This window comes from Microcaecilia unicolor, chromosome 4, assembly GCF_901765095.1.
Source record: "Microcaecilia unicolor chromosome 4, aMicUni1.1, whole genome shotgun sequence".
Classification (NCBI taxonomy): Eukaryota; Metazoa; Chordata; class Amphibia; order Gymnophiona; family Siphonopidae; genus Microcaecilia; species Microcaecilia unicolor.
Window position 1 is genome coordinate 150356899 of NC_044034.1, and position 72089 is coordinate 150428987.

Here is a 72089-nt window from a genome sequence, read left to right on the forward strand (position 1 = left end):
AGGAAGTCATTTTTGGAGTAATGGTTGACAGTGGACTTCCTTTAATCCATTGGGTGTTGAATGCAGTTTTTTTTTCCACATTAGATAGTTGAAAATGCTAAGGGGCTCATTTTCAAAAGAGAAAAATGTCCACAAAGTGCCTTAAAGCAGCATTTGGATGAATTTATTCTCAAAACGTCCAAATCGGTATTTTTGAAACCTATTTTGCAGTCGTTTATCTATGCAATTAGTCTGCAGTGCATCCAAATTCCAAGGGGTGTTTTGGGGGTGGGCTTAGGGCGTTCCTAATACTTGGACATTTTACAGCCATAATGGAACAAAACAAAAACGTCTAGGGCTGAAACATGTTTTAGTCTAGACCTGTTTTTAGAATGAGTAAGGCACAAAATGGTGCCTTAATGACCAGATGACCACTGTAGGGAATTAGGGATGACCCCTCTTATTCCCCCAGTAAATTGATTTTTCACTCTTTCAAAAAATACAAAGACCAGGGGACACTCCATGAAATTACATGGAATTACATTTAAAATAAATATGAGGAAATATTTTTTCACTCAAAGAATAGTTAAGCTCTGGAACTTGCTGCCAGAGGATGTGCTAACAGCAATTCGCACATCTGGGTTTAAAAAAAGATTTGGACAAGCTCCTGGAGCAAAAGTCCATAGTCTGTTATTGAGATAGACATGGGGGAAGCCACTGCTTGCCCTGGGATTGATAGCATGGAATGGTGCTACTATTTGGGTTTCTACCAGGTACTTGTGACCTGGATTGGCCACTGCTGGAAGCAGAATAATGGGCTAGATGGACCTTTGGTCTCATCCAGTAAAGCTATTCTTATGTTCTTATGTTTCCTGCCTATCTGTGAAAACTTTACTAAGCCAGACCAGATAGTACGAAATGCAGAAGCTCCATTCATAATTTTATTTATTTATTTAGAACATTTATATTTATCCCACAGATTCCCACCATGGCGGGCTCTATGTGGCTAACAACATTAGTGAGAAGAACATCATACAAATTCAAGGTCGGGGCAGAGATTAAGGAACATCGAGGGAGGGGAGCAGACAACAGGAGACACAAATGAGGGCCAGTAGGAAGTTAGAGAACAGAAGAGTACGATTGCAGAAGAGTAATAAGCAGCTAAATTTACTTAGGGGTCCTTTTACAAAGGCGTGCTGAAAAATGGCTTGTGGTAGAATAGATGCGGCTTTTGGGCGCGCGCCGATCCATTTTTTAGCGTGCCTGTAAAAAAGGCCTCTTTTTATTGCTGAAAATGGACGTGCGGCAAAATCAAAATTGCTGCGCGTCCATTTTGGGTCTGAGACCTTACCGCCAGCCATTGACCTAGCGGTAAAGAATCTGGGCAGCAATGACCTACGCGCATCAAATGCCACTTGGCACGTGTCCATTACGCGTGCCAGAAAATAAAAAATATTTTTCAGATGCGCGTTGCGGATGTGCGTCAAAATTGAAATTACTGCAAAGGTCACACAGTAACCGGGTGGTAACTCCAATTTGTCATGTGTTCGGCACGCGTAGGCACCTACGCGGTTTAGTAAAAGGGCCCCTTAATGACATAATTTCAGTACATTGTGATTTGTAACTAAATGAGAGTGTTGCTATATCTTCCTCATATTAGCTTCATATCCCAGCATCCCAAAGTTTTCTATGCAGTGGTGCCACAAATACAGAGAATAACTGTGTTTGGCAGTTATATATATTCTTTCTGTAAAGATGGGCAAATTCTTCTGAGGATGTGGAGACAAGGCGCACACCTAGTTAAAGTTATGGAGAACACTTTGTGACATCCAGCTGTGCCATAAGCCCCTCCTACTTTTCTCCTTCCTATCCTTTAGATGGATCTCCAGGTGTAAGCAGCAGCCTGTAAATTGCAATTTCAGAAAGGTACTATTTGCACATGCAGATCCATACCACACAGATATTTCAAGAGAGGTATTGGGGGGGGGGGGGGGGGGGCGTGAAAGGTGTTGTGGCTTGGCAGTATAAAAATCTACATTTAAGAAAGAGAATACATGTGTATGGGAAATAATCTAACCATCCGGTTTCACACCAGCTCAGAGGCAGGCGCCGCTTTTAAAAGTGATTGTTTTGACCAGGGCTTTACATAAGGGATTAGGGGAGTTATTCTCCTTAATCTCCCATTGTTTATTTCTGCTTCCAAAATGAAACCAAATTAAAATTGTGGCCTTACCCTTAATTGGCATCACTTACAGATGTGGTTGTGTAAAATAAGGCAGCTTCTAGGTGGAAGATGCAAAATTGTTTGTAAAATGGCTGCTTTCACTGCATGTCCTCATTCGGGTATTCTACAAAAGCTCTATATCGACAAATCTTTTTCTAAAATACTGCCAAAATTGAGTGTATCTTGACCTGATTGTCTCAACTCTGACCTCCAAGTTCTAGGCAAAAATTGGCTCCACATATGTGACACTATCATTTCAAGGAGCTTTATATATTTTATGTTTATTCAGCAGCCTTGATATACCACCTTATCAAAACTTGGTCAAAGCAGCATGGAAGAGTAGAGGAGTAGACAATGGTTAGTGCAGCAAACTTTGATCCTGGGGAACTGGGTTTGATTTCCACTGCAGCTCCTTGTGACTCTGGGCAAGTCACTTAACCCTCCGTTGACCCAGGTACAAACAAGTATCTGTATATTCTATGTAAACGGCTTTGACTATAGTTGCAAAAAAAAAAAAAAAAAAAAAAACTTAGAAAAGGCAGTATATCAAGTCCCCTTCCCTTTAACAATTATAAAATCCAGAAAATCATTGGAAAGGAGCCCCTTTAAAATTGACAGGAAAGTATACACATCCAACCCTAAAAGGGAGAGAAGGGGCAAAGAAATGAAAGGGGGTGGGGAAGAAGGTCCCTGGAGTTGCTGTAGATAAGAAGACCCAGGCCCATATCCCACTCTAACTGGTGCACTTGTGTTAAGTGTGAGCCCACCAAAACCTTTCTGTACCTACAGTATATATTGATGACACCTGCAAGCATAAGAGCTATTGTAGTGATGTAAGTTGGGTACAGTAGGCTTTGGATGGCTCCCCATACAATATAAGCGGGTAATGGTGAGATGTGTACCTGGGAGCTTTTATGTGATATGGACTGCAGCGCCCCCTAGGATGCCCCACTGCTCTGCTGGGATGTCTGTGTGGCCAGTCTGTTCACTGAATCTCAACCTGAGGTTATAAACTTGTTGACCCATAAACTAGATTGAAGTAAAATGTTTTTCTTATCATATTCACTAAATATCAATTAAAAAAAGCTTAGGTGTAATATTTATTATTCATAAAATGGAGGCATTTAAAGGGGACAATTATAGATCTGGGTGCCCCAATGAAGCATGGTGGGAATCTATTGTATAACAGCATCTGGGTGTCCAGATTCCATTACACTGTGACATACTAATGTAATCCGGTGTTAACACCAAGAACACAAGAGCCACAAGGAAAGACAAGTAACTGGAATCCACTTCAACAAAACAGCACAACTTTTATTAAAATGACATGACATGGGTCGTGTTTTGGCCTCTGCTTGCATCAAGGGTCTAAATAAACACATTTAAAAAATAGAATAAAATAAACATAATATTAAACATAATCAAATCATGAACTGAAAAAATATATTCAAACAACTAAATTAAATATATATATATATATATATATATATCAAATGGAACAAAATGTTGTATGTAAAAATATGCATAAAAAAGCACTGTACCAATAATAATCCTTTCAATGGTAAGTACTGAATGTCAGCACAAAAAAAATTCAACAGTCATTGAAGTACATGGAAACAAAAAGCAGCAATGTGATAACATATTCAAAATATTACAGAATAATCTAAACAAATAAGCACTATAATCTTGACAGAGCACTCATAAAAATGCACATACTTCTTTCAAAAGTGTGATGCAAATACAAATGCAAATGTTCTCTCCACAACTGTCTAATCAATCAATCAATAAATAAACCAAGGGTCAGCGAACGTTTCTAAGGTACAAAAACAATCTGACAAAAGTCTTCCAATGTAGAAAGATGAAAGCAACAATCAGTGGACTTGCTTAAAAATAAAAACAAGCTGGCAAAAATCTTCCAACCACTGTATAAATCTCAAATCTCTCTCCTGCATAGGAAGCAAGGAACCACCTCTACTTATACAGTGGTTGGAAGATTTTTGCCAGATTGTTGAGAGTTCACTGATTGTTGCTTTCATCTTTCTATGTTGGAAAGTCTTTTGTCTTGCTGTTTTTGTACATTACAAACATTCACTGACCCCTGATGCAGCCTTATTAGGCATTTTTTATCAATAAACTTTGGAACTCCTATTTTGGATCACTTTAGGGTCCTTTCACTAAGCTGCAGGAAAAAGGACCCCGAGCTAGCGGTGGGAGCCAATTCCCCCATGCGTTAGGGCCCTTTTTACTGCAGTGGGTAAAAAGCCCCTTCCCTATAACCCTTACCGCGTGGCCATGCGGCAGGGAGCACTTAACACCACCCATTGAGGTGGCGGTAAGGGCTTCTGCGGCAACCTGGCAGTAACCAGGCAGCGCACGGAAATGCCCGATTATCACCAGGTTAGGTTTTCTGGAGTGCCGGAAATGGTGCACGCTCCAGCAAGAACTACTGAAGGTTACTGCGTTGGGACGGCGGTAGTTCTGATTTAGTGTGCAGTAAGCTTGCATTGGGCTTAGTGCCACTTTGAAAAAGACCCCCTTTGTTTCTTGGTGCTATCTGCTGCTTCCACTGCTGGTTGGTTAGCACCTGCCTCTTTGCAAATTTGGGGCCTCTTTTATCAAACTGTGTACATAAGTACATAAGTATTGCCATACTGGGACAGATCAAAGGTCCATCGAGCCCAGCATCCTGTTTCCAACAGTGGCCAATCCAGGTCACAAATACTTGGCAAGATCCAAAAAAAGTACAGAACATTTTATACTGCTTATCCCAGAAATAGTGGATTTTCCCCATGTCCAATTTAGTAATGGTCTATAGACTTTTCCTTTAGGAAGCCGTCCAAACCTTTTTAAAACTCTGCTAAGCTAACCGCCTTTACTACAATCTCTGGCAACGAATTCCTGAGTTTAATTACACATTGAGTGAAGAAATATTTTCTCTGATTCATTATAAATGTACTACTTTGTAGCTTCATCGCATGCCCCCTAGTCCTAGTATTTTTGGAAAGTGTAAACAGATGCTTTATATCTACCCGATCAACTCCACTCATTACTTTATAGACCTCTATCATATCTCCTTTCAGCCCCCTTTTCTCCAAGCTGAAGAGCCCTGGCCACTTTAGCCTTTCCTCATAGGGAAGTCGTCCCAACCCCTTTATCATTTTCATTGCCCTTCTCTGCACCTTTTCTAATTCCACTATATCTTTTTTGAGATGCGGTCGCACCATGGAGCGATACAAAGGTATTATAACGTCCTCATTTTTGCTTTCCATTCCTTTCCTAATAATACCTAACATTCTATTTTCTTTCTTAGCTGCAGCAGCACACTGAGCAGAAGGTTTCAACATATCATCAACGACGACAATATTTGAGGTCGCACCATGGAGCGATACAAAGGCATTATAACGTCCTCATTTTTGTTTTCCATTCCTTTCCTAATAATACCTAACATTCTATTTGCTTTCTTAGCCGCAGCAGCACACTGAGCAGAAGGTTTCAATGTATCATCAATGACGATACCTAGATCACTTTCTTGGTCTGTGACTCCTAACGTGGAACCTTGCATGACGTAGCTATAATTCGGGTTCCTCTTTTCCACATGCATCACTTTGCACTTGCTCACATTAAACGTCATCTGCCATTTAGACACCCAGTCTCCCAGTCTCGTAAGGACCTCTTGTAATTTTTCACAATTCTCCTTTAACGACTTTGAATAACTTTGTGTCATCAGCAAATTTAATTACCTCACTAGTTACTCCCATCTCTAGGTTGTTTATACATATGTTAAAAAGCAGAGGTCCCAGCACAAACCCCTGGGGAACCCCACTAACTACTCTTCTCCATTGAGAATACTGACCATTTAACCCTACTCTCTGTTTTCTGTCTTTTAACCAGTTTTTAATCCACAATAGGACACTACCTCCTATCCCATGACTCTCCAATTTCCTCTGGGGTCTTTCATGAGGTACTGTGTCAAACGCCTTCTGAAAATCTAGATACACAATATCAACCGACTCACCTTTATCCACATGTTTGTTCACCCCTTCAAAGAAATGTAATAGATTGATGAGGCAAGATTTCCCTTCACTAAATCCATGTTGGCTTTGTCTCATTAATCCATGCTTTTGAATATGCTCTGTAATTTTGTTCTTTATAATAGTCTCTACCATTTTGCCTGGCACCGACGTCAGACTCATCGGTCTATAATTTCCCGAATCTCCTCTGGAACCAATCTTCTGGTACCACGCTGGATTTTAAGGATAAATTACATATTACTAACAATAGCTCCGCAAGTTCATTTTTCAGTTCTATCATTACTTTGGGATGAATACCATCCGGTCCAGGAGATTTGCTAAACTGCCCCATTACATCCTCTAGGTTTATAGAGAATTCATTCAGTTTCTCCGACTCGTCAGCTTTGAATACCATTTCTGGCACCGGTATCTCTCCCAAATCTTCCTCGGTGAAGACCGAAGCAAAGAATTCATTTAATCTCTCCGCTATGGCTTTGTCTTCCCTGATCACCCCTTTTACCCCTCGGTCATCTAGCGGTCCAACAGATTCTTTTACCGGCTTCCTGGTTTTATTATACCTAAAAAAGATTTTACTTCCAATGCAATCTTTTTTTCGAAGTCCCTTTTAGCCATCCTTATCAGGATGAAAGGGAAAAAACAGACAGAATGAATATGTATTAACTAGTAATATGTTTAATTATATTTTTGGTAGGGATGGTTGTCTATTGTCTACATACTTTTTAATATGGATGTTAGCATTTTGCAGTGCTTTTCTATCAAATCAATGGATTTCTTATATGTTTTTAATATAAACTTTAGTTATTATGATGTAAATCGTTCTGTTTTGCGAATACAATAAGAAACGGTATAGTAAATAAATAAACAATAAACGATCAGTGCTTTGCACTTTACTTGACATTCCTTATGCTGTTTCTTATTATGTTCACTCGGTTCCTTCTTCCATTTTCTGAAGGATTTTCTTTTAGCTCTAATAGCTTCCTTCACCTCACTTTTTAACCATGCTGGCTGTCCTTTGGTCTTCAGTCCTCCTTTTTTAATATGCGGAATTCCCACTCATCAGTGCCAACAAAGCCCATTCAGAGTGAATGCTCCAGCTAATTTTTTCAGCTTTTTGTTTTTTTTATTTGTGAGCCCTCCAGGGACAGAAAAATACCTACTGTACCTAAATATGTACGGCACCTGTAAGCCTTAAGGCTAGTGAAGTGATGTACATTCAGGTACAGTAGGCATTTTTCTGTTCCTGGAGGGTTCATAATTTAAAAAAAAAAAAAAACACAAACAGCTGACGTGGGATTTGAAGGTTGGTCCCCCAAGTCTCCGCCCACTGCTCTAACCATTAGGCTGCCCCTCTGCACTGCATTGGCCTCTGTGTGGCATTTTAAAATATGGATGTTTCTCTGCTGCTACATTGACATCTATGTCCCTTATTTTCCCTGTTCATAATTTGGATGTTTCATGGATGTTCATGCTGGACGTTTCCAGGACATGGTCGTCCATCTCACATGTAATTTAGAAGAGAATACAGCTGTTCTAAAATACATGTGAGATGGACGTCCATGGTGTACTGATGCACTGACTGGGACATCCGTTTTCTGAGTTGGACATCCTTTCTAAATTGTCACGCTACACCTCAAGTGTTGTAATTTACTTTGTCCTTAGTCTGATTCTTCCCAAGTTATAGAATGAGGAGGAAAGATTTATAAAATTACCCTCTGGAGGCTTCATGCCCTTTAGCAGCCACTGCATTAAACAGCCTACCCAATGCAGAACTCTGAGTGCTTTAATCCAGTGCCTTTCTACCCAGTCCTCAGGGCACACCCAGCCAGTCAGGCTTTCAGAATATCCCCAGTGAACATGCATGAGATAAATTTGCATACATTGCCTGCTTGGTATGCAAGTCTATCTCATGAATATTCATTATGGATTTCCTAAAAGCCTGATTGGCTAGATGTGTCCCAAGGACTGGGTTAAGAAGCACTGCTTTAGTAAACAGTGCATTATCCACCACCCAGTGAGGAAATTACTGTGGGGATGGTGTTTCTGGGAAAGAATAACAATGCCCCTTACACCTCCTCACTTTCCTGTTTAATCATTCAGCAGTTCATAGGTTTTATCCTAATTCAGTGGAGCTGTACTTAATTAGTCTTTCTGTTCACTTCCAGAGGAGTTATTTGCACTGGTGTGTGACAGAACCACCGAGGTAAAAGAAATAGTCGATAAATGCCTTCCAGGTCCGCACTGATTTACCTTGTCTTCCTCCGCCCAAGTTAAACATATGGCTACCCTTTGCAACAGACTTCTGAGAAAAATCTAATGAAGCTGTGTCACAGCTCTGTCAAGCAGGTTAGTCTTTCTTTGGCCTTGAGTAATTGCAGGAATGTTGGGACTTGTGCCTGGGCCATGAGAACGTGACCTGGGTTGATATTTAATCTACTCCAGTGCTAGGCTCCACTGGAACTGGGGGTCTGCACAGGCCTCAGGAGCAGTGTGTCAGACCTCTGCAAGCCTTCCTTTTTACCTTGAAATGGATTCGATTTGATCTATCATTACACTACTGCAGGAGAATGCTTTAATGAGACATAAACATGCACTGGAAAGGATTAAGCTGCTCTCCTTTTAACCCTTTTACTTAACTAGCTTAACAGCTCCAGTGTGGTGGGAAATACCTGGAGGAGGTAAAAGGTTACAGAGGCAATCCTGACTAGCAAACACCACAGGCTGCTAATTATTATTTTTGCAAACACAGAGAAAGAAGAGCAGAACCCCTTAGCATGCTCCATTTTCCTAGGATCGGCTGGAAGCATTTAACCAGGACAGCTACATCCAAAGGAGGAAAATGAATGATTTAAAACATAAAAACAAATCTATGGTGGACATTAAACTGCTTAGAAGAACATTTTTTTTTTTTACTGCTCTTCAGCTGTAAACTGCCATGCCCAGGACTGATTCAGAAGACTGGTAAGGAAAAGAATATCAGGATAAAGACAATTTATGGATTTACTGTCCCCTGAGAGTGTAATCTCCTGAAAAAAAAAAAAAGTGCAACAGTGTGGGAATAGGTTGCACTATTGGGATTAGTGCTCATTCTTTGTGAACAATGTGCCTATTCACAAACCCCCATATTCTAGAACCTTCGCACCTAAATGTGCCATTTGTGTACTAAGCTTATACAATGGGGCACTTATGTGCATGAATGTCACCTTTTCCGTTTATTAAGTGCTCTGCACGTGCACAGAGATATTCAACAATTTTATAAATGGCACCCAAAGGTAGGCACTGGGAAGATCTGTTCTAAACTGTATTCTGCAAAGGGTGCTCTGCATGACGTCCATTAGAGAGAACACTAGTTTAGCGCAGATCTCTCCTAACTTTGGCGCGGCACTTATGCCTGCTGAAACCTGGTGTAAATGCTGGCACACAACTAATGGCATTTGGACACATAAAATGACACTATTCTATAACATCGTGCCTAGTTTCTGGGAACACCCCTGACCTGCTCTCACCCCTCCCATGGCTACACCCCCTTTTGAATTACATACTATAAATTTAGGACGCAGGGCAGGTCCGCATGTAAATCCTAACGAGTGCCAATTAACACCAATTATTGATCGTTAGCAACTCATTGGTCAATTAGTTTGCACGTGGATCTGGGATCTGCACCCAAATTTTGATAATCTATATAGAATTCAAGGGATAGTGTATAACTGCAAGAGGGTGTTTACAGGGGGAGGTACATGGGTAGGCTATGGGGGTATCAATTATGCACTTAGGGGCTCTTTTACAAAGTGGTAATCTGGAGCTATTTCTGGCCGAATGCAGGCGCCGGTGGTAGATTCCAGCTCAAGCGCACGCTATTTCCCAGTCTAGGGAAAACTGGCCTATATTTTTGAGTGAAGCACTAACCCACTGTCAATCGGTCAGCACCATGAGCTACCTGGTTACTGCTGGGTTAGCGCGGGAGCCCTTACCACCACCTCAATGGGTGGTGGTAAGTGCTCCCCCCTGCATCAGGGGCGTAGCCAGACCTTGGCGGGAGGGGGGTCCAGAGCCCGAGGTGAGGCGCACAGTTTAGCTAGCCGACCCCCCCCCCCCCACCATTTTTGACGTCCTGCCGCCCCGATCCCCCCCACTTTCAACCCTCCCTCCCGCTGCCGACCCTCCCTCGTCGCCGCCAGGTACCTTTGCTGGCAGGGGTCCTCAACCACCACCAGCTGGTCTTCTTCAGCGCCGGTCTCCGGCACCTTCGCTGATCTGTTTCTGTCAGTCCTGACTCCTGACGTTCTGCGTGCACGTCCTGTAGGAGGCTACATACAGTATGTACACTCAGGATGTCAGGAGTCAGGAATGACAGAAACAGATCAAGTATGGCTGATGTATTTGGGAACTTAGGGAGGAAGAAGGAGGTTGGGGTCCATTACGATCTTTGGTTTTGTTGTGTTGCAGGTTCTCTGGCTTTTATGTTGGGTCGGTGGGATATGCCTTTCTTGAACAGGTTTGTTTTTAGTTCTTTCCAGAAGTTTAGGTGGTCGTATGTTGTTTTTTTACTATTTTTGGCAGGGCGTTCCATAGTTGTGCGCTTAAATAGGAAAAGCTGGATGAAGATTTAGGTATGTTCATGCCTATTTTGTTGTGTTTCTGGTTGGCAGGTCTATGAGGTCATTCATGTAATCTGGGGCTTCGCCGTAGATAATTTTGGCATGGAACACTAGGTGCGATATATAGAATCCGGCGGTTAGGGCCAAATTCGTTAAATGGTGCTGAAAAATAGGTGCTGGGAAAAATTAGCACTCAGTGCTATTCTATAAAAGGTGTTCCAGGATGTGTGCTCTTTATATCAATAGTGCCTAGTGGGGATTCTCACGCCCAGATTTGAACGTGAGGACTTACACCAATTGAAACCTAGTGTAAATTCTGATGTGCAAGTTGGGCGCAGATCTCCAGAATTCTGTAGCACTGCACACATCTTTTGTGAACGCCCCTGGCCCATTCATGCCCCTCCCATGGCCACACCCTCTTTTGGGTTGCAGGGGAAAGGAGTGCCAATTAACATCAATAATTGCCTGTTAACAGCTAATTATTGATTAATGGTTCGTTACCTAATGTATTTGCGAAGGTTTGGGTGCCCAACCATTTGTAGAATCAGGGATTAAAGAATGAATCTGCTGACAATTCAAAACTGGACATAGAGAAGGTTTTTTTTTTTTTTTCAAAGAGGTGATGGTCCATAAAATGGCATCCTCGCTCTTCCAGGAAAGTATAGAATAACGTGAACGAGAAGAAAAAGGAGACTGAGAACAAGGGCAAAAAGAGCACCACAGAGCCGAAAATGGCAATGCTGATAGTCAGAGACATCTAGGCAGTATTACTGCTTTACGGCAAATCAAATGGGAAGCGATTTATCAGGTCTTAGCTACGTATAACATATCCCACTGCTAACTTACCACACAGTGTCTGAACTCAGCATCCATACCTCCCTGTCTTTTCCATTCTAAATAACCTGAAATGCAAGAGAAAAGAGGTTTTGTTGTAGGGTAAGGAACTGGAATACCCATCAGGTAAGGTACTGATTAACTGCCTCCTTGCTCTAGGAATGTCAATGACTTCCACATCTCCAATGCTATATTATCAAAGGACAAACTGTTCCTTTTCACTGCCACTCCTCATCTCACTTCCAATTATGCCGCTAATGGAGACCAATGACCTGCTTTGAAAGTCTTTCTCCTGACCAAACATATTGGAGGTGTTTTACTGCCTTCCTGTTGCCAGACATGAGCAACAACTGCATCCAAACCCAGTACAAAAATATGCATTTTGCCTTGCTGTGGGAAATTGTTGAGAGACTGGGGATTTATCTCTTCCATCTTTTCACATCAAGCTAAGAATAAATTCTAACCTTTGAAGACATATTGCACAAACTTTGTGCAAAAAAAAAAAAAATCCTTGCATATAACCCTGAGATTCTCATGGCAGAGCAGAAGCAAACAGAACAGTGTTAATACAGCACACAAACAACCTGACAATCATGCTTGACTTGCTCAAAAGTATAAAGAGAATAGAATTTCCCTTGATTAACTGTGTTCAAAGATAAACAACATTTAATATAAAAACAAGCCAATGAGATGGGTATGGAGGGTCTAGTGGGATGCTACCAGGGTTGTCAGAAGGATTGGCTGAAACGGGCATCTGCCTGGAGCACCAGAGATTCTAGCTTATATTTTCTGAGGCGGACTCTGACAGACTGCATCATCTGAGGAAGACAATGTCATGGCTGGTTACTCCACCAGCCTTTTATCACTGGAGACATGGGCTCAGAACGCACTGAAAAAACCCCCCATAAACAACCCTGTAGGGCTTGTATTATAGTCCATGTCAACCTTTGGCACATACCACAAAAACCAACCTATAATTGTTAACTTGTGCCTGGGACAAGCTTAGGAGTGGATGCCAGAGTTACTTTCGATCAGGATTGGGTAACACAACACTGCAGTATGGAGACTCTTTCATTCCCAGAGCTATTTATGTAAAATTCACCCACCAGAAAAGAACAGCAGGTTTTCTCTTATTCTACATAGCATAGAATTAGTACTTTTTTTTCCCTTTTCTCCTCATGTTCCCCACCATTGCACTGCTTAGGCAATAAAGTTTGCATGATGAACTAGCAGGAATGCTGACATATTTATCTTATTGAAATTCATCTTGAAGTTTATTCCCACAAAATTCACCAGTATTATCATGACAATGGGCCTTATAAAGGGAAAGGGGATGGGATTTGATATACCTCCTTTCTGTGGTTCCATATTAAATATAGATAGCTATTTTGTACCTGAGGCAATAGAGGGCTAAGTGACTTGCCCAGTCACAAGATGCTGCAGTGGGAACTCAACTCAGTTCTCCTTGTTTGTAGGCCACTGCCCTAACCACTAGGCTTCTCCTCCACTGGTGAGCAAATTTGCATACTTATGTTCCAATAAAACTTCATGCGTTTATAGGTCTATATTAACTATATCATTACTTCAAGAATGAAGCGGAAACATCTCTGCAACATATTCATAGTAAAAGGCCTACCCCAACGACCCCACGTAACCCTCTTCACCTACCAACACAGCATGACTATGATCGAACAGGACATCACACAATCTTCATCCATTCCGACCCTCCACTTACATGGTGCTTAATTTCTGAGAACACTCCTGATCCACCCATGCCCTTCTGTTGGCCACGCCCCTTTCAGAGTTGTGTGCTATGAAATTTATTTATTTTATTTGTTGCATTTGTACCCCATATTTTCCCACCTATTTGCAGGCTCAATGTGGCTTACATAGAACCGTGAGGCAATTGCCTTTCCGGTATGACAAATACAGAGTGATATTATGGTATAATAAAGTGCATGTGTGACAGACGCGTAAGGGAATAGAAAGGAGGAAGCGTTAAGTTCAGTCCAGTTTGAGTATTAGTGTTGTTGTGTTGCAGGATTCAGGTGTTTAAGTTGGGTTGTTAGGGTATGCCTTTTTGAACAAGATAGTCTTTAGTGATTTCTGGAAGTTTGGTAGGTCCAACGTTGTTTTTGTGGCATTTGGTAGTGCATTCCAGAGTTGTGTGCTTATAAAGGAGAAGCTGGATGCATAAGTTGATTTGTATTTGAGACCTTTGCAGCTTGGGTGGTGAAGGTTTAGGAATGAGCGTGTTGATCTTGTTGTGTTTCTGGTTGGTAGATCTATGAGGTTTAACATGTATCCCGGGGCTTCGCTGTAGATTTATTTATTAGATGATTTTATGAACCAGAGTGCAGATTTTGAAAGCAATACGTTCTTTGATTGGGAGCCAATGCAGTTTTTCTCGTAGGGGTTTGGCGCTTTCGAATCTCGTTTTACCAAATATAAGCCTGGCTGCGGTGTTTTGAGCAGTTTGGAGTTTAGGCATGTAGATTATAGAATAGGGCATAGGGCAGATCCATGTGTAATTCCTAATTACTGCCCATAATTGTTAAGGCCACTAATTGATTGTTCACTCTTAATTGACTGATTAGTTTATGCGCAGATCTGGGATCTGTGCTCAAATAAGGGGTGACCTTTACAGAATCCAAGGGTTTAATGCAGAAGTAACAATCCTAACTTTAAATCAGTGATTCCTAATAGAGTCAGTGCATACAAATCATCTCAAAATATTCATCATGGACATCCTGAAAACATGAGTGGCTGGGGATTCCCCAGGATAAGTTTCAGAACCACTGCTTTAATGGATAACTTATCTGTAGAAAGTTATATGGATAAAGATATACAGATAACTGTATAAAGAGGCCTAACTAAATATTCACATAAAGATATACAGATAACATCCATATATGTTTAAGTGGCGACCACCCTGCTGAATATTGACTTCAATGTATGCAAATGACAATATAGGAAAAGAGTCTGGGAGCATTATGGAATGTGAGGCAAACTCGCTCAATGACAGCTTATGGTTTCCAGCTGTGTAGTCATGTTTCAGTATGAACCTCACAATGTTGCTTTGTTCCTTCCATTCATTATATATATAAAACAGTACTAAGCATCTTACAATAAATACACAGTTTGTAAAAGAACAGTGAAAAATGAATGAGAAGGATGAAAGTTAAATAAGGGGGAAAAAATGTCAGTTTGTTTTTAGATTGTTGCCCTTTTTCTGATTTCCGGATGTTTTTTGGTTTGTTTCACATATTTTTTTTTTGTTAATAAAAACGTCTTATCATATGCAAAGCAACTGTACTCTGTTAATTTCTAGGTTAACATGCATTAAATCAATTTTGCTTGCACTTGTTTTTTAAGGCACATAAATGAACTGAATACACAGTAACAAATTTACCCCCCTATTTACTAAGCCATGCTAGTGGCTGCCGTGTGGCAATGCTGACGCAACCCATTCACTTTGGGCTTTGTTGGCTTTGCTGTACAGCAGCCGCTAGTTCGGCTTAGTAAACTCTGTCTTATTTACCATCCCTTTTCTAATAATTCCTAGCATCCTGTTTGCTTTTTTGGCCTCCGCTACACACTTTTCACAGATCGCATGTGTTTTGACAACTTTGAGTAGTTTTGTGTCATCTTCAAATTTAATCACCTCACTTGATCCGATTTCCAGATCATTTATGAATATGTTACATAGCACCGGTCCCAGTGACAGATCCCTGCAGCACTCTACCATTCACTATCCTCCATTGACAGAAATGGCCATTTAACTCTACCCTCTGTTTGCTGTCCAACAACCAATTCCTAATCCACAAAAGAATATTGCCTTCTATCCCATGACTCTAATTTTCTCAGGAGTCTCCCATGAAGAACTTTGTCAAAATCTTTCTGAAAATCTAGATACAGTACATTGACTGGCTTATCTTTATCCACATGTTTATTCACATCTTCAAAGAAATGATGCAGATTGGTGAGACAAGACTTCCCTTGGCTGAACCCATGCTGACTCTGTCCCATTAAGCCATGTTTGTCTATGTGTTCTGTCATTTTATTTATTTAATTTATTTATTAGGATTTATTTACCGTCTTTTTGAAGGAATTCACTCAAGGCGATGTACAGTAAGAATAGATCAAACATGAGTAATAGGCAATTACGGCAGTAAAAATATTCAAATAACAATACAAAGTATGGCATGTTTATACTACTTACTTTTATTCTTTATAATAGTTTTCACTATTTTGCCCGGCACTGAAGTCAAGCTTATCGGTCTGTAATTTCCCGGATCGCCCCTGGAACTATTTTTAAAAATCGGTGTTAGTTGGCCACCCTCCAATCTTCAGTAAATGACACCAGCTGCATGCATTATAGCAGGACATGTTTATCCACTCTTACCCTAGCCAAGATAATGTTCAAACACCTTTCTGACCTCCTTTGCAACTCTCTTTAAGTAGTCCCTTATTTTCTTACTCCTGTTACTCTATTTTATCTATCTACTAGGAAAAAATGCCCGTTTCTGAGCGCAATGAAACGGGCGCTAGCAAGGGGCTCCCTCCCTCCAACCCTCTGAGCTACTTGCCTTGTTCGGGGTTCACGTTCACCTCGCGTTTCGGCCCTCGAGTGTTATAGCTCCGCCCTCGACGTCATGACGTTTTGACGCAAGGGCGGTGCAAACACTCCAGGGCACACCGGATATCTCGGGCGCCTCAACTTCCGTGGAGGCTTCAGAACGTTGGGTTGCCTTTTATATAGAGAGATATGTTCCATCTTTGCTTACACCCTATGCTGTCTATTAAAATGTTTTGTTGTGTATTGTGTTAACATTGTAATGTAACATACTGTGCCATACTTTGTATTGTTGTTTGAATATTTTTACTGCTGTAATTGTCTGTTGCTTATGTTTGACTATTCTTGCTGTACATAAATCCTAATAAATAAATAAATATAGACAATGAGCTTCACTTTCCTTATTGTAAACCGCTATGAATCCTTTATGGAAAATGGGTGGTATATAAGACTCCAACAGAATAGAATAGATCACTAATAGTAAATCAGCAATTTCATGTTGGGACTTCCTCCCCCCCCCCCCCCCCCCCCCCCCGAGTTTATGGACTCTTCTGCAACATTCCTAGCTAATCTGGGCAGTGGAAGGCTTGACCCATTGGCCTGAACCCAGGAACTCTGGAAGTGCATAGTTCTGTCACAGGACCAGCAAATACACATGGTGGTCCTCCCCTTTCCCATTTTAAGAACTTTCTCCACACCAGGGGGCCAACTAGTGTAGGATCAGTACAGGATGCATTTAGCTCAGCCAGAGGCTGGCTTTTCTCTGGGGGCAACTCTTTGTTATAAGTACTGTTTGGATCTTTTAAGACATCAGATTCTCCATTTTCCCACCTCACCCTTCTTTTAACATAATTACATAATCCAGTGGAATCCAGCAAACAAAAGCTTCTTGGCAGCCCAGATGCTATTGAATTTGAGAGATAGGCAATCAGCAAGTGAAGAGTCCTGGGGAGCTGGTATTTCTGAGCAGACTGACAATCCAAGATGGATGCAGGTGGGGTTATCTGTAGAGTCAGGGCAGTCAGAGAGAAGCTAAACTCTCCTGCAGACACAGTCAACAGACACTCCGAAGATAATGAGGGGCTTAAGGAATTCACTCTTATGTTAGTGCACTAGATCAGTCTCTCTGCTGGAAACTTAGCACATATACCAGATGGAAATACAATATACTGCTCTCTTTATAATATGATCCTCTGGAAGGCATTCTGAGTACTGTAAAGCAGTGTTAAAATAAGATTGATTATTTGGAGGGAGGGGTTGCTTAAGAGTGTTGTAATCTGTAACCTATCAAAAGTGTTCTTTTATCAGAGAGCTTGTATTTGGCGTGTGAATATCTAAGGCAGAAGCATCCCCTCATCCCGAGCTGTTCATCACAGACCATTTCACAATCTTTCTGTGTCGGAGACCCGAGAGAAGCGTATCGCGTGAATATTCCATGGAATAAGGGTCACATACGTTGGTATCACTTGTGTCTTTCCTGTGTTTTCAACTGCAAATAAAAATTCTTTATAGGCCTATTGCATTAGACTTCTGGGCAGCTGAAAGGATGCTGTTAAGATGGCCATCCGGTTTCCCTAGCAGTGATTTGCCTACTTTTGGTGGATGTGCACAGAGATCCCCACTTGGACCGGACTGTCTCTTTTCCTTTCAATATAGCGCCACTGCCTTTCAGAGCTGAAGCTGCCGGTCTGGGAAGGTCATTCCAATGCCTTCTCCTAGATTTGATGGACTCATCCTCACTACTATTTTAGACTGGAATTGCCCCTCAGTGCTAATTTCCAGCTTCTTGCCACTAGGGCCCATCTGTGCCAATCCACTGCTTTTTTGAATTCTGTTACCATTTTTGTCTGGGAGGGTACTGCAGACGAGTAGCCTAGTGGTTCGAGCACTGTTTTGACAACCAAGAAATCCCAGTTCAAATCCCACTAATGCTCCTTGGGATCTAAGACAAGTTACTTAACCCTCCTTTGCCTCAGGTACCGACTTTAATTGTAAACTCTGGGCTCAGAAAAATGCCTACTGTACCTGAATATAACTTAGTTTGTGTTACTATTGATAAAAATGTGAGCTAAAATCAAGTAGATCAATAAACCGTTGAAGTAATACAAATATCAGCAACAAAAAAAAAAAAACGATTGCTGCCTCTCTCCAGATATTCAGGGGCCCTTTTACTAAGCCACGTACGCGTGTCCTACGGGCGTCGATTTTGAACTACCACCTGGCTACCGCGTGGCCCAGGTGGTAATTTCATTTTATATGTGTGCCCACTAGGTGCGACGGAAAATTTCCGGTGTGCAGCACTAACCGTAGACCATTACCGCCTAGTTAACGTGTGAGACTTTACCGCTAGGTCAATAGGTGGCAGTAAGGTCTCAGGCCCAAAATGGACATGCACTGATTTTTATTTTGCTGCACGTCCATTTGTGGCCAAAAAAAAAAGGCCTTTTTTGCAGGTGCGCTGAAAAATGGGCTTGCGCGCGTCCAATACACGTGTCTATACCAGCACAAGCCATTTTTCGGTGTACCTTAGTAAAAGGACCCCTTAGTCACTTATACAGCTCAGGAATTCTGCAGAATAGAGAACTGGCTATATTATTGGGTTCCACTGAAGAATCCAGGATCCTAAATAAGGGTAAATTCTCAAAAGATGCCAGGATGATACACACTAACCCCTGGATTCGATATATGGTGTATACATTTGAGCGCCAAAATTTAGGTGCCCTTACGAGATGTGTGTGCAAATTAATTGGCTAACAAACCAACTAATGTCAAGAATTGGGTGCTAATTATTCATGTTAATTGGCACCCATTAAAATTCGCACCACATCTGGCTGCATTCTATAGCATGGTGCCTAACTGTAACAGCAGGTAACTCAAAACGCATGATAGGAAGGACATGGGTGTGCCAGGGGCATTCCAAAAAGTTACACATGCTGTTAGAGAATATTGTGTCAACGCACCTAACAGGCACCAGCATTTATATCAGATTTCAGCAGGCATAAGTCTGGCACCAAAAGTTAGGCATTGGAATTGGCGCTGTATAATTCTTTAAATGGGGGACCCTTCAATTTTGGGGGTGAACACTTCCCTCACAAAAGTTAGATTTTTCTAAAATTAGCATTCAGAACACTGAAGTGCTGAGTTCTGATCTGGGGGACTTCTTACTACTACTATTGCTACTTATCATTTCTATAGCGCTACCTCTTGTGACCTTTTATATGGGTACCCAGGAAGTGCTTATTTCTGTCACCCAATGGAATTCTCAAACCTATCTTTTGATCTTTTGAGATTCTAAAATGAAGCCCTTAAGCTTTTTTTTTTTCCCCTGAAGGGGAAATTTTTCAGCTGGAGTGGAGGAGGGGCCTAGTGGTTAGACTGGTGGACTTTGGTCCTGGGGAACTGGGTTCGATTCCCACTGCAGGCACAGGCAGCTCCTTGTGACTCTGGGCAAGTCACTTAACCCTCCATTGCCCCAGGTACAAATAAGTACCTGTATACAATATGTAAGCCGCATTGAACCTGCTATGAGTGGAAAAGCGCGGGGTACAAATGAATATAAATAAATGTTCAGAGATGGTTAAGGAGTCCTTTTACAAAGCTGTGGTAGTTTGGGCATGTGAAATTGCTGCACACCAAGGTCACGTTTTACTGCAGCCAGAATCTGTGTTATTTTAAACAGAAGTCGTAAATAGCCATGCACAAATAAAAATAAAAAGGTTTTGTTCCTGTACATAGGCCATTTTTTTTGGATTGTCCATTTTTTGTGTTTGCTCACACTACTTGCATTGTACTGTAGCAACTCTTTCCTGTTAGCCACACTGAACCCAAACTTGTTTGGGATAATGTGGTAGATTTTACTCACACCTTTTTCAGTTGTAGCTCATGGTGAGTTACATTCAGGTACACTGGATATGTCTCTGTCCCAGGAGGGCTCACAATAAATGTCTTAAATAAATAAATACATACATGCATACATAAATAAACAAAAATATTGGGGCACGGCAATTTAGTGCCTGAGTCCTTACTGCCACCTATCCAGCAGGCGGTAAGCGCTCACTCGCTAACCCGGCAGTAATCGGCACAGCGCATGGCGATGGCTGATTACTGCTGGGCACTCCTACACTGTACCCCTGTGCTAGAGAATTGAAAAATATTTTCTGGCGTGGGAAACGCCATGTAACAAACACAAAACTACCAGAGGAAATGTGGGTGTACCTCATGTTGGTGTGTTGTTTTGCTGTGGGCTTGTAGCCCTACCTCTGCTTTGTAAAAAGCCTCTAAGTGATTTGTGTGCAAAGGACAGAGCTCAGACTCTCCATGAGGTTTCTGTTCTTCACTCTTGATGTTTTCTCTTCTTTGATGTTTTACAACAAGGCATTATTTTCTTGGTTTCATGAAGAATATAACAGGTTGGTGGTATCTTTTATTCTTCAGTATGGCGTCACTGTCATTTTGGTACTCACCATTGTGTTATGTGACAAAAATTGGATTGACTTTCACTCGGGACATGGTATTAATAGATTTTATGACCTGGTTAATATAGAAGTTCTCTTTTGTTGGGAATAATGACTTAGATGATATTAAGGTTTCAATGTGAGAAGGACACTAGGTTTACGGTGCAGAGTAGTATGTTTTTAACCTATTGCTTTTCGCATGAAATAAAATAACTTGCTCTTTCTTGTTTCTTGAGTTTGGTTTTTTGAAGGCTATGGGCTGGAAGTACTATGGCGATTCTCGCACATCTGCTACAAGAAGAGCACTAAGCACAGTCGATCATTGGGGTGTTTTGTTGTCATTCATATTAAACTATTTATTTATTTATAAAATGCATAACCCACTTATAACTAAACAGCTCACAATTTTTTTTGTTACATTTGTACCCCGTGCTTTCCCACTCATGTCAGGCTCAATGCGGCTTACATGGGGCAATGGAGGGTTAAGTGACTTGCCCAGAGTCACAAGGCAGCTCCTTGTGACTCTGGGCAAGTCACTTAAACCTCCATTGCCCCATGTAAGCCGCATTGAGCCTGCCATGAGTGGGAAAGCACGGGGTACAAATGTAACAAAAAAAAAAAAACTTACATAAAACCCCCCCAAAAATAAAAACCACATTAATACAAAACTAAGGGGCCCTTTTACTAAGGTGCGCCTAAAAGTGGCCTGCGCTGATGTAGGCATGTGTTTTGGACGCGAGGTGGTCCATTTCCTCAATGCGCCTAGAAAAAAGGCATTCTTGTTTGTGTCGGAAAATGGACGTGTGGCCAAATTAAAACCATCGCACATCCATTTTTGGCTTGAGAGCTTACTGCCACCCATTGACTTAGCGGTAAGGTCTTATGTGCTAACTACGCGGTAAGCGTTCAATGCGCATCAACTGCCGATTACTGCTGGGTAAGCACCATGCGGTAGAAAACAGAAAATATTTCTACCACGTGTTTTGGGCGCCCACCAAAAATGGAATTACCACTCGGGGCACATGGTAACTGGGCAGTAGTGCCAATTTGATGTGCGTTGGACGCGTGTAGGCACCTACGCGCTTTTAGTAAAAGGGCCCCTAAATACATTAACATAATATGACCCCAACAATAGCATCTACATACTAAGAAATCTTCATCAGTTCCTCAAACTGCAGTAAAGTTATACATCATCTCATAATCACATACTTGAAATAATTTCTTAAACTGCAGTAGGTTTGTACACAGTCGCATATACCCAGGGAGCTTATTCCACAATAATGGACCAGCTGCTTGCTTTATTTATTTATTTATTGCATTTGTATCCCACATTTTCCCACTTTTTGCAGGCTCAATGTGGCTTACAGCATGCCGCAGTGGCGATCGCCATTTCCGATATGAGGAATACAAAATGGTATTGCATTAAGTACATAGATGGTAGAGTAAATCACAAATTAAATTAGATAATTAGTTCATTTCAGCGTGAGAAATGAGGTGGAAGAGTATTAGCGGTCATTAGTGACAGAGTTATTGAAGCAGTCAGGTGTAGAGAGTTCGGTTTTGTCTAATTCTGGAAGAGTTTCGTTGTCTGGTATTTAGGATGGATCATTGTGGTATGCCTTTTTGAACAAGTTGTTTTTTAGTAATTTTCGGAAGATTGTTAGGTTGTTTAGTATCTGCATAATGTATATTATTCAATACGGAAACAGAAAGCCATTTCACATTTTCTGATCTTAACTGACGGAGTGGCTTATGTAACTGCACTGCATGTGGCAAGTACCAGGGGACAGCCTGATATAATGTTCGGTGAACCAAAGTCAAAATTTTGTACTGTTTTCCATATGAGACTGGTAAGCAATGCAACTGCTTCAACATGGAGTTATATGAGCAAATTTGGTACTTCCCATTATCATCCGTGCTGTTGAATTTTGAATCGCCTGTAAAGCTTTGCAATGTGCCTTGGTAATACATAAGTGCAATACATTGCAATAGTCAATTTTTGTTAATATCAAATACTGTATAACCATTCTGAAATCATAAGCACAAAGCATTGGCCCAACCTTTATAGAATACTGGCAAAGCATGCAGGTCAGGCCTAACTTTGGGTGCCAGACTTATGCCTGATAGAAACAGGTGTAAGTCCAGTGCCCAAAGTTAGGCGTGAACTGGCACTATTCTATAACTTGGTGCCCAACTTTTGGGAACACCCATGACCCGCCTGTGGCCCTCTGTGGACTAAGGGTGCCGCCACAGTACTTTGCAAGTTCCTGCCCAGAAATACAAGCCCCTCTGGGAAGGGAGAGGAGAAGTGGATACTACTCAAGCTTTTGCTGGGCAGACTTCTACGGTCTGTGCCCTGATCGAAGATGAAGTAGACTTTGATGGGTTGGAGTGGAGCTTTTCAGGGGCTATGATAACAACTTCAGAAATTTTAGAACAAGGGAAAGGGAAATGGGACTTGATATACCGCCTTTCTGAGGTTTTTTTTTTGCAACTACATTCAAAGTGGTTTACATGTATTCGGGTACTTATTTTGTACCAGGGGCAATGGAGGGTTAAGTGACTTGCCCAGAGTCACAAGGAGCTGCAGTGCGAATTGAACTCGGTTCCCCAGTTCCCCAGTGCCAGGTAGACTTCTACGGTCTATGCCCTAAAAAAGGCAAGGATAAATCAAGATCAGGTACACATATGAAATATCACATACCATATGTAATAAGTTTATCTTGTCGGGCAGACTGGATGGACCATACTGGTCTTTATCTGCCGCCTTCTACTATGTTACTATGTTTTATTCCCTTTTGGGTTGTGCATGGGAAAAGTTAGGTACTACGTTATACAATAGCATGTAGGGGAGATCCATGTGCAACTTCAATCAAGCACCAATTAAGTGACCATTTGGTACGCATTACCTCATTAAGTTGTACGATGATCTCGGGTCTGCTCTCAAATTTCAGCACCGAACTTTGGGTGACCTATATAGAACCTGGGGTGTGATCTTTCCTAAAACTGTATTGAAATGGATCCAGTACTACTTGCCTGTTATCTTCATAGTCTCCCAACTGTTTGAAAATCAACTTTCTCAATCAGTTTCCCCACCATAAGCAACACCAAAATTGGCCTATAACTTTCTGCCAATGCAGATCTCAGGCAGCTTTTTTTAAACATTGGCTTTACTGTAGCTGATTTTGAGGCAACAAACAGGCCCACTCCAACTTTTGTGTATTAGACGATCTTGGGATAGGCCATCTTGGTAGCTAATTCTACTCCAGGATTACATGACCTGGTACGTTCACGTCCACATTTCTGAATGGAGATTGAATTTCACTGCTTCTGTTAAGATTGTTCTTTCACACATTTGAACTTTATTTCTTTTATTAGCACTCACACTGCCAAAATATTTTAGATGATTCAAGAGACATTAAAGCAGCTTGATACAACAGAATATGCTGCCTTCTCTGCAACAAAAGCACCTCATTCGACATTGAAGAGAGCACAGCTTTGGAACAATAATTATATATAGTTTTAGCCCAACAAAAGTGTAACACCTCTAGCTGGTCTCTTGGCCTTTGTTTCTGCCTATCTACAGTATAAAGTCACTTCCCGTCTTTCATATTGCAAGCCACAGAATATAATGCTGTTGAGAGGTTGTGTGCATCCCACATGGAAACAGCCAAACTTATGAAGCCTACTGCATTCCCTTGTGTGATTTCAGTTGCTGTTATTGGCCAAAGTACTCTCTACTTGTCAAGGATAACCAATCCATTTCATTCTCCAGTATGTTCAAAATCCTTTGTGTGCCACTGCTGTACATCCTAATTTCTGGAAATGTCAAATAAACAGAGCTATTGTCTTATAGTGCTTTAAACAACAAACAACAAACCCACAATGGGTGATTAAGTTTGGTAAACAAAAATGGAGTTTTCTATCAGTGAATCATCACCTCTACATGTCTGGCATTTGTGGAATTTGACAAGCCACCCACCCTGTCCCATCCCCCTCCCTCCCTTCTCCCCATTCATGTTATGTCTGTCTTCACCCTCTTCATCTTTTATGCTTCCTTCACTCGGTTCTAAGGGAAGGCATTCATTGTTAATTAACTGCTGAGGCAAGGCAGGAGCTGGGCTCATGGTGGTAGGCTGGGAATTTAGGGCTGGGAGAACTCAAAGCTCTTTTGGGCTTTGTAAACCCTGTGGAATTTTTTTTTTTTTTTTAAGTTCTCCCTCTTTCAGAGAACAGAGGGGGTTAGTGGACCAGCACAGCAACTACACCTCTGTATTCAGAGAACACTTGAATTTGGAAAACATTAAAAAATGGAATGTTTTGTGTTAAAAGCAAAATGAATGATTGGATTTAACCAATTAATTATTATATAGTATAAGTAAATTAACCATTAATCTGCCTCTCCTTGCATCCCTTTTCATCTGCTGTTATTCTTCCTGTCTCCCTGTTTCCAGAGCTGATTAAGGGTGCTCTGTAGGCACTTCCAACCTACCACTGGTGAAGAAGACAAATGCTGCTGGGAGAGATGTACAAGTGAACCAAAAGTGTTCCTGTTTGGGTCACTAGTAGCAGCAGAATAAATTGGAACTCAGTCAATCTCAGTTCCAAAATTATTTCTTTCTCAGGATAAAACTCCATTACATAAAGTTCAAGTGGATTCTAAATTTGACAAAAGATGTTCTTCAATTCGTAGTGGCAAATAATATTTAAAAGGTGTATGTGATCCCTCCTGGAAAGGTTATCAATAGAAATCAAACAACCTTCGAAAGCTAATCAAGAAATGTATTAAGTTATGTCCAATAAAAAAGGTATCATCTTATTTTCTTTTCCATGTTTTATTTTGTTTGATTTCTATTGATAACCTTTAAGAGTGGACTAACACGGCTACCACACCTCTCTCCTGGAAAGCGTAAGTGGGAAGATTCAAACAAGCCTATTAAAAACAAGTTGTTTAAATCAACTCTAAAGGGCCCAATGTTCAAAACTCTGGCATTAGAGGCAAGAGCTTACATCCCATAGTGCAAGAACAGTGCTGAAAACTAGCCCCACAATGCCCAAAGCAAATGGGAAGCAAATTTTATGCACCCTACTAAAGCAAAAGCAAGGGGGAGGAATGTGATCGACACATGCGCACAAGAACTGCTCTTACTGCAAAACTCCTCTGCTCAGGCACCAGGCAAAACAGGAAGTGCAAGAGCACATTGGCACCCTACCCCTCCATCATGAAAAATAACCCCCCCCCCCCCCAATTATTTTTGCAATTTAAATCCCCTAAGAGGCTCACACCAAAGTGCATGAAAACAGGCGCCAATGCCCGCCCTCATCCTGGCTTTGCTTAGACTCACAGACATGTTTTTATTCTCACTATCAGCACTACAGGCTACAAGAGCTTCTTTCTTCTTTCAAAAGAAGCTAAATCCCAGCAATATAATGTGAAATATGCAAAAAAAAAAGAACAAAGATTCCAAAAAGATGAATATGGAACCTTTATTTTTGTAAGCAAGTCCGATTGTTTAACATATAGCAGGCTCGATACGGCGGTGTTTCGGCATGTGTGCCTGTGTCAGGAGTCAAAGTACCTTGTAAAAATAGAATAAAAATCAATGAAACATTAATATAATAAAAATTACAAATCATAACAACCATGAACTAAAAGCATCATAAAAAAGATACAATGCATAAAAAATTTAAATGAATTGGTACAGGGAATGTATAAATACATGCAAGTCAATATAAACATATATATAAAAAAGAGGAAAAACATAAATAAATATATAAATACATATAAATAAATATATGGATCTGTAAATATGTGACTATATGAAAGGAACTCTGATTTTTAGCATACCTTTCATATAGTCACATATTTACACATCCATATATTTACTTATTTATACATATTTATATATTTATTTAGATTTTCCTCTTTTTTAAATATATGTTTACACTGATTTGCATGTATTTATACATTCCCTGTACCGATTCATTTAATCTTTTTATGCATTGTGTCTTTTTTATGATGCTTTTAGTTCATGGTTGTTATGATTTGTATTTTTCTTTTATTATATTAATGTTTCATTGATTTTTGACTCCTGACACAGGTACACATGCTGAAACATGGCTGTGTTGATTCTACTACATGTTAAACAATTAGACATGCTTACAAAAATAAAGGTTCCATATTCATCTTTTTGGAATCATCATTCCTTTTTTTGTGCTGCCTCACTTGTCTCTATTTGAAGGTGTTAGCTATTACATATATTTTCCAGAGAACATAATCAGTGATAGCACAAAAAAAAAGTAGGCTCCTTTAGAAATGTAAAGGGAGTTTGGAATGAGTCATACTATCATGGAATGCAAGTGATAGAAATCCCACCTTTTCATTGGAGTCATGTAGTTTTCAAACTAAAATTAATAAAAGCACTAAGAAATATCAGAAATGATAATTACAACCACAAAAGAGAGGGCTCAACTTTATAGCTAGTAATTAATGGCTTTGAAAGGGACTGCAATTTCCTCTGCATGGAGGAAGTACTAACTCCATTTAGTTCACTTCGCATTGCTATTTTTAAAAATTAAAGTAGAATAATTAAGAAAGCAGCTTTGGTAATATTACATCCAATAAGGTCTGTCCTAAACCTTGCATTTTTTTCATCTGTGCAGAATTTGTTAATTTTGGCTACAGCACAGGGATGGTGGTTTTTTTTTTTTTTTTTTTTGAAGGGGTGGAGGAGTAGCCTAGTGGTTAGAGCAAGGGGCTTGGAAGCCCCATTCAAATCACACTACTGCTCTTGGGACTTGGGAAAGTCACTTAGGGGTCCTTTTATCAAGTAGTGGGAAAAAGGGCCCTGCGCTAGCGGTGGGGGTCATTTTTCCCGCTCGCCAGGGTCCTTTTTACCGCAGCAGGTAAAAAAGCTCCCAGACAAACATGGTCATGTGGTAAGAGAAGTCTTACCGCGTGGCCATGTGGTGGGGAGCCTTTACCACCACCCACCGAGGTGGTGATAAGGGCTCCCGTGGTAACCCGGTGGTAACCGGGCAGCGTGAGGCGATGCCTGATTACCGCCAAGTTACCGCCACACAAACCATTTCTGGGGATTTTCTTTTTGCCCCAGAAATGGTGCAAGCACGGGGCAGAACTACCGCTGGTGGCCGCGTTGGACCGGTGGTAGTCCCGATTTAGTGTTCGGTAAGCTCATGTTGGGCTTATTGACACTTTGTAAAAGACCTCCTTAACCCTCCACTGCTTCAGGTACAAACTTAGGGACCCTTTCACTAAAATGCGCCAAAAATCTGGGCATACTGTAGGATTTTACTGTGCGCCAAGCCCAGATATAACACAGCACTTTTCGGGGTGAATTTTAATATATTTTATTGCAGGTCGTGTGTGTGGTACCTGCATAGAGTTATCGCGGGAGCATTTACCGCCTCCTATTTAAGAGGCACTAAGGGGCTTACCATGCACCAATCCGGAGATACTGCCGGCACAACGCGGGCACCGGTGGTAGCTCCACCCCCAGCGTGCGGCATTTCCAGTGCTATTGGAAATATTCAAAAAATATTTCCACAGGGTCTAACCTGGTGGAAAAAATCAGACAGTGCCACCTGCTACCCGGTTACTGCTGGGTTAGTGCAGGAGCCCTTACTGCCACCTCAGCGGGTGGCGGTAAGTACTCCCTCCCCGTGCATAGTCACTTGGCCATTTCTTTTCTCTGCCTTTTTACCCACTGAGGTACAAAGGGCCTCAGCGCACAGCAAAAATGGCCCCTGTGGTTAGCACAGGGCCCTTTTTAGCACAGCTTGGTATAAGGACCCCTAAATGCTCCTGCATTAACTCTGCATTATCCAGTTCAGCATGCGCTAATTATAACATGCAAGCTGTATAGTACAGGGACGCTCAAAGGTCAATGGCTGGCGGTAGGGCTCACGCAGTAAATAGCCATGCACTACCTTTCATTTTAGCGCACGGCCATTTACTGCCTGATTGAAAAATGCCTTTTTTCCCAGCCATGGTAAAAAATGGCCCAGCACGCCAAATACATGCGTCCAAACTACCGCAGGTCACTTTTTACCGCAGCTTAGTAAAAGGACCCCCTCAGTTATGTTTCTGTTTTTTTTTTAATCTTACTTTAACCAAATCAGATCACAGAAATCAAACATACCAAACATAAATTACAGATAAATTCTACACAGAGTACATCCAACCTCAGTCCTAGATCCAGATGGACTCCATTTGGCATTCCAGTGCCAGCCAAATCCTAACCTCTAAGTCTCCGGTATTTTTCGGGAATATCCTGCTGTTTGAAGTACTAAGAAATCCATTTAATTAGCCCCCAGCAAAATAAGCAGATCTCCAGCAAAAGCCAGAAAATTATTGGCAGGGTAGCCTAGTGGTTAGAGCAGTGGCTGATGAGCCAAAGAAGCCCAGCTTCAAATCCTGCTGATGCTCCTCGTGACTTGGGCAAATCCAGAGATGCCAAGTTACCCAGTTCCAGGCTGCAGATTTTGGGACGTCGGCAGGCGCATCGGGGCCTGTCAGTTCGGCGATTTTAGCACAATCGGGTGCGGAGGCTCTGGTACATTCAGAAACCACTCAGGTAGGGGGGTTTCCCCCTGAGTTCGTTCTTCAAATGTACCAGGCTTTTGTGATGCAGCGAGAAGGTTCAGGACTGGGAATGTCAGGGGTTCCTGTCAGTTCTGTTCCCCCCTCAAAGCAGTGTGGGATTTGTAGTGCCTGACCCTGCCCAATTGAAATCAGTGCTGCAAGTCCCATAATACACCCAGATGGGGTGCCAAACAGACAGCGACCAACTCACTTCAGATGACACTGAACTGCTTTAAAAGATATTTTTTTATTTTTCAACATCCAGGACTCGACACAGGCCATGTTAGGCCTGCATTAGGAATCTGAAACAGATGGAAATTGCACCGATTACCACAATACCCATGCTGTATTCTTCCGACAAAAGGTAAGTGTGGAAATCACTATCTAGCCACAGTAGATAAGTACCATAAGAGACTTCCTTGCATACAGACAGCAGCGTACAAGCTCGCTACAACGTGAGTCAGCGGAAAAAAAACCTGTGCTTTGGTTTATTTCATTCAAGTATTTATATACCACTTAGCCCTAAGCCTAAGTGGTTTATAGCTTCATTTTACAGGCACCTGTCCCTAGTGGGCTCACAATCTAAGTAGTATGTTGTACCTAGGGAAACAGAGGGTTAAGTGACTTGCCCATGGTCACATGGAGCTGCAGAGGGAATTGAACTTGGCTCCCCAGAATCTCAACCCACTGCTGACTATCAGGAAACGGTGGGAATTGAACCAAGTTCCCTAGATCTGCAAACTGCTACACTAACCATTAGGCCACTCCTCCACTCCAGGATGGGGTGGTCAGAAATCCAGGACTGTCCCAAAATCTCCAGCCTGGAACTGGGTAACTTAGCATCTCTGCAAGTCACTTCACCATTGCCTCATGTACACATCAAAATTGTAAGCCCTCCAGGGATAGGGACATAGCTAAAGTATCTTAATGTAATTGACCTTGAACTTCAACTGGAAAGGTATGTAAGAACTTGGCCAATATGTAGAAAAGTTTGCTGAAAGGGTTTAGCCCAGTGGTTCCCAAACCTAGTCCTGGAGGCACCCCAGCCAGTCAGGTTTTCAGGATATCTACAATGAATATTCATGAGAGAGATTTGCATGCAGTGGAGGCAGTGTATGCAAACCTCTCTCATGAATATTCATTGTGGATATCCTGAAAACCTGACTGGTTGGGGTGCCTCCAGGACCAGGTTTGGGAACCACTGGTTTTAGCCAAAACCTAGTTAACGTAAGTTCACTATCAGCAAGACTTTACACCAGCAATTGCAGTCTGTGTGTGATGTCAGAAAGAAACAATCGGGCTGATATTCAAATGTCAGGGTCAGCATGTTTTAAGCACCAGCCTCATGTCATTCTCAGATATACATATCCAGCTCTGTAGAGAGAGCTGAGACTCAGCCAGTACCTGCAAGGTAATAGATAACGGCTGAAAACTGCTGACTATCCATAGAGTTAAGTGAAATATCCATGCCCTATCCTTCTCCATCCCAGCACTCAGGGGGGTGGTCTTTTTACAAAGGCACCCTAATGTTTTTAGTGTGCGCTAAATGCTAGAGCCGCCCACAGAAATACATGGGCATCTCTAACATTTAGCGCATGCTTAATTTTAGCATGCGCTAAAAACGTTAGCGCGCCTTTGTAAAAGGACCCCTATCTGAATAATGCCGAGGAGGTCTGTAAGTATTGATCACATAAGTTATTGTGCTGCTTCTAAACAAGGCAAGATCTTTCTTTCTGTACCTATAGAAAAACCCCTTCCTCTGATGGCCTCTTTCACTACGAATATTTATTCTGGGGACACAGAATGGGAGAATGTCCTTTTTGACTTAGGGGCTCTTTTACTAAAGTATGGTAACGTTTTTTTTTAATTAGAGAGTACTAATTGTCCAAATTACTGCAATAATTGCAAAGCACCTGTGTTAACTATTGGGCTGTTCTCAGCACCTGCCTTGTTTTTAACACTTACTACATGTTAAGTGGATGGCAGATAAGACAGATGCAATTAGTACCAGGAATAGCATAATGGTTCCTACAGCAGCCTGAGAACCTGGGGGACTGGGTTCAATTCCCACTGCAGCTGCTTGTGACTCTGGGCATGTCACTTAACCCTCCATTGCCCCTGGTACAAAATAAGTACCTGAATATATGTAAACCACTTTGAATGTAGTTGCAAAAACCTCGGAAAGGCAGTATATCAAATCCCATTTCCCTTTCCCTATTGAAGATTCTAGATGGAATGTTGCTACTACGGTGCCGGAAAGAATATTTGAAGCGGGGGAGTCGGAGAAACTAAACAAATTCTCTGTAACCTTGGAGGATGTAATGGGTCAGTTCAGCAAGCTGAAGAGTAGTAAATCACCGGGACCTGATGGTATTCATCCCAGAGTATTAATAGAACTAAAAAATGAACTTGCGGAGCTACTGTTAGAAATATGCAATCTGTCCCTAAAATCGAGTGTAGTACCGGAAGACTGGAGGGTAGCCAATGTTACTCCGATTTTTAAGAAGGGTTCCAGAGGAGATCCGGGAAATTATAGACCGGTGAGTCTGACGTCGGTGCCGGGCAAGATGGTGGAGGCTATTATTAAGAATAAAATTGCAGAGCATATACAAAAACATGGACTGATGAGACAAAGTCAGCACGGATTTAGTGAAGGGAAGTCTTGCCTCACCAATCTAATGCATTTTTTTGAGGGGGTAAGCAAACATGTGGACAATGGGGAGCCGGTTGATATTGTATATCTGGATTTTCAGAAGGCGTTTGACAAAGTGCCGCACGAAAGACTCCTGAAGAAATTGCAGAATCATGGAATCGGAGGTAGGGTATTATTATGGATTAAGAACTGGTTGAAAGATAGGAAGCAGAGAGTAGGATTGCGTGGCCAGTATTCTCAGTGGAGGAGGGTAGTTAGTGGGGTCCCGCAGGGGTCTGTGCTGGGTCCGTTGCTTTTTAATGTATTTATAAATGACCTAGAGATGGGAATAACTAGTGAGGTAATTAAATTCGCCGATGACACAAAATTATTCAGGGTCGTCAAGTCGCAGGAGGAATGTGAACGATTACAGGAGGACCTTGCGAGACTGGGAGAATGGGCGTGCAAGTGGCAGATGAAGTTCAATGTTGACAAGTGCAAAGTGATGCATGTAGGTAAGAGGAACCCGAATTATAGCTACGTCTTGCAAGGTTCCGCGTTAGGAGTTACGGATCAAGAAAGGGATCTGGGTGTCGTCGTCAATGATACGCTGAAACCTTCTGCTCAGTGTGCTGCTGCGGCTAGGAAAGCGAATAGAATGTTGGGTGTTATTAGGAAGGGTATGGAGTCCAGGTGTGCGGATGTTATAATGCCGTTGTATCGCTCTATGGTGCGACCGCACCTGGAGTATTGTGTTCAGTACTGGTCTCCGTATCTCAAAAAAGATATAGTAGAATTGGAAAAGGTACAGCGAAGGGCGACGAAAATGATAGTGGGGATGGGACGACTTTCCTATGAAGAGAGGCTGAGAAGGCTAGGGCTTTTCAGCTTGGAGAAGAGACGGCTGAGGGGAGATATGATAGAAGTGTATAAAATAATGAGTGGAATGGATCGGGTGGATGTGAAGCGACTGTTCACGCTATCCAAAAATACTAGGACTAGAGGGCATGAGTTGAAGCTACAGTGTGGTAAATTTAAAACGAATCGGAGAAAATTTGTCTTCACCCAACGTGTAATTAGACTCTGGAATTCGTTGCCGGGAGAACGTGGTACGGGCGGTTAGCTTGACGGAGTTTAAAAAGGGGTTAGATAGATTCCTAAAGGACAAGTCCATAGACCGCTATTAAATGGACTTGGAAAAATTCCGCATTTTTAGGTATAACTTGTCTGGAATGTTTTTACGTTTGGGGAGCGTGCCAGGTGCCCTTGACCTGGATTGGCCACTGTCGGTGACAGGATGCTGGGCTAGATGGACCTTTGGTCTTTCCCAGTATGGCACTACTTATGTACTTATGTACTATTTGAGATTCTATATGGAATGTTGCTATTCCACTAGCAACATTCCATGTAGAAGCCTGCCCTTGCAGATCAGCAATGCGGCCGCGCAGGCTTCTGTTTCTGTGAGTCTCAGACTCATAGAAACAGAAGCCTGCGTGGCCGCATTGCTGATCTACAAGGGCAGGCTTCTACATGGAATGTTGCTAGTGGAGGAGTAGCCTAGTGGTTAGTGCAGTTGACTTTGATCCTGGGGAGCTGAGTTCAATTCCTACTGTAGCTCCTTCTGACTCTGGGCAAGTCACTTAACCCTCCATTGACTCTGGTACAAAATAAGTACCTGAATATATGTAAACCGCCTTGAATGTAGTTGCAAACACCTCAGAAAGGCAGTATATGAAGTTCCATTTGCCTTTCCCTATTTGAGATTCTACATGGAATGTTGCTACTATTGGAGATTCTGTTGCTAATATTTGAGATTCTACATGGAATGTTGCTATTCCACTAGCAACATTTCATGTAGGAGCCTGCCCTTGCAGATCAGCAATGTGGCCGCGCAGGCTTCTGTTTCTGTGAGTCTGACGTCCTGCACGTCAGACTCACAGAAACACAAGCCTGTGCGGCCGCATTCCTGACTGCAAGGGCAGGCTTCTATATGGAATGTTGCTAGTGGAGGAGTAGCCTAGTGGTTAGTGCAGTAGACTTTGATCCTGGGGAACTGAGTTCAATTCCCACTGCAGCTCCTTGTGACTCTGGGCAATTCACTTAACCCTCCATTGCCCTAGCTACAAAATAAGTACCTGTATAAAAATATGTAAATTACTTTGATTACATATCAAATCCCATCCCCTTATCTTTACCGTCTATCAATATGGCATTAAGTGACCCACATTATTTGCTGCAGTAACAGTTAGGGGTAGATTCAGTAAGGGGTGCTGAAAGTTAGGCACCGGGATACAGGGCAGTAAGTGTGAATTCTAAAATGGCAGTTCTGTGGGGAATTAGTTTAAGCCTGTATTTTCATGCCAAAGTCTGGTGTAAATGATTGCGCCTAACTACTAGTATTTGGGCACATAAATGGAAGTATTCTATAAAACCGTGTTTAAGTTTGAAAATACTCGGTGTCACACTCGATCGCAACCTTACCCTCAAGAGCCAAGTAAACTCTGTAACAAAGAAAATGTTCTATTCAATGTGGAAGCTCAAACGATTAAAACCTTTCTTCCCAAGAGCAACTTTTTGATACCTAATACAATCAATAGTCCTAAGCCATGCAGATTATTGCAACGGAATCTACGCGGACTGCAAAGAACAACTCATTAAAAAACTCCAGACCGCCCAAAATACAGCAGCCAGGCTGATATTCAGCAAAACACGCTTCGAAAGTGCCAAATCCCTCCGAGAAAAGTTGCATTGGCTCCCAATCAAAGAACGGATCACTTTCAAAATCTGCACCTTAGTCCACAAAATCATGTACGGCGTAGTCCCAGGATACATGACAGACCTTATAGACTTACCAATAAGAAACAAAGTCAGATCGTCAAGATCCTACCTAAGCCTACACTACCCAAATTGCAAAGGACTGAAATACAAAACAACTTACGTAGCCAGCTTCTCCTACATAAGCGCACAACTATGGAATGGGCTCCCAAAAGCTGTGAAAATAATCCACGACCACTTGAACTTCAGGAAATCACTAAAATCCAACCTCTCCAAAAAGGCCTACCCAACGACCCCACATAACCCTCTTCACCTACCAACACAGCATGACTATGATCGAACAGGACATCATGCAATCTTCATCCATTCCGACCCTCCACTTATACCTCATACGATCACTATACAACTTTGTATTTGTTTTTCACCGACTGGGCAAACGCCTTTGATGGTACTATGCAAGCCACATTGAGCCTGCAAATAGGTGGGAAAAAGTGGGGCACAAATGCAACAAATAAATAAAATAAATATTGAACACACCCTTTATTCGCCCATGGCCCTCCCTTGGCAATGCATACCCTTGTGAGTTGCGCACTGTAGAAATTAGACACGATGTTTATAGAAAAGAGGTGTAGAACAGTTACATGCATAAGTAATAATTAGTGCATGTAAAGGCTAATTACTGTTAGTTACCACCAATTTGCAGCTTGTAGCTGTTGTCTGTTTATGTGATTATGTATGATTATGTGATTGTTAATATAACTTTGTATGTTGATAATTGTAAACCACCGAGAACTTCTGAGATTGTGTGGAAAATGAATGTTTTAAGAACATAAGAATAGCCATACTGGGTCAGATCAATGGTTCATCTAGCCCAGTATTCTGCTTCCAATAGTGGCCAACCCAGGTCACAAATACCTGGAAAACCCAATTAGTAGCACCATTCCATGCTACCAATCCCAGGGCAAACGGTGGCTTCCCCATATCTGTCTCAATAGCAGAATATGGACTTTTCCTCCAGGAACTGGTCCAAACCTTTCTTAAACCAAGATATGCCAAATGCTGTTACCACATTCTCTGGCAGGAAGTTCCAGAGCTTAACTATTCTTTGACTGAAAAAATATTTCCTCCTATTTGTTTTAAAAGTATTTCCATGTAATTTCATTGAGTGTCCCCTGGTCTTTGTACTTTTTGAAAGAGTGAAAAATCGATTCACTTCTACCCACCAGAACATTGCCTTCTATCATATGACTTTTTAATTTTCTCATCAGTCTCACATGAGGAACTTTGTCAAAAGCTGTCTGAAAAGTCGGATACACTACATCAACCAACTCACTTTTATTCATATGTTTATTTACGCCTTCAAAGAAATGAAGCAAATTGGTGAGGCAAGACTTCCCTTGGCTGAACCCATGCTGATTCTGTCCCATTAAACCATGTTTGTCTATGTGTTTTGTAATTTTATTCTTTACAATAGCTTCCACTATTTTCCCTGGCACTGAAGTCGGGCATACTGGTTTTTGTTTTCTATGATCACCCCTAGAACCCTTTTTAAAATGCGGCGTTACATTGGCCACCCTCCAGTCTTCAGGTGCTATGAATGATTTTAATGACAGGTTACAGATCACTAACAACAGATCAGCAATTTCATGTTTGAGTTCTTTCAGTACCCTGGGGTGTATGCCATCCAGTCCTGGTGATTTATCACTCTTTAACTTGTCAATTTGGCTCTGTACATCTTCAAGGTTCACCAAGATTTCTTTCAGTTCCTCCGCATCATCACCCTTGAAAACCATTTCCAGTATAGGTACATCTCTTACATCTTCTTCCGTAAAGACCGAAGCAAAGAATTCATTCACTCTGCTATGGCCTTGTCCTCCCTGAGTGCTCCTTTTGCTCCTTCATGATCTAACTGTCCCATGGATTCCCTCACAGGCTTTCTGCTCCTGATGTACCTGAAAAAGATGTTACTATGAGTTTTGTCTCCACTGCAAGCTTTTCTTTATAGTCTGTTTTAGCCTTCTGTATCAGTGCTTTGTATCTAGCTTGACACTGCTTGTGTTTCTTCTTATTTTCTTCATTCGGATCCTTTTTCCATTCCTTGAAGGATGCTCTTTTGGGTCTGATAGCCTCTTTCACTTCACCTTATAACCACGCTGGTTGTCATTTGCTCTTCTTTACACCTTTGTTAATATGTGGAATATATCTGGTCTGGGCTTCCATGATGGTATTTTTAAACAACGTCCACACCTGATTTAAAGTCCTAACCTTTGCGGTCGAACCTTTCAGCTTCTTTTTAACCATTTTGCCAGTCACCCTTTCGAAAATTAAATGGTGGTACAGTAGATTTCTTTAGTGGCTTTACTCCAGGTATTAGCTCAAATTTTATCATGTTATGATCACTGTTTCCCAGCGGATCCAATACTGTCACCTCTTGTACATGCCCTGCATTTCACTCAGGACTAGATCTAAAATAGCTCCCCTTCTTGTCAGTTATTGGACCAGTTGATCCAAGAAGCAGTCATTTATTACATCTAAAAGTTTTACCTCCTTAGCGCCAATTACTAATTGAGCCAATTTACGCAATTAAATGACCCAAGTCCATAACCATGCACTCAATTGCGCACTTATCTTTGCAAGACATTTATAGAATGAGGGGGTAAAGCGCAGTAAATTACCACGTCAACTACATGGCATAATCCTTGCCCATTCCCCAACCCCTTCCATGTAGGAATTAGTATATCAAGAACGGCTGTGCTAATTCCTGCACTTTATCAAAGGCCTCTTAAGCCTTTAAGATATTATGTTCTGCTTCTCGTGCTTCTAAGTTCATCTGCCTTTAACTGACCATCCATTCCTGTATGCAGCTGATATCTGGGAAGGATTGAAGAGATTTCATTGTAGGGAGTTAAAAGGATACTGGAGAACTTGGACTTTGTTTAAAGAGAAAGGAAAGTCATAACTCTTCCAGCTGTAAAACAAACCTTGTAGTGCAGTATCTCCAGCCAGACTGTATACAAATCTACTGATCTAGGATTTTTCATGCTTCTTCATTTGAGTCTTCTTTGCGGACCCCACTTCTCCTAAAATATAAGGTCTGTGCCTTTTACTATGGCTGTATGCCCTGCTTTTAAAATCTCTTTCCCTCCAAGATCACCATTCAGCTGTTTGTAACTTAGGGGCCCTTTTACTAAGCTGCGTTAAGCAGCTAATGTGGGTTTTACAGTGCCATAAACATTCGAGCAAGCCTGTGCTAATGTCTTCCAAATTAAAAATGCAGCCAGAGCAGTAAAATCCCACATTAGTTGTCTAACACAGGAGTGAGCAGCAACTAGGCATGACCTGGGTGAGCGGAGGATTGGTCAGTTGTGACATCTTTCACTTTCTGACACTCCCAATAATAACACTGAACGCAACCCCGCCCCCACACAAAAATCTGCCCACCCTAATAGAGGAACCCAACTCCACAGAGCCCTGACCCCCCTGGGACCTACCTGGGTCTGTAGTAGTAGTTCAAGGGGTCCCTGGTAGCAGCATTCACCCTATGCTATCACCCAGGTTGGCATCATCAACTAAAATGACTCCTCTGCTCCTAGAGGCAGTTTCAGGTACTACTGCTAGAGTTTCATGCCCTTTAGTGGTAGTACTATGAGACTATTGCTAGGGGGCAGAATACTGAGAATGTCAACCAAGGTGGCAGTGGAGGGTGACTGCTGCCACTGTTGACTCCCTGAACTACCACTATAGACCCTAGGCAGGTCGTGGGGGAGGGGGAAGGAGAAAGTCAGGGTGGGGGAGTAGGGTTCTGAGTAGTAAAGGTTTTATGTTGGGGTGGGGTTAATGTGTTGGGTTTGAGGCTGTGATTGCGGTTGTCAGAGAAGTCGGTACTATGACTGTGGGGACCAGATTGTGTTGTGATTAGGGGGATCAGATCGGGGGGATATAAGGATATATGGGACCTTGACTGGGGAAGAGAGAGATGTGTGTGGGGGGGGGGGGGGGGGGGGGATGTGCCATCGCAGTTGCTTTTTTATTTATTTTACTTTTAGTGGGTATTTTATGCTACATGCAGTGCCTGATAGTGCAGGCTTTGCAATTACTGTAAGTTAATTCTTGCTGCTACTGAGTAGTAACTGTAAAACATAAGATCCCCCCCTGAGTCCTACAAGGGTGGTTGTTCAAGCAATTTGCATGCAGATACTTTTGACCTTTGGACTTTGCACCAGTCTTCAAAGCAAAAGATCATGGATCAGTGGCGTAGCCACAGGTGGGCCGGGGCCCACCCACTTAGGGCTCAGGCCCACCCAACAGTAGCACATGTTTAGTGGTAGCTGTGGGATCCCAAGCTCGGCCAGCTGAAGACTTCCTCCAGATGGTAACGAAAACGCTACTCTCCATGATGCCGGGACCTGCGTATGTTCAGTTTTCAGCACATGCCTGCTGCAGACTGCCAAGGTGGAAAGAAACGTTTTCCCACCAGCTGAGATATTTTTGGGGTGATGGTTGGGAGGGGGGTGGGGGAGAACAATTGGTGCCCACCCACTTCTTACCTAGGCCCACCCAAAATCTGTTGTCTGGCTACGCCCCTGTCATGGATGCTTTTGTCTTGAAGCCTGAAATAGGTGTTTTCTTTTGCACCTACATTTTGTGCCTGTAAATATTTTCCTGGAAAGTAACGTGAGTAAAATTGAAAAATGCAATCTACATGTGTCACTTCTTAAACCTTCCTGGACCTAAACAAGGTTCAGGAAACAGGGCCGCTGAGATGGGGGGGGGGGCAAAATTCCCCAGGCCCATGTCTCCAAGGGGGGCCCAGTGCCGGGGTCTTTCTCTCTCTCCCTGCTCCTGATGGGACCCGGGTGATCACGTCGCGACAGGAGCAGGAGAGAGAAAACTCCGGCGCCGGGCCCCCCTTGAAGGCTGGGGAGGACCTGGAGGAGAAGACACAGCAGGACCTCTGGTATGCTGGCAGGGGGTCCCCCCCCCCGGCCCCACCAGCAGAAGAGGTCTTCCTCTAGTGCTGCTTTTTCCTCTGCCGCATTGCCTTCCAAATGGCTGCTTTCCCCCTCAGGCCGCGCATGCTCAGTTTTGAAACTGAGCATGCGAAACGTGAGAGAAAAAGCAGCCATCCAAGGTATTTGCAGTTCCAGCGGGCAAGCGGGTGGGCAGGGAGTGGCAGCAGCAGTGGCGATCCTGACCGGCTCAGTCTCTTGGCGGCCTTGTCAGGAAAGTCTCCCCTCATTGCACCTAAAAATCCACACCAGGCAGCTGATTAACGTGGGCAGCTTTGAAAGGTTACTTTCTGTAGGCCAGGGCTTCTGCTACACCACCATTTCCTAAGAAAAGGATGTTTTTCAACATCGTTCAATGCTTTCCTCTTCAGAACTGAAACAGAACCCAATGCAAATTAGGTATCATAATGATTTTCCTTTCTTTAAGAAGCTAACGCAATTATTTTTAAAGTCTGTTTTATTTGTTTTTTTGTTTTGTTTTAGCAGTTTTGATCATCAAATGAATCCTAAAGGAATAACTCCAGTCTCCAATCTATTGTTCATGTGGCTGGCAAGGGGCTCTCTGCTGCTATAGAAAAATTTTGGTTTATGGGACTTATGATCGCTGGAGTGTTTTTAATCGCTCAGAACAGGAAATAGCATAGTCTATTAGAATATATAATTATCATGGGAAATATAATTAGCAGACATAATTAAGTGGGATTGACTGTGTATCTGAGTGGTTCAGGATTTTTACTCAATCCAGCTGTTTCTGTAAGCCACATACCTCTTTTTCTTTCAGTATTGGTGGTCCCACATGAAACGGAGCTACAGAGACCACATTGCACTACAGTCTTGAGAGACTTCCATTTAATTCACATACAACAATTTATTTCATTTTTTTTTAAAACAAGCATTACATTTTCCGCTACAACCTAAGTTGTTTAATTTTCTGTGTCTGCTTCACAGGATCAGCTCTGCACAGGCTGGGTAAGAAACCCAACATATGTAAAGCCACAAAATGTACTTTTCTACTCCTTGTCTAAGTGCATCAAGGGGGTTATCCTATATGAAACTGCCTAATTTTGGAAAGTAAATGGCAGTGTTTTAGTCATTTTTGTGTGCAAATGACCTCTTATAGAATATCCACTAGTGGAAAAATGTGCACCATGATTTGATGTGCAAACTTTGGTGGTGGGCATGCACGTGGGTGGAGTTTGAGCAGTGCATGGGCGGGACACACGCCCATGTGTAAATTCTAAAGGGCTGGTGTAAGTGCTTGTGTCTTCTGTGTATGCAGATTTTTATCCCCTTGCACTAGTGTTCTATGAAGAAAACTCAGTGTCCACTTTCTTTAAACAAATAATCACCATAACCAGCGTCTTTAGCAGGTGCCCTGTTATAGAAATTGCTCTCCAAGATCTACTTCAGGGCTGAGGTGCTGCAGAGGCCTGGCTTCTGGGTTCTGTAGAAATGACAGTATTCCTGTATAACTGAGGAGAATGAGGACTTTCAGGATTTAAAAGGGGGAAAACAAAAAGTTACCAGCTGTAAAGCAAAATGTGGGGAAGCTGATTGTGTTGGATTTGTCTTTTGTGTGCATGTGCATGTGTGTGTGTGTGAGGTGTTCTGTGTGTGTTTTTATGTGTGTGTGCAGGGGTGTGCTGGTAAATTTTTAACAACGGGCTCTCTCTCCGGGCACAGCCGGCCCTGAAATTTGGGGGGAGGGGGGAATACATGCCTCTCTCTCCCCTCCCTTGTGCGGGCACGCTAGGCATACCTTTGCCGAGCCCCACCAGCCAATAAATGGACTGCCACCATTCTCTGCTGCTTGTTTCTGGCTCTGAGCAGCATGATGGAACCTTCTTGCGCTTGCATGAGAAGTCTCATGATGCTCAGAGTCAGAAACAAGGAGCAGGGAGTAGCAGCAGCAGTCTATTTACTTGGCTGGTGGGGCCAGCATTACTGCCAGCAAAGTAAAAATGAATTCAGGAGGGGGCCCAAGCCCACATTTTGGGAGTCAGTTGTTAAAGTAGCTACGGGGAGGCCTACTTTAACAACCGGCTCCCAAAATTCTTAAAAACTTAAGAAAAGGCTCTCGCGAGCCCGTGAGAGCCCGCTCCAGCACACCACTGTGTGTGTGTGTATATTGCTCTGCTACCGCCACTGCTGGGCATGTTCTGTGGTAAGGCTGTGTATGTGTGTGTGTGTGTATTGCACTGCTACCGCAACTGTGCGCATGTTTATGTATCTGTGTGTTTTCATGTGTTTGTGTGCTTTCATGTTTGTATGTGTGTATGTGTGTGTGTATATTGCACTGTTGCCATCACTGCTGGGCATGTTCTGTGGTGAGGCTGTGCACATGTGTGTGTGTCTGTGAGTTTTCATGTGTTTGTGTGCGTCTGTGCCTGTGTATATTTTCATGTGTGTGTGCATATTGCACTGCTGATTCCACTGCTGGGCATGCTCTGTGGTGAGGCTGGGCGTGTGTGTGTCTCTGTGTGTTTTCATGTGTGTGTGTGTGTGTGTGTGTCTGTGTGTTTTCATATGTGCATGCGTGTCTGTGTGTGTGTATTGCACTGCTGCCATCACTGCTGAGCATGTTCTGTGGTAAGGCTGTGTGTGTGTGTGTGTTTTCATGTGTGTGTGTGTATATTGCACTGCTGCTGCCACTGCTGGGCATGCTTTGTGGTGAGGCTGTGCGTGTGTGTGTGCACGTGTCTGTGTGTTTTCATGTGTGTATGTGTATATTGCACTGCTGCTGCCACTGCTGGGCATGCTCTGTAGTGAGGCTGTGTGTGTGTTTTCATGTGTGTATGTGTATATTGCACTGCTGATTCCACTGCTGGGCATGCTCTGTGGTGAGGCTGGGCGTGTGTGTGTCTCTGTGTGTTTTCATGTGTGTGTGTGTGTGTCTGTGTGTTTTCATATGTGCATGCGTGTCTGTGTGTGTGTATTGCACTGCTGCCATCACTGCTGAGCATGTTCTGTGGTAAGGCTGTGTGTGTGTGTGTGTTTTCATGTGTGTATGTGTATATTGCACTGCTGCTGCCACTGCTGGGCATGCTCTGTAGTGAAGCTGTGTGTGTGTTTTCATGTGTGTATGTGTATATTGCACTGCTGATTCCACTGCTGGGCATGCTCTGTGGTGAGGCTGGGCGTGTGTGTGTCTCTGTGTGTTTTCATGTGTGTGTGTGTGTCTGTGTGTGTGTCTGTGTGTGTGTACTGCACTGCTGCCATCACTGCTGAGCATGTTCTGTGGTAAGGCTGTGTGTGTGTGTGTTTTCATGTGTGTGTGTGTATATTGCATTGCTGCTTCCACTGCTCGGCATGCTCTGTGGTGAGGCTGTGCATGTGTGTGTGTGTGAGGTGTTCTGTGTGTGTTTTTATGTGTGTATGTGTATATTGCATTGCTGCTTCCACTGCTGGGCATGCTCTGTGGTGAGGCTGTGCGTGTGTGTGTGCACGTGTCTGTGTGTTTTCATGTGTGTATGTGTATATTGCACTGCTGCTGCCACTGCTGGGCATGCTCTGTGGTGAGGCTGTGCGTGTGTGTGTGCACGTGTCTGTGTGTTTTCATGTGTGTGTGCGTATTGCACTGCTGCTGCCACTGTTGGGCATGCTCTGTAGTGAGGCTGTGTGTGTGTTTTCATGTGTGTATGTGTATATTGCACTGCTGATTCCACTGCTGGGCATGCTCTGTGGTGAGGCTGGGCGTGTGTGTGTCTCTGTGTGTTTTCATGTGTGTGTGTGTGTGTCTGTGTGTTTTCATATGTGCATGCGTGTCTGTGTGTGTGTATTGCACTGCTGCCATCACTGCTGAGCATGTTCTGTGGTAAGGCTGTGTGTGTGTGTGTTTTCATGTGTGTATGTGTATATTGCACTGCTGCTGCCACTGCTGGGCATGCTCTGTGGTGAGGCTGTGCGTGTATGTTTTTTCATGTGTTTGTGTGTAGCTTGCACTACAGCTGTCCTTCTGTGGTGGAGCAGTGCCTGTGGTTGTGAAGTATGTAAGTAAATATGTGTGTTTGTGTGTGAGTGTGTGTTGGGGGGGGGGGGGGAGAGGTGTATTTTGGAGTTTCCAATTTTGTACCACTGTTCTCTGTGCCTGACCCGTTCTATTCATAGATGGTGGACTTTAAGTTCTAGTACTTTGTTTAATTTATTTTACAAGTGCTACATTCAGTGGATTGGGAGTTAAGAAAGTGTAGGTACGACATTTTAATTTAAATATTAATTTTTTGCAAGTGGACTGTGCAACCAACATCTCAGCATCACCAAGTAACAGCAACTGAAAGTTTCAGAAGCATGAGAAGCATCCCTTAGTTTTGTAATGGGCAGTGAAACAAAACGTCTTCAAAACTCAATGAACCAACCAGAGTTTCTGACCAGAATATATTTACCGCTTCCAACTCAAGCACATTACCGTAACTGAAGCCCAAAGTAAATGGCTGAGCAATCTCACTAACCTTTCCTATGAACCTCACATCAAAAATGCCAAAACCTAAATTCCATGGTTTCTTATGCAAACATTATACCATCCAGCCTGGTGCCTGATTTCTTGTACATGAAAGTGGTATGAATTAACAGCAGCTGTTTAAAAATGAAGTGTCAAATTCAGCAGACTTTATTTCTGTGTTTGCTGTGATGTGTCTGTGACCCCTCCCCCTCAAAAACATATACGTAGAAAACAGTAGGTTTCAACAGACAGCATTAGCAGGAGCAAATTTATTTATTTATTTATTACATATGTATTCCACATTTTCCCACATATTGTAGGCTCAATGTGGCTTACATAGTACCAGAGAGGCATTTGCCTGCTCCGGTGAGAACAAATACAAAGTGATGTTGTGGTAGCATAAAGTTCATATGGCACAGCCAAGATTATAATTATTCCAGTCCATGGAAAAAGAATGTATTGAAATTTTAAATTCAAGTTAAGAGAAGAAACTTAGGGGCCCTTTTACTAAGCCGCGTAAGCGTCTACTCGTGCCCAATGTGCGCCAAAATGGAGTTACCACCCGAGTACTGTGCTGCTCTTGCGGTAATTTCATTTTTTGGCGCGCATCCGATATGCACGTCCAAAAAACTAATTTTTATTTTTGGAAGCACATATCAGATGCGTGCCAAATGGCATTTGACACGTGAGGTCATTACCACCCAGTTACTGCGTGAAACTTTACCGCTAGGTCAATGGCTGGTGGTCAGGTCGCAGACCCACAATGGTTGCGTGGCAATTTTGATTTTTCTGCACGTCCATTTTTGGCAAAAATTTTAAAAAAGTTGTGCGTATACATTCTAATTAAAGCTAATTAGTGATGTCTTCATTGGGTCTTACAGTTCAGCTGGAAAATTCGGGGGCACCATCCCTCTAAGCCCCTCAAAATATGCTAGTGGGGAGAATGTTTCACAAATCAAGATTTTTGCAAAATGAAAACTGTCTATCCCATCAAGCAAAACACACAAAATACATGGAATTTTATCAGTAAAATAATTCTCAAGCTGTTTGTAATCAGCTAAGGAAAAAGAAAGGACGGCAGCTGTGAAGAGCCAGGACGTCTCCTTCCATGGTCACGGGCCTCAAAAATCTTATTTCCCCAGTGTGGCCAGACTTTGAAAGAAAGTGATAATATAATCCCGCACATTTTTCCATGAGTCTCAAGTGAGTACTTTACCGTTCTCACCCAGAATCAAAGCCAGAGTGAAGGCAATTCAGTGCATTTAAAATATTACCCAGGGATCCTGTTCATACCAGCTGTTTGACAAAATCACAAAATGAAAGAAATTATTTTCAAAGCTAGCTTTATAAGACTATTGAAATCTTAGATATTGACAGTTTAATAGCTGCTGGGTGAAGGCCGTCAATCTTTCATTCCTAAACTCTTCTGTGCTTTGAGTTTGAAGTAAGTAGTCACCAGTTCAACAGGTTTAGTGTTTATGTTCTCTTTAAGCTCTTTTTTTTTTTTAAATTAAGGGTAAAGTGCTGTGGTTGCCATGTTAGTTCACTTTAAGAATAATAACAGGAATGAAACAAAAGAAAGGAAAATAAAGTGATACCTTTTTAATTGGACTAGCAAAAAGATACATTGTTAGTCGTGTTTGCTGTTTTCTTTTTCTTTTACTGGATGTATCCCATTTATATAATAAATTTACCCAGTGGCGTACCAAGGGGGGGCGGTGGGGGCGGTCCGCCCCGGGTGCACGCTGCTGGGGGGGGGTGCCACAGCGCGCGCCTGTCTGCTCCCAATTTGCTACGCTCGCTAAATTCTCTCGTTTGCTGCAGCTCCCTCCCTCTGCAGGTTCCTGTTACGGGGCAGAGGGAGGGAGCTGCAGCGAACGAGAGAATTTAGCGAGCGTAGTGAACTGGGAGCAGACAGGCGCGCGCTGCGGCACCCCTCCCAGCGGCGTGCACCCGGAAGGTGCCATTTCGCGGGGGGGGGGGGGGGGGAACGCGGTGCACCCGGGGGGGGGGGACGCATCGGCGATCCGCCCCAGGTGCCGTCGAGGCTAGGAACGTCACTGAATTTACCTTTATAAATTAAAAAAAACACATTTCTTTCCCTAGAAGTTGGTGGAAGGAATCTTTTAAAACTTGGTGGTTTGTTGTGTCTTAATTTGATTGATTTCTTTAATTACTCTGTCTCCTTCCACCTTCTTTTTACTTTTATCTGGAGGGATGTCTTGGAGTTTTGTTTTTCCTTGTAATGTATTTTGCGGAAATTTGTAAAAAAGAATATCCCTTTTTTAAAAAAATTACAAGCCCGATATTTAGCTGGTGGCATTCAGCGTTTTGATGACTGCTGCTGGTGTTAAACCCAGAAATTCAATGCTGGGCCATGTCTGACACCACCATTGAAAATCTGGAATTCCAGGGTCAGCTAACGCATAGCCGGTTAATTGTGATATCCAGCATTTAACTGGCTATTGGGCACTGCGTAAAGATAGGACTGACTTTTATATGGTCCTATTTATTCAGCTACCCTGGTCAGTTGGGTGCTGAATATCAGTGCTTTACTGGCCAAGTGCCGATCCCACCCCTAGGACACCCCCAAGGTGGTGGCGACAGTGGCCAAAGGGGCAAACAAGATTGCTAGGAATTATTAGGAAAGGGATGGTAGATAAGACCAAGAGTACCATAATGCCTCTGTATCGCTTCATGGTGCAACCTCACCTTAAGTGTTGCGTTCAGTTCTGGACACTGTATCTCAAAAAGAATAGAGTGGAATTAGAAAAGGTTCAAAGAAGAGTGACCAAAATAATAGAGGGCATGGAACTCCTCTTATATGAGAAAAGGCTAGGGAGGTTAGGGCTCTTCAGTTTGGAAGGGAGATATGATTGAGGTCTACAGGTTCCTGGGTGGTGTAGAACAATTAGAAGTGAATTGATTTTTCACATTTTCAAGGGCTAGAAAGACTAGGAAACAATGAAAATACACAGAAATACGTTTGAAACAAAAAGGAGGAAACAGTTGGGCTCTAGAACTCGTTGCCGGAGGATGTGGTAACATCAGTTGGTGTATCTGGGTTTAAAGAAGGTTTGAACAGGTTCCTGGAGGAAAAGTCCATAGTCTGCTATTGAGACAGACATGGGGAAGCCACTGCTTGCCCTGGGATTGGCAGCATGGAATGTTGCTACTGTTTGGGTTTCTGCCAGGTACTTGTGACCTGGATTGGCCACTATTGGAATAAGGATATTGGGCTAGACGGACCATTGGTCTGACCCAGTATGGCATGTTCTTATGTAGCTGATTTTTCCATAGCCCTGAACAGGCAATTTAATTGGCCAGGAGTCATTTGTGGCCAGTTAAATCATTTTGAATATCAACCAACAACTTTCTTAAAATTGAAAATCATTTCAGCTCATTTCTCTAAAGCTTCTCAAACAGCTCTCCATTGTTGCATTGAATGGTGACAGAACCCACGAGGGAAGGATTGACGCTGGATCCGGTGCTCACAAATGGAGGAAGTGTTTCCAGTGTCTGTGTGGGTGCCCACCTAGGTAATAATGATCATCACACAATATGGTTTGATATAACAGCAAAAGCGGACTGCAGACGCACAAAACTCAAAGTACTGGATTTCAGATGTACTGATTTTGGTATAATGGGGAATACCTGAAGAAGCTGATGGATTAGGTGAAGGTGAAGTGGAAAATCAGTGGTCCAAGCTGAAAGCTGCTATAAACATGGCAACTGATCTTTACGCAAGGAAAGTAAACAAAAACAAGAGAAACAGAAAGCCTATATGGTTCTCCAAACAGGTGGCTGAAACAATAAGAGCAAAAGAGGCTTCGTTCAAGAAATACAGAAAGAAGCACTAAGAGGATCACGGAAATGATTACTGGATTAAACTCAAAGAAGCAAAGAGGGAAATATGGCTATCCAAAGAACAGGTGTTAAAAAAAATGGCTAAAGATGTAAAAAGAGGTGATAAGACCTTTTTTAGATATATTGGGGAAAGCAGAAAAGATAGGAATGGAATTGTAAGAATGAAGGATGCTGAGAATAGCTACGTGGAGAGTGATGAGGATAAAGAGAATATGCTAAACAAATACTTCTCTTCAGTGTTCAAGGAAGAAAATCCTGGAGAGGGATCGAAGTCGACATGCTCTGCCGAGAAGACCCATACTTAACCTGCTCTGCCGAGGGAATATCTGAGAATGGAGTGGATATTGCTCCCTTCACAGAAGAAAGCATTTATAAACAGCTTGAGAATCTGAAAAAGGACAAAGCTATGGGGCCAGATGGGATACTTCCTAGGATACTGAGGGAGCTCAAAGTGGTTGACTGGATTGTAAACTGGTTGACCGACAGGTGACAGAGGGTGGTAGTAAATAGAATCCGCTCAGAGGAAAGGAAGGTGAGCAGTAGAGTGCCTCAGGGGTCGATGCTGGGGCTGATCCCGTTTAATATATTTGTGAGAGACATTGCTGAAGGGTTGGAAGGAAAAGTTTGCCTTTTTGTGGGTGACACAAAGATAGGCAATAGAGTGGATACTCTGGAGGGAGTAGAAACAATGAGAAGGGATCTCCAAACATTGGGAGAATGGTCAAGGGTCTGGCAGTGTTTGTCACTTAGTAGTTGATGTATGCATTAAACTTTCTTTGCTAAATCTCATATTCAATTTATAATAAATGTTGTTAAAAAGCTTTTTTGCATTATATTATATTTTAATTAGTTAATAGGTATCTTATTTGTATGATGAAGATATGATAAGGAAGTTAAAATGTAATGCCAAGAAGTGCAGATTGATGCACTTGGGGTGCAGAAAACCAAAAGAGATGTACCAGATAGGAGAGGAGAGACTGGTAAGCTTGACTCAGGAGAGGGACCTGGGGTTGATGGTGTCTGAGGATCTCAAGGTGAGGAAACAATGCGACAAGGGGGTGGCCATGGCCAGAAGGATGCTGGGCTGCATAGAGAGGGGTATAACTAGCAGAAGAAAAGAGGTGATGATACTCCTGTACAAGACATTGGTGAGGCCCCACTTGGAGTACTGTGTTCAGTTTTAGAGGCCATACCTTGCTAAGAATGTAAAAAGACTTGAAGTGGTTCAGTGAGAAACATGGTATGGGGTTTGCGTAGCAAGATGTATGAGGAGAGACTTGCTGACCTGAACATGTATTCTCTGGAGGAAAGGAGAAACAGGGGTGATGTGATACAGACATTCAAATATTTGAAAGATATTAATCCGCAAACAAACATTTTCCAGAGATGGGATGGCAGTAGAACTAGAAGACATGAATTGAGGTTGAAAGAGGGCCGACTCAGGAATAATGTCAGGAAGTATTTTGTCTCCGAGAGGGTGGTAGAAGATGCAAATGGAAACAGAATTCAAAAATGTGTGGGATAACCACAAAGGAATCCCATTTAGAAGGAACAGATCCAAAGAATATTAGTAGCGATTAGCAGTGGCGTAGCCACAGGTGGGCCTGGGTGGGCCGGGACTCACCCACTTAGGGCTCAGGCCCACCCAACAGTAGCACACATTTAGTGGTAGCTGGTGGGATCCCAAGCTCGGCCAGCTGAAGACTTCCTCCTGATGGTAATGAAAATGCTACTCTCCATGATACCGGCACCTGCGTATATTCAGTTTTCAGCGCATGCCTGCTGCAGACTGCCAAGGTGGAAAGAAGCGTTTTCCCACCCGCTGAGATATTTTTTGGGGTGGTGGTTGGGGGAGGGGGAGAACAATTGGTGCCCACCCAGTTCTTCCCTAGGCCCACCCAAAATCTCTTGTCTGGCTACGTCCCTGGCGATTAGGTAGCAACACTGGTAATTGGGAAACAAAGCCAGTACTGGGCAGACTTCTCTCATGCTCTAATTGTGGCTGAATAGACTTGGATGGGCTGCTGTGGAGCTTTTCAGGCACTTCGACAACTTCAGAAATTCTAGAAGGAAGACAGTGCCGGGCAGACTTCTACGGTCTATGCCCTAAAAATGGCAAGGACAAATCAGTTATACAGTGGTGGAAATAAGTATTTGATCCCTTGCTGATTTTGTAAGTTTGCCCACTGACAAAGACATGAGCAGCCCATAATTGAAGGGTAGGTTATTGGTAACAGTGAGAGATAGCACATCACAAATTAAATCCGGAAAATCACATTGTGGAAAGTATATGAATTTATTTGCATTCTGCAGAGGGAAATAAGTATTTGATCCCCCACCAACCAGTAAGAGATCTGGCCCCTACAGACCAGGTAGATGCTCCAAATCAACTCGTTACCTGCATGACAGACAGCTGTCGGCAATGGTCACCTGTATGAAAGACACCTGTCCACAGACTCAGTGAATCAGTCAGACTCTAACCTCTACAAAATGGCCAAGAGCAAGGAGCTGTCTAAGGATGTCAGGGACAAGATCATACACCTGCACAAGGCTGGAATGGGCTACAAAACCATCAGTAAGACGCTGGGCGAGAAGGAGACAACTGTTGGTGCCATAGTAAGAAAATGGAAGAAGTACAAAATGACTGTCAATCGACAAAGATCTGGGGCTCCACGCAAAATCTCACCTCGTGGGGTATCCTTGATCATGAGGAAGGTTAGAAATCAGCCTACAACTACAAGGGGGGAACTTGTCAATGATCTCAAGGCAGCTGGGACCACTGTCACCACGAAAACCATTGGTAACACATTACGACATAACGGATTGCAATCCTGCAGTGCCCGCAAGGTCCCCCTGCTCCGGAAGGCACATGTGACGGCCCGTCTGAAGTTTGCCAGTGAACACCTGGATGATGCCGAGAGTGATTGGGAGAAGGTGCTGTGGTCAGATGAGACAAAAATTGAGCTCTTTGGCATGAACTCAACTCGCCGTGTTTGGAGGAAGAGAAATGCTGCCTATGACCCAAAGAACACCGTCCCCACTGTCAAGCATGGAGGTGGAAATGTTATGTTTTGGGGGTGTTTCTCTGCCAAGGGCACAGGACTACTTCACCGCATCAATGGGAGAATGGATGGGGCCATGTACCGTACAATTCTGAGTGACAACCTCCTTCCCTCCGCCAGGGCCTTAAAAATGGGTCGTGGCTGGGTCTTCCAGCACGCCAATGACCCAAAACATACAGCCAAGGCAACAAAGGAGTGGCTCAGGAAGAAGCACATTAGGGTCATGGAGTGGCCTAGCCAGTCACCAGACCTTAATCCCATTGAAAACTTATGGAGGGAGCTGAAGCTGCGAGTTGCCAAGCGACAGCCCAGAACTCTTAATGATTTAGAGATGATCTGCAAAGAGGAGTGGACCAAAATTCCTCCTGACATGTGTGCAAACCTCATCATCAACTACAGAAGACGTCTGACCGCTGTGCTTGCCAACAAGGGTTTTGCCACCAAGTATTAGGTCTTGTTTGCCAGAGGGATTAAATACTTATTTCCCTCTGCAGAATGCAAATAAATTCATATACTTTCCACAATGTGATTTTCCGGATTTAATTTGTGATGTGCTATCTCTCACTGTTACCAATAACCTACCCTTCAATTATGGGCTGCTCATGTCTTTGTCAGTGGGCAAACTTACAAAATCAGCAAGGGATCAAATACTTATTTCCACCACTGTACATATGAAGTGTCACATACCGTATATAATGAGTTTATCTTGTTGGGTAGACTGGCTGGACTGTACAGGTCTTCATCTGCTGTCATCTACTATATATTGCTGCCTTATTCGGAAAAAAAAAAAGCACTTTTGGCTCAGGTGGATAGAGCTACATGCCCTGAGAAACTGCAGAAAACATGAATTCTGCAAGCCACCCAAGGAATTTCAGCAGAAATCACAAACATACCAACAGTCCATTAATATTCAGACTTTTGCTGAAGACTGAAATAGTTTGTTTAATGCTGTGTTCCCACATTCTGGGCCATTTCTTCAAATGATTATTTATTAACTCTAGGTTTAGGATTAAAATTTATATGATGCGTCTTGCTACAATTCAGTCTGCTCTCATTTTTTCCCACTGCTGCTATTTCATGGAATAAAATGGTTGGTAGCATTCTTGAAACTAAGCCAGATGGCTACGGGTTCAGCTTTCACCCTGTGGCTTCAGCTCAGACTTGGTGTTGTCACTGCTCTGCTAGAGCTGCACTGCCGGATGAGAGGTGAAAGCAGAAATTTTGCTTGCCCAAATGGATCTAAAGATGCAAGAGAGCACTTCAAACAGAAGAACAGTGGCAATGCTCACAGGATAACCATCACTTTCAGTGTGATACAGATATAACTGCTAGTCCATTCCACCCCCCCCCCCCCCCCCCCCAGAGTGGCTGCACATTCCATAGCATATCGAATATTCTTTTTTGAACATGAATCTTTGAGTAAGTAGTTATCAATATATATAAATACTAGCTGTTAAGCCCGTAAAAATGGGCGAGTATTGCAGCCCTCCTCTCTCCCCTGGCCTCACCCCGTCCACCGATCCTCCCCCCCATATCCAGCGACCCTCCTCTTTCCCTTGGCCTCCCCCCTCCCTCCCTCCATGTCCAGCAACCCTCCTCTGTGCCCTGCTCTCACCCCAAGTCCAGCAACCATGGCCTCTCCCCCCCTGCCCTCCCCCCATGTTCAGCTACCCTCATCGCTGCCGCTCCCTCCCCCCTCCATGCTAGGTCCCCTGCACTGACCTGACAGCGCCTCTCACCTCCGTGTGAAAGCGCTACAGGCAGCAGCAGATCGCTCTGCTGCTGCCTGACAGCGCCTCTCACCTCCGTGTGGAAGCGCTGTCAGGTCAGTGCAGGGGGCCCGATACGGAGGGGGGCGGGAGCGGCGGCGGGGATGGGGGGTAGGGTGAAGGTTGTTTCGCGCAATGTTCCTTTCCAGGCGGCAGCGACGGCGTCCGACAATTTGACTCCGTTTCCCTCTCTGTTCCGCCCTCTGACATCATGACGTCTTGACGTGAGGGCGGGACAGAGAGGGAAGTCTGTACTGCGCATTTGCAAGTGAGTACGGTCACTTGCCGTTTATATGTTTGATATACACCGCATATATGCTTTTTGTGGATGGGTGGAGTAGAACAGCAGACTAAAAATCAGGAAAAAGGGGAGTTGAAATCTCACGGCTGCCTCTTGTAACCCTGAGCAAGTCACTTCACCCTCCACGGCCCTGGATACAGAGTTAGTGGCCCTTTTACTGAACTGTGTTAAGTACTTATAGGGGAATTCCATAACTGCCACTTAAAATTGTGCATGCAAATTTGGGAGCATGCCTAATTTGCACTTGCAATTTGAATAACAAGCCTGTTAGCACCAATAATTGGGCGCTATCGATCAATTATTGGTGCTAATGGGCAACAATTTGGATTTATGCATCCATCCTGCTAAGAGCTATTCTATAAAGATGTGCCTGTAAATCCTTTAGTGAACAACTGAAAAGGGGTGTGGCCATGGGAGGGGCATGGGTGGGTCAGCGGTGTTCACTTAAGATGCATGCACTATTATTGAAATTGGGGGATCTGAACCTCATTTAAGTGTGGGGATTTATATCAGCATTCAGTTGGGGTAAATCCTCGCAGCTAAAATATGAGCATGGATCCCAGTATGGAACGTTATTTTATAAATAGTGCCCAACTCAGAGCACAGTTTATAGAATAGCACTCATTACGTATTTTTTTTTGTGCCTAAATTTGGGCATATTTAGCGAATTTAGTCCTTAACATACACAGTCCTTAACATACACAGGACTCCCGCCGCCAATCCTCCCCCGCCACCGCCGCCGTCACTGTGGGCTACCTTTGCTGGTGGGGGACCCCAATCCCTGCCAGCCGAGGTCCTCTTCTTCCCACAAAGGCTTCGTTCTGTTTCTGACGTCGAGAGGGTCGTAGGCGGGGGGGGGGGGGGGGGGTCCAGGGCCAAATCTACGAGAGCCCAGGCCCCCGTGGCCCCACGTAGCTATGCCACTGGTGCCAAAGTGTACCTGGCGGTAATCAGGCAGTGCCGTGCGCTTCCCGGTTACTGCAGGGTTAACGCGGGAGCCCTTACTGCCACCTCAATGGGTGGCGGTAAGGGCTCTCCCCTGAAATGGGCGTGCGGCAAGTGCTTTACTTGCCATCGGCCATTTCCTGCAGGAAGTCAAGACTTCCCTTTTAAAAGCTGCGGTAAAAGGGGGCCTTGGCGCACCTGTAAAACATGCGCCGATGCCAGTGCTGGCCCCCTTTTGCCACAGCTTGGTAAAAAGGGGCCCACAGTTAGTGTAGGGTAAATTGGGCATTAAACACTTCTTTGTCAGGGGGCATAGCATGGACAGAGAATGGGTGTGGAAGGCATTTGGCAGTTAAAGCATTGCACAAACCATGTGCAAACTACCTAACACAGAGTTAACGTGGGACCACCTACCACTTCCTAAATAGGAGGTGCTAAGTGCTCCTGCCTTAATCAGGAGCAGGTACTGTGCATTAATCTGAATGTTAATGCATGACCTGCAATGCCCCCAATAGGTGCCATGATAAATTTGCAGCTACCCAGTGGCGTTCCTAGGGTGGCTGACACCCGGGGCGGATCGCCAATGCGCCCCCCTCCCGGGTGCAGCGCGACCCACCCCCACCCCCAACGAAAGGACACTGCCCCGGGTGCATTTTTACCTGGTGGGGGGGGGGGGGGTGCCGCGCGCCTGTCGGCTTTGCTCGTTCCCTGCTCCCTCTGCCCTGGAACAGGAAGTAACCTGTTCCGGGGCAGAGGGAGCAGAGAACGAGCGGAGCTGACAGGCGCGTGGCACCCCCCCAGCGGCGTGCACCTGGGGCGGACCGCCCCCACTGCCCCCTTGGTACGCCACTGCTGCTACCGCGTGATAAAATCTCGCATTAAACCGCAGTAACTGCACATTTTACAACAGTTTTAGTGAAAGTGTCCCTTAGATTGTGAGCTCTCTGGGGAGAGAGAGATACCTCTGGTACCTGAATGTAACCCACCTTGAGCTACTCCTGAAAACAAGTGAGCTAAATCCAAAATAAAGGGGGTGGGGGGGGGGGGCATGGTCTTTGTGAAGACACTGAGTGAAGTTAGTGATGAACCTATTAAAAGAAGGTTTTTAATGAATCACATCTGCAAGAGAAATAAAAATCAAGAAAAACACAAAAGTGCAGATCTCACATTCTGGTGGTCAAATATATTTGGATGGCTTCCCCACAGAACTGGAAATACTAAAGCAGATTTCTTGCACCACTTCAAGTCATGGATGTGTTCTTTAAATGACTTTTGTTAACTAGTCTGCTCAAAGACACACTTTAATCCAGAGGGTCCTCGAGGGCTAAAACCCAGTCCAGTTTTCAAGACTTGCACAATGCATATGCATGAGATTGATTTGAATACAATGGCAACAGAACATGCAAATCAAATCTCATGCATATTCATTGTGGATATCTTGAAAACCTGTCTGGGTTGTGTGGCCCTCGAGGGCCGTGGTTGCCCACCCCTGCTTTAATCGGACGCAAACAGATCCTTTCCTTGGATCAGTGCTTAGCACTAGTGCTTTAAATTATGCTACAGGACCCTAGAGACAGTGCAAAGTTTAAGTTCCTTTAAAAACATATTTTATTTTTTTCTTCTAATTAGACAGCATTTCAGGGATTGATATCCCACTTTTCAAATATGGGCAGCAGAACTGGTTTTCCTATCCTGACTGCAGAGCCCCCCCTTCATGTGTATAACTGCGGGACTCCGGGAGCGTGTTGACATGGTATGTGATAATGTGGCATGCAGTTTCCCAGCCCGTCCATACGATCTTACTTCCTTCCGTCTCTCTCAGCTGTGCTGCTCAGAGGGTCACAGTTTTACTGAATGAAACGCGAACTGGAGCCTCACGCATTGAATGGAATTTAGTGCTGTCTGAACCTCCTTCTCTTCCCCCCCCCCCCTCCCCCGCCTCCATAGGGTTCCTAAAGTCAACACAGGATCAAAGAGGAGCGTTGTGGATGACTGAAAGCAACTGCAGCCTAGTACTGTAGTGATAAAATCCTAACATAAACCTCACATGTTCTTCAATAAATATCACATCATTTCCCCTTTCACCAAGAAGATTCGACAAGAGAATGAAAGCAGAAATCATTCACAGCAGAGCCGGCGCCCCCACACCGATCCTGTGGCTGGATCTGGGATGACTGATTGGCCAGCAAGGAAATGGACTTGGCCAATAACCTTGCTTCAGCTGGACCATTCATGAAATTCAGTCTGGCACTCACTGTTTTGCAGAACAGGAAGTGGGAATGAGGCCCTGTTATCACTTGCCATCGGTTTCAGTTTTAGCTAAGCGAAAATTCAGCTCCTTTTGCTTTCTGATTTGTACTGAAGACATCAAAAAGCCCTTCTCTTGAAACCCTTTTGGATTCCTAGAAAAACACAGGCAGATTCTAGGAGTCACTTGCTTGCTTGGAGTCTGCAAATCAGGCTTGCTTTTTCAGTATACTATTGCAATGAAGTCATTTTTTCTGCTGATTGGAATCATCTGTGTTCGGTTTCCTGACAAATTAATTGAACTTTCCTCTGACTCAGGGGCTTCAGACTTTTCAAACAGATTTTGTCTGCAGCCTGCTTTAAATGAACTCTACATTTCCAGAAACCCCCATGAAAGAAGCATTTGTTCTGGTGATAGCATTTCATGTTCTCAAAACATAGCATGAGTAGGGGAAGGGGGGGAGGAGGGAGCTTATAAAATGTTTATGTTACTGAGATTGATAACTAACCTAAAAACTTGAGTGTGACTCCAATCAGGAGAAAGCCAGGGAGTCTTTATCAGCTACAGCTAATTGAATGGATTAGGGCCACAGATGTATCAAAAACTGAGCTGTCTTTGAAATACCATTTGCAGTATGTTGTTTTGCCTACCCACAATGGGTGAAATTATATGGGCTCAGGTCCTCTGGATCCATTGGAACCAAACTGTAAAATGGTGTCTGTCACTTGAAGAGCAATTCTATGAACTAAGTGGCCACATTTACACGTCCCTTGCGCTCATAAGTGTATGGAATTCTAGCATTTTAACATGTAAATATATGTTTACTAGTGAAAGTGCCAGCAGGGCACCTATCATGCTGCCACCTCCCTACTGCCGCAGCTGCTGCCCCCTCCGACACACCACAGTCCTCCGAGCCTCAGTGGACCCTTTCCGGTTCTAACTTGAAGGGCCCTGGTTGTCTAACGGCTTTTTCGGGGGCAGGAAAGAAACCGCTATTCTGCCCGGTGTTTTCAAAATGGTGGCCGAGACTTCCCACGGCAGTCTCGCAGGTCTCAACAGTCTCGTGAGATTGCCTCATGAAGTCTCGGCAGCCATTTTTTTATTATTTATTAATTTTCATATTTTATACGAGTCAACCACTTGTTACAGAAACACAGTAAGAGAAAAAGAAAAAAAAAGAAAACAAATACAGGATTTGAATCATTATACTTTCTTAGACCACATGGGGAGGGGGGTGTTCTAGCATTTAGGAGAAAAAAGAAGGAAAAAAGAAAAGATAACTTATCAAGGCAGTGAATAAGGGTTTAACTTTCATCTTGTTCCAGCATTACTTAAGTCTCTTCAAATCTATAAAAGCTTTTAATTGTTCTGGGGTATAAAAGGTATATTTAAAATCTCCAAGTTTTATCATACATTTGCACGGATAGGCTAAGAAAAAAGTAGCACCCAATTGCAATACTTGTTGCTTCATTTCTAAGAAGATCTTCCTTCTCTCTTGAGTAACTCTCGTGACATCTGGATAAATCCATATTTTTTGACCTCCGAACAAGTCTTTAGAGTGTTTAAAGTACAGTCTAAAAATGTTATTGAGATCTTGCTCGAATACAAATGAAACCAAAAGCGTTTGTCTTTCTGGAGCATTGATCATTCCAAGATTGCTGATATATTATTTAAATCCAGATCCAGTCCAGGTTTTCGTCCCTCTTCCTTACTGCCAGACCTTTTGGGTAGGTAATAAATCTTATTTATAGGAGGAATAGAATTAGATGGAATTTTTAAATTTTCAATCAAAAATCTTTTCAAAAATATCTAAAGGTGGTACTCCTGGCATTTTGGGAAAATTTAATGTACGAAGATTCAATCTCCTATTGTGGTTTTCAATCTGTTCAATCTTTCTCTGAGTAGCCAACTTACCTTTTGCCACAATAGTGTTAAATTCTTGTATCTGCTTAATATCTTTTTGGATCACATTAACTCAAGAGTTTAGGTCTTCTTTTACAACTTCAACAGTCTTAGCCATTTCTTCAAACTTAAGAAATAATGCAGTAATCTCACCTGAAGATTTTTGTAAGGTATTGTCCATGGCATTCAGCTTTAACCAGATTTGTTCAAGACTTATCTCCTTTGTTGACCCTGAAACTCCAGCAATAACTCGAGCCTCTTCTCCCAAGCGTTTCTGTTGCGAAGCAAGATCCACGCCAGACAGCTGTCCCTCTACAGCTTCGGTAGTTTGGAGGCTGTCTTCTCGCGTCGCTGCTAACGCTGAGCATGGAGGAATGCTGGAATCTGGAGGCGGGGACAGCGATGTTTCCTGACCCAGGGCGGCATCTGCTCCTTCGGATAACTGCTCAGCGGGTCTTACCGCCTCCAGTTCACACGTTGTAACCCCGGCGAAATAGCGGTCGAGGCTTCGTTGGACCGGCGAGGAAGTAGAGGTAGGCGCGGGCGTAACCCTCGATACTCCCTTTCTTTTTGTATGAGGCATCGTATTGAAGCGGGAAAAAATTCTTTAGCCCTTCAACAAATGCCTTCACTTCGCCATCTTGACACGCCCTCCCCCCTCGGCAGCCATTTTTAAAACATGGTGGCACCGGGCAGAATAGCAGCAGTGGGCAGGAAAGAGTGTTGTTCTTTCCTGCTCCCCCGCAGAGGCCACTAGACTACCGGGGCCCTTCAAGATAGGACCGGGGGGGGGGGGGATTGTAATGTGTGGCGGCGGTGGCAGGCTCACACTGCGCAGCATCAAGGTGCCAAAATGGAGGAACCCACTTGAATTGTCACCCTATTGACTGCTACTTCTTCTGCCTGCCATGGTGACAGGCGGCATAACCCATCCTGAGATCTTCAGGGTTGGACTGGTTTGCGTGAAGAATGGAGACAAAGCATAAAAAGGAATATAAAAATGGTGGCGTACAAGCAGAAGTCACTGCAAGGAACGACCTTTATGGAACTAGCTTAGTGCGCATTTTGGAGCAGATTCTATATATAGCGCCTAAAAAATCCATGCGGAACTAAGCATATTCTATAAGATTTAGGCATGGTATATAGAATGCGCTTAGTCGATACCGTAGCGCCTAAATCTACATGCGTCCATTTACACTAGTAAAAACCTGGTGTAAATTCCTTTGTATAGGTTTAGGTGCACTGACTTGTATTCTGCATTTAAATGCGGAAATTGTGGAACACCCATGAAATGCCCATAAATACACCCATAAACATGCCCCTTTCAGCTACCTGCGTTTATGTTGAACTGAGCCATTAACAATTTAGGTGCAGTTCTTTATAGAATACGCTTAGTGATTTCCGCGCATAAATTGTAATTATTGCCAATTAGTGCTTGTTATTGCTTGTTAGGTGCTGTTAAAAACACTGATTACCTTGTTACGCAAGTTAGGTTACATGCGTAGTTCTGCGCAGAATCTAGGCGCTATATATAGAATCCAGGGGTTTTTGCCTAACTTTGGACTTAAATATTTATGCCTGTCAAAGACTAGTGTAAATGCTTATGCTGAACTAATGGCAGTAAGGCGCACACACGCAGGTATTCTAAAACATTGTGGTTAATTTCCGGGAATGCCCCAACCACTCATACCTCTCCCATGGCCATGCCACCTTTGGAGTTGCACACTATGAAATTTAGGCACATGTTATAGAATAGGATGTAGGGCAGATCCACACTTAACTCCTAATTACTGCCAAAAGTGCTTGTTAACAGGGGCGTAGCCAGACTTTGACGGGAGGGGGGTCCAGAGCTCGAGGTAAGGGGGCACATTTTAGCCCCTACCCCCAGCACCGCTGACCCCCCAGCCCGCCGCCACCAACTTTGACCCCCGCCACCGCCGCCGTAACCCTCTCGACCCCTCCTTCCTGCTGCCAACCCTCTCCCGCTGTGTACCTTTGCTGGCGGGGGACCCCAACCCCCGCCAGCCAAAGTCCTCTCCTCGGCTGCGCGGCATTGCTGAATGATCTGATCAAGTTTCTGTATGTGCGTCTGACGTCCTGCATGTACAACGTGCAAGGACGTCAGACGCATGCACAGTAACTTGATCAGATCATTCAGCAAGCAATGCCGCGCGGCCGAAGAGAGGACTTTGGCTGGCGGGGGTTGGGGTCCCCCGCCAGCAAAGGTATGTGGCGGGGGAGGGAGGGTCGCGGCAGGGGGGTCCAGGGCCAAATCTACGAGGACCCAGGTCCCCGTGGCCCCATAGTAGCTATGCCCCTGCTTGTTAATGCTAATAATTGATTGATATCACAAAATCAGATTATGTGCAGATCTCTGATCCATGCCCAAACTTGTGCACCCGACTTTGAGCGACCTTTACAGAACTGGTGGCAGGCACACAGTTTTGCATGCGCAAGTTACAGAATTAGGTCAGTTGTGCTAGTAAATTAATAATGAGGTGCTAATTGGCATTTCATAGGCCATAAATGGCCTTAATTGGTGCTAACTGACACCAATTAGCAGCTGCGCATGCAACGGTCCTTAGTGGGTATTCTAGAAGCTGCACGCGCAAAATCAATTGCACTCAACTTCTAGGGAGTGTAAACAAAGGAGGGGCATGGGTGGGTCAGGGGGGTGCCCAGAATTAGCACACGTGGTGGCAGTAAGCCCAATGTGGCTTAAGCGCTCACTAAAATGGAAGTATCACTGGCCTGACAGTAGTTCCCACCCCCCAGCGAGCGTCATAACTGGTGCTACAAAATCAGGCAGAGCCACAAGCTGCCTGGTTACCACTGGGTTAGTGCGGGAGCCCTTACTGCCAGGTCAATGGGTGGCAGCAAGTGCTCCCTCCGAAATGGCTACATGGCAAGTGCTTCACTTGCTGCATGGCCATTTCCTGAAAAAAGACAGACCTGCCTTTTACCCGCTGCGGTAAAAGGGGGCCTTGGCATGTCAAAAACACGCGCCGATGCCAGCACAGGCCCCCTTTTGCCGCAGCTTATAGGTTATAGGATACTATCAGTTGTGCACCATTGATTTGGTGCAAGTACTTGCACATAAAGTTACACACGTAAATGAACGCTTACGCTAGTATTGTATAATGGTGATTAAGTGCATAATTTGCTTTCTTTCAATTGAATGAGACTCACCTCCTCTATAGTTAGTAATAATAATAACAATAAACGTATATTCCGCCATATACCTTACAGTTCAATGCGGTTCACAATTATAAAGAAGCTGGACATCTCCAGGAAATACATAATTAAGAAAAAAATAACATTCTATCTAATCTTTACAGTTCAGAACAAATTTTCTAAATGAATAAGTTTTAATTTGCGTATGAAACTGGCTATATTTTGTCTCAGAAGTTAGTATAGCTAGAATATCTTTATCCAACCGAGCTGCTTGATAAGAGAAAAGAGCATCCAATATTCTAGTTCTTTTTAAATACTTTAGAGGAGGATATGTAAATAAAATCCATTTTCTAGTGACTCTAATTTTTTGCAAAAATACAAAGAGGGGCATAATCGAACGGGGCGCCCAAGTTTTCATGAGGGCGTCCTCGCAGGACGGCCCCGCGAAGGGGCGGGGAAACCTGTATTATCGAAACAAGATGGGCATCCAACTTTTGTTTCAATAACACGGTCGTGGACGCCCAAATCTCAACATTTAGGTCAACCTTAGAGATGGCCGACCTAAATGTTGAGATGGTCTACCTTAGAGATGGTCGTCCCCAGTTTTCGGCCATAATGGAAACCGAGGATGCCCATCTCAAAAACGACCAAATCCAAGCCCTTTGGTCATGGGAGGGGCCAGAATTCGTAGTGCACTGGCCACCCTGAAATGCCAGGACACCAACCGGGCACCCTTGGGGGCACAGCAGTGGACTTCAGAAATTGCTCCCAGGTGCATAGCTCCCTTATCTTGGGTGCTGAGCCTCCCAAACCCCCCCCTCAAAACCCACTCCCCACAACTGTACACCACTACCATAGCCCTAAGGGGTGAAGGGAGGCACCTACATGTGGGTACAGTGGTTTTCGGGTGAGTTTTGGAAGGCTCACATTTACCACCACAAGTGTAACAGATGGGGGGGATGGGCCTGGGTCCGCTTGGCTGAAGTGCACTGCACCCACTAAAACTGCTCCAGGGACTGGCATACTGCTGTCATGGAGCTGGGTATGACATTTGAGGCTGGGAAAAAAAAAATTTAAGTTTTTTTTTCTAGGGTTGGAGGGGGTTGGTGACCACTGGGGGAGTAAGGGGAGGTCATCCCCGATTCCCTCCGGTGGTCATCTGGTCAGTTCAGGCACCTTTTCATGGCTTGGTCACAAGAAAAAATGGACCAAGTAAAGTCAGCCAAGTACTCATCAGGGACGCCCTTCTTGGATGCCCATCTCTTAATCACGCCCCATTCCCGCCTTTGCTATAGTGCCGACACGCCCCTGTGAACTTTGGTCATCCCTGCGACGGGAAGCATTTGAGGATGCCCAAAATTGGCTTTCGATTATGCCGATTTGGGCGACCCTGAGAGATTTGTGTCGGAAGATGAGCGCCCTTCTCTTTCGAAAATAAGCCTGAAAGTGATCCAGTGTCTTATAAATAAGACAGAAAAATTTAAACAACACTCTGGCACGAATGGTAAGCCAGAGAAGCCCTTCTGTCATACAAAGAAATACTATTGTGTGGGTATTTAAACGTCTCTGTCATATCTCCTCTCTCCCAACTTTCTTCCAAAGTAGACATATTGAGATCTCTAAGTCTGTCCCCATATGATTTATCACAAAGACCCTTGACCATTTTAGTGGTAAAAGAAGTTAGCGTAGCAGGGTTTAAAAAAGGTTTGGAAATTTTCCTAAAAGTCCATAAGCCATTATTAAGATGGACTTGGGAAAATCCACTGCTTATTTCTATGATAAGCAGCACAAAATCTGTTTTACTGTTCTGGGATCTTACCAGGTACTGGAACCTGGATTGGCCACTGTTGGAAACAGGAAGGATACTGGGCTTGATGAACCTTTGGTCTGTTCCAGTATGGTAACGCTTAGTAGTCACCTTCTGGACCTAACGCGTTCTATCATGGCACCTAATTGTAGATGTCCTCTCTTGAATTTATCCCTTAGTGTATAAATGCAAAGGGTATTCACAAGGCAGGGCATGGGTGGGACCAACATTGACATTCGTAACTTACAGTATACTCTTAAGTTACACGGTAAAGTGCTGCATTAAGGCAGACACATTTCATTTTAAATTCTTATACATTGGAATTGTTCTTTGCTAGTATTCTATAATGGAATCTTGGTGCACAGATGCTGTTGTGAAATTGGTGCGCAGTGTGCTGTATCTAAGTGCCGAACTTGTGGTGCGCAGTTACAGAATTGCCTCCAAAATGGCTGCCTTTTAAAGAAGTTGATTAGAGGTTCAAGCACTGGGTGCAAAACTAGGGAAACCACAGAGTTCAAATCTCACTTTACACACTGATAATCCTTGTCACCTTGGCCAAGTCACTTCACCTTCCATTGCCCTAGGTACAAACTGTGACTGTAAGCTCTTTGGTGCAGGGAAGTAGCTCCTGTATCTGAATTTGTAACTTGCCTTAGGCTCGGATATGGAAACGTGAGTAATTACATCTCAAATCTAAATCCATTCTAGATTCACTTATTGACAGTAGAGGTCAGGATCCTGGGAGGGGAGTGCTCACTGAGCAGTGAAGGGAAATCATGGCTGCCCACATTAAAGAAGTTTTTGTGCCACCTGGGTTTCTAACAATTACTTCATGGAAGCTACATTTTAATTTCCTCTGAAAGAAAATTTGACTTTTGTGGAAAGTGTGGCCTGGTCTTCCCTGAGGCCCTACTTTGTGTTTTGGAAATGTTGTTTGTCAGATAGCTAAACAGCTACGTTAGTTGTTCTTTATGCTCTTCAAGATGTAGAATAAAGCTGCTCAAACCTTTACTTAGTGAACCACAGTACTTAAGGAAAAGCACTGAATGCGTCTTCTGTGTGGGCATAAGCTAGTATCACTCAGGAGCTGGCAGAAACCAAAAAGTTCATGTTCTCAGCTTTTCGCTAAATGTTGTTTAGAAAGATATATCCAGACCACCCCACGCCTCTTGGATTCCTGTAGATCAGAATATGCCACACTGAACTCATACCCACTTTATTTCCACAAATGTGACTCTGAGGAGCAACTGCCATCTCCCCAGGTTAATTGCTTTCAGGGGGGAGAAGCTTCAAGCCATCTTTGATTTTGAGCGGCTGTATCGCTCCATGGTGAGACCATTCCTTGAGTATTGTGTGCAACTCTGGTCACCGTTACAACAAAAGGTATAGTGGAATTAGAAAAGGATGACCAAAGTGATAAAGGGGATAAAAAGATTTCCATATGAAGTAAGATAAAGAGGTTAGAAGAAGAGAGGACAGAGGGGAGATATGACAGAGGTCTACGAAATCTTGAATGGAGTGGAATGAGTAAATGTGAATTATTTACTTTTTCAAAAAGTACAAACACTAGCGGCCTTGCCATGATGTTATTAATTAGAACATTCAAAACATATCTGAGAACATATCTTTTCACTAAACACATAATTAAGGTGTGGAATTTGGTGCAGGAGGCCATGGTAAAAGCAGTTAATGTAGCTGGGTTAAGAAAAGGTTTGGACAAATTTCTGGAGGAAAAGTCCATAAACTGTTATTAAGGGAAAAGATACTGCTTATCCCTGGAGGTCAGCAGCATTGAATCAAACAACTTTTGGGATCCTGCCAGTGTAATCCGCTTTGGTTTAAAGCAGAATATAAATGGAATAAATAATAAATAAACACTTATGACCTATTTTGAACTCTGTTGGACCCAGTATAACGGGTCATATGTTCTTATGTTCAAAATGTTATCAATTCAGAGATAAGGGAGGACTATACTTGGATTTCACTCCAGGAACTAAGGGGTCATTTTACAAAGGCACTTTAGCATTTTTAGTGTATGCTGATTAGCACACGCCTAACGCTAGAGATGCCCATAGAAATGAGCAACTGCCAAATGTCTGTTCATATGATTAGGGGATGTGGGTTTTTTGGCAGCTGCTGAGAATCCCTCTACTTCTGTAATTTTAAATTTTGTAGCATTTTTTGAAGAAATGACATGTAAATAACTAATTACTCAATAATCATCTAGAATTCCGAAAAAAACCCCTAAAATCTCACCTGTTCAAGAAGGCATACCCCACAGTATCTGACATAAACACCGAATAATGAAATATGGCATTTTAATCAGGAAACGGACAGTTTTCAACCCCGACGCATGATCACACCCTAACATTTTGCCTGAATCACCCCAACCTATTTACCGATACTTCTTTACTGTATTTGTCACTGTAATAGTACCCCTATTTGTTCACACCGGAGTCTTTAACCAACTCTCTGGAACTATGTAAGCCACTTTGAGCCTACTAATAAGTGAGAAAAGGTGGGATACAAACGTAACAAATAAATAAATAAATAAATAAAAATGTAATACACATTGGAGGTCAATTAAATGTATATGTAAAAAAATTGAAATAGAAAATAACAGCAGAAAAAGACCATCCATTCCAAGTACTGATCTCTACAATGCCTTCCTCTTCCTCAGAGCTCCTCTGTGCTTCTCCCATGCTTTCCTGAGTTCAGATTCGGTCCTCGTCTCCAGCACTTATAGTACATGTGCGTATTGGTTGCGTGTGTAAATGCTGATTTCAGATGGCTGGAATGCAGAGATTTCAAGGGGGTAACTATTGGGCATAGCTTGGCTGGGCAAAAAATTTCTACATGCATTTTCTGTTTTACAATGGAAATAAATGTAAATTTTTAAAAATTTCTGTGTCTCCTATTGCACCAGATCTGAGGCCCATATAGGTTTCCTAAAAGTGTGCATTTTGGCTAGGGCTTTAAGCTAGGGTCTATGGGGGGAAGTTACTAAGGTTTAGTAAAATGCGTGCTTTTACCATACTTTGATTTACCACAGGAGTCAACAACTCCTGATCCAACTCGCAACTCCCCTGATTCAACTCCCCACCCCTGATCTAGGACCTCCAGCCCCCTAAAGCCTCCCCTCCAACATCAAGGCACCCCCAGTGATAGTCTTATGCATAGGAGCCAACTTTTCAAAATGATTGGGGGTGCTGAAATGTTTTTTTTTACAGGTGGTGCATTTCCCCCCCTCCTCCCCTCTCCCCCTCTCCATTCATATCCAGCAATTCTCCTCTCTCCCTTGCCCTCTCCTCCATTCATATCCAGCAATTCTCCTCTCTCCCCTACCCTCCCCTCCCTCCATCCATCTCCAACAAGTCTCATCTCTCCCCTGCCCTCTCTTCCATGTCCAGCGATTTCTCCTCTCTCCCCTCCCCTCCATGTCCAGCGATTTCTCCTCTCTCCCCTCCCCTCCATGTCCAGTAACTTGCCCCAAACACCACCTGCCCCTTTTCAGCCCCCCCTCCTCCGAGTTCCAGTCCCAACCCCAGCCCAACCTCTTCTCCCACAACAGTCCTCCGTCCTCGCCTTCCTGCCACCCAGAATTTAAAACTCATCTTACCTCGGTCCTGGCAGCAGTGAAAGATGAGCAGGCTCTGCTTCAGCCTTCCCTTCTCTCTCAGCTCTGGTCCCGCCCTTATTTTCTGTTTCTGCGAGGGCGGGACTAGAGCTGAGAGAGAAGGGAAGGCTGAAGCCGAGCCTGCTCATCTTTCACTGCTGCCGGGACCAAGGTAAGATGAGTTTTAAATTCTGGGTGGCAGGAAGGCGAGGACAGAGGACTGTTGAGGGAGAAGAGGGCAGGCAGGTCGGGCTGGCTGGGGTTGGAACCGGAACTTCCAACGGCGGGTTACAATATTGGGGGTGCTTGAGTACCCACGGAGTCGGCACCTATGGTCTTGTGCTGCTATCTCTAGGGATCATTTCCTTAAAAGGCAAATCAGCCATTTCCAGACTATTATAACAATAGTAGTCATTCAAATGCCATTGAAAAATAATAAAGTGGCAATTCTATACACTGGAACCAAGATTTAGGTGCCCCAATGTCATGCGCTTAGCAACAATTCTACAATGGCATCCGTGTGCCAAGATTCCATTATAGAATATGAGCATACGTGAACATTGGTGAGCCTAGAGTTGTGTGCCAACGATTATGCCACATTAATAGCAGCCATAACTGTTGATGCCTACTTGTGCTCTGAAGTGCGTGTGACATATTGTATTCTATAAGTCACGTGCATCACTGGGAGACAAATCAATGACCCGCCCATTCTCTATCCAAACCCGGATTCTATATATGGTGCCCAAATTTGAGTGCACTGCTGAGATGTGTGTAAATTACTTGGTTAACGAGCTCTGAACCATCAATTATTGGGTGCAAACAAACAATTGCTGATGTTCATTGCCTGTGCATCTGGCTGCATGCTATTTTAAAATAAAATAAATATAAGGCAGGGCACTAAACTCCTATAGCGCATATCCCAAAAATGGGGCCCTAGGAGGGGCATGGGCATGTTAGGGATATTCTGAAAAGTTACGCACTTTCATAGAGACTACTGTCTCAGCGTGCCTAACTTGGGTGCCAGCATTTACACCAGGTTTCAGCCCATGGTTAGATGTGGGACTCAGTGATACACGCGATTCTATGATGGGTACACACAATTTATAGAATAGCACATATGGGCGGAATTGCCAACACGTGGTGCAAATTACACACTTAAGTGCTATTATTCTTTCTAACTTACACAATCAGCGGGGAATTCTGTAAATGGTGCTCCGAGTTGGGTGCTATTTATAAAATAGTGTGCATCTCCGGGATCCACATCCAATTTTTAGACATGAGCATTTACGACAATTGAAAGCTAGTGTAAATCCTGGTGTGTAAATTAGGTGCAGATCCCTCACATTCCATAATGCTATGCATATCTCTAGTGAATGACCCTGACCCACCCATGCCCCTCCCATGACCACACCCCTTTTCCAGTCATGTGCTAAAGGATTTATGTGCACATCTTTATAAAATAGTACCTAGCATGATGCATGCATAAATCCAAGTTTTTGCTCATTAAACAATTAAATTGCAGGTTCAAATTGGGCATGTGTCGAAATTTGTGCTCACAATTTTGAGCACTATATATAGAATCTGGCCCTTAGTGCCTATCTTTTGACACCAATTTATAGAATCGCCCTTGAAATATTTAATCCTATCTTAAATTTTGAAAACTTAGTTCCTCCCTAAGATGTCGTGGCAGAGTGTTATAAAGCGCTGGAGCTTAATAGAAAAAAGCGGATTCCCAAGCAGTATCCAGTTTGGCTTGGCCAGTGAGGGAATAGTTAGTGATTTTGTGACAAAGACCACAGTGTCCTCTTAACAGTATAGGGAGTCAGGAAATCAGCTAAACAGTAAGGAAGATCCACTGTCAAGTGCTTTATAGGCTAATATCAATGGTTTACACTTAATCTGATATCTTTAAACAGCTGCTTAACATGGGGTTTGTGGAAACGGGTGCAGGGGGGACTAACAGAGGGTTGTGGTGGGGCGTAATCACTTTTAGGGGCTTATGGGACTTTGAGGAATGGGAAATCTGGGGGGGGGGGGTATTCCTGGGGTGGTTTTGCTGTGGAAAAGGGCACACGGGACCACAGATCATGTCTTTTCTATGGCACTAGCCCCTTAAGAAAGGCTCTCTGGGACATACGGCCACATGTTAGAGGACTAATGCTCCCAGGAAGCACTTTGTGAGGTTTATTGCAAGTTACTCATGGGGGGGGGGGGGGGGGGGGGGGAGGTGTCAGTAACCTACAATACTGTATTACCACTGGTTAGTGACTCCTGTGGCAAAGTGAGCACTGGTAAAATGCCATATTTTACCATAGTTTAGTAAATTCCCCCCTTAAATGAGATTACTGTGATGCATAAAGCAGCTCATTAATGTTTAATTTAATGGAAACAAGCACGTGAAAAGGGCTTTGCAGGACCAGTTTAAAAAAAAAAAAAAAGGATAACTAAGCTTCAGCAAGGTCTAGTTCTTTATTTCAGACCAACTCAGTAGCAAGACTTCCCAGGCAGTTTTACTACCCAGCTAATTTGCATAGGACATTTAAGCATGAACAAGGCCATTAACCTGAGGGTAACTCCACCGGTTCATTTATCAGCCTCTAGGAATGTCAAGGTCTTGTAAAAGTCCTTATTGTAAATCTTTTCATCTATGGGCTTGTTATGTCTTGTTGGTTTCACAGGAAAGAGGACGCAGTTGACAGTGGGACAGGAACCAGGGATGACAGAGCACAATCAAAAGTTAGTGCTACAACCTACAGGAATGGAAGATACCTATATTCTACGGTTTAAGGTTAATTTAAAATTTGCTATACTGCTAATCATAGGACATATGAAAACAACAACAAAAAATATAGAAAAGAACTCCAGTAATATAAAGGAAAGACAAGTACACTCAAAATTGCAGATACCTATCCAAAAAATAAAACCTTCCCAGATCTTCTCAAAACCTCCTAGAAGACATGTGTGCCATATCGAGGAGTCGGAGAAGCAAATGTAACAGTAGTTCTACTCTTCTAGCCTAAATACTAGTGTAAACTAGCAAAGTCTTGAATTGTTTTAGTAAACTTTCTGCTCTTATATCATCAACAGGTAACTGACTTCATATTTTGATCTCCAAGTGCTTTTTCACCACTGAACTGCAACATCTTAAACACAGTCACCTCTAGACTAGTAGTCCATGTCAAAACCTCTGGCCAGGTGAAAGCCAAGCATAACAGCCTCAGAAGGAAGTCAGGTGAAGGAAGGCCTTTGTGATCACTAAACAACCACTGCTAGGTAAACAGAGACACAGGGAAGTATCATGACTAGTGCATGGTAAAAAGACCTGAGACTCCTGTCCCCAAGTCATGTGCTCACAGCAGTGTACCACCCCCTTCTCCTGCTAGGAGCTTCTAGATCCTGTGTTTATACCAGGAACAGGATTCTGAATGTGGAGCTTGACACATTTTGCATAATGTATATTTGTTTTTCAATCTAAATCTTTTTCTGAGTACAGTTTCAGTTACCTGACACCAGTGCAATCAGAAAGCACAGCAAAAACTATGACATACTCAAAATAAGTAGGGACCAGACTATGTGAAAACATCTTCTATTATGAGCTGATTTAACAGACCACACAGCATGTAAAAAGGAGGATTGTCTGGAGGTGACCTTGATGCGAGCTGCCATAAAATGTAAATCTAGAAAGGACACATTTTACAAGGAGATGCCTAGTTTTAGGGGCATGGAAGCATGTAAATGGCAGTCTAGCAATACCAGCATAAGTGGATACACATTCATGTAAATGACCATTTTCTGGCTACATGGTATTCTGTAAGTAGGTGCTCAGATGCGATGGTGCGTACTTTGTAGTGGGTAGTGTTTGGGCAGTGGAGGAGAGGTGCACACTTACACAGGTTCATTATAGAATATTATAATTTGCGTGCACTGTTTTGCAATGGTAATGGTACTTATATTCCAAAGAAAATTCTGTGAATTAAACATTACAAAATGAAATCCCTAAAAGTCTGAGCAACAAAGATTTATAAAACAGGGAATTTTTCAGTAGAAATTGGCTTAAACTGACAATGAAAGGCCCCTAGAAACATGCTGGTCCGTATTTCGGCTCCATTTGCAATCTTAGTCAACACTGTGGACTTTCCCACTCTCTGGAAGCAGCCAGTGGATTATTCTGTATTTGCTTGATGAAGACCGGTAAATTCAACATGGGCCTCTTTAAAACACACTGCAAGTGGAACGTTTTGGGGGGGATGGGGGAGAAAATGCCTCTCAAGGTTCTGTTTATTTACATGCATTGATCAAACAACCTTTTTGATTATTTAAACCTGGGCTTATTTTCTGGGGGTATGGCCTGGAAGGCTATTCTTCCACTTCTTTTCAGACTTCAAAGCAGTAGGTATGTTCTGCTCCTGCCCTTCCCTGCCAGGCAGCCTGCAAGGAAATGGAGGGGAGGGGGTGAGTCTGGACAGAGCAGAGAACAGCTACACAGCTCTCTAATCCAGCCCCTCTTCTTGTGTCCCTTTTGCCCCGGCCCACCCCAGGGGCGTAGCCAGACTTCGGCAGGAGGGGGGTCCAGAGCCCAAGGTGAGGGAGCACATTTTAGCCCCCCCCCCCGGCGCCGGCGCCCCCCCACCATTGCTGACCCCTGCCGCCGCCACCACCACCAACAACTTTGACCCACCTCGCTGACGACCCTCTCAACCCCCCTTCCCGCCGCCAACCCTCCCCCGCCGTCGCCGTCGCCTACCTTTGCTGGCGGGGGACCCCAACCCCCGCCAGCCGAGGCCCGCCAGCAAAGGTAGGCGACGGCGGGTTGACGGCGGGAGGGGGGTCGAGAGGGTCGTCAGCAGTGGGTCCAGGGCCAAATCTATGGGGGCCCAGGCCCCCGTGGCCCCATGTAGCTACGCCCCTGGGCCACCCACTTCTTCCCTCCTGGTTCTATAATTCTTTTTGTCTACAAATTAACCTTAGTAAAACAGTCATTGGATAAGGACAGAACAATTTATTTATTTATTTATTTGTTTGTTTGTTACATTTGTATCCTACATTTTCCCACCTATTTGCAGGCTCAATGTGGCTTACATAGTGCTGGAGATGCGATTGAGGACTCCGGTGTAAACAAATACAGAGTGATGTTGAGATAAGATAAGGTTCATGTGGTAGTGCCACATGAGACAGGATAAAGTTCATGTGGAATAGCCACATAGGAGTGTCGTACACAGAAGAATTGTGTTCTGTCCATACTGTAT

The 72089-nt window shown here is 43.4% G+C and overlaps 1 long non-coding RNA gene across 1 annotated transcript; it reads left to right on the forward strand.

Annotated features, from left to right (window-relative positions):
- The first annotated feature begins 8729 nt into the window (after window positions 1-8729).
- On the forward strand, window positions 8730-40700 carry LOC115468767. Its single transcript, XR_003941916.1, has 3 exons — window positions 8730-9192; window positions 29564-29662; window positions 40496-40700. It is a non-coding gene; the product is annotated as an uncharacterized LOC115468767 (long non-coding RNA).
- The last annotated feature ends 31389 nt before the right edge of the window (window positions 40701-72089 follow it).